We start from the raw sequence: 72,089 nt of genomic DNA on the forward strand, positions 1-72,089 counted from the left end.
CCTACCAATCTATCCCCCTAGGAGCATGTGCGTAGTGCTTGGTTTTGATGACTTGTAGATTTTTGCAATAAGTATGTGAGTTCATTATGACTATTGTTGAGTCCATGGATTATACGCACTCTCACCCTTCCATGATTGCTAGACTCTTCGGTACCGTGCATTGCCCTTTCTCACCTTGAGAGTTGCTGCAAACTTCGCCGGTGCATCCAAACCCCGTGATATGATACGCTCTATCACACATAAGCCTCCTTAAATCTTCCTCAAAACAGCCACCATACCTACCTATTATGGCATTTCCATAGCCATTCCGAGATATATTGCCATGCAATTTTCCACCGTTCCATTTATTATGACGCGCATCATCATTGTCATATTGCTTTGCATGATCATGTAGTTGACATCGTATTTGTGGCAAAGCCACCATGCTCAAATTTTTCATACATGTCACTCTTGATTCATCGCAATCCCGGTACACCGCCGGAGGCATTCACATAGAGTCATATTTTGTTCTAAGTATCGAGTTTTAATTCTTGAGTTGTAAGTAAATAAAAGTGTGATGATCATCATTAGAGCATTGTCCCATGTGAGGAAAGGATGATGGAGACTATGATTCCCCCACAAGTCGGGATGAGACTCCGGACGAAAAAAAAGAGGCCATAAAAAAGAGAAATAAGGCCCAAACAAAAACAAAAAGAGAGAGATAAAAAGAGAGAAGGGACAATGTTACTATCCTTTTCCCACACTTGTGCTTCAAAGTAGCACCATGATCTTGATGATAGAGAGTCTCTTATTTTTTCACTTTCATATACTAGTCGGATTTTTTAATTATAGAACTTGGCTTGTATATTCCACTGATGGGCTTCCTCAAATGCCCTAGGTCTTTGTGAGCAAGCAAGTTGGATGCACACCCACTTAGTTTCTTTGATGAGCTTGCATATATTTATAGCTCTAGTGCATCCGTTGCATGGAAATCCCTACACCTTGCATTGACATCAATCGGTGGGCATCTCCATAGCCCATTGATTAGCCGCGTCAATGCGAGACTTTCTCCCTTTTGTCTTCTCACACAACCTCAATCATCATATTCTATTCCACCCATAGTGCTATGTCCATGGCCCGCGCTCATATATTGCGTAAAAGTTAAAAGATTTTGAAAAGGCTAAGTATGAAACAATTGCTTGGCTTGTCATCGGGGTTGTGCATGATGGGAGCATTTTGTGTGACGAAAATGAAGCATGGCCAAACTATATGATTTTGTAGGGATAAGTTTTCTTTGGCTATGGTATCTTGATAAGACATAATTGCTTGATTAGCATACTTGGAGTATTACTATTTTAATGTCAACAATAAACTTTTATCTTGAATCTTTCGGATCTGAACATTCATGCCACAATAGATAAAAATACATTGAAGAACATTCTAGAAAGCATTCCATAACAAAAATTCTGTTTTTATCATTAACCTACTTGAGGATGAGCAGGAATTAAGCTTGGGGATGCTTGATATATATGTCTCCAACGTATCTATAATTTTTTATTGTTCCATGCTATTATATTATCTGTTTTGGATGTTAATGGGCTTTATTTTACACTTTTATATTATTTTTGGGACTAACCTATTAACCCAAGGCCCAGTGCAAATTGCTGTTTTTTTGCATATTCTAGTGTTTCGCAGAAAAGGAATATCAAACGGAGTCCAAACAGAATGAAACCTCCGGGAGCGTGATTTTTGGAACAAACATGGTCCAGAGGACTTGGAGTGGACGTCAAGAAACGGACAAGGAGTCCATGAGGCAGGGGGCGCGCCTACCCCCTGGGTGCGCCCTCCCCCCTCGTGGGCCCCTCGTGGCTCAACCGACCTACTTCTTCCTCCTATATATGTTCACATACCCCGAAAACATCCAGGAGCACCACGAAACCCTACTTCCACCGCCGCAACCTTCTGTATCCAAGAGATCCCATCTTGGGGCCTTTTCCGGAGCTCCGCCGGAGGGGGCATTGTTCACGGAGGGCCTCTACATCAACTCCATGGCCCCTCCGATGATGTGTGAGTAGTTTACTTCAGACCTTCGGGTCCATAGTTAGTAGCTAGATGGCTTCTTCTCTCTCTTTGAATCTCAATACAAAGTTCTCCTCGATCTTCTTGGAGATCTATTCGATGTAAATCTTTCTGCGTTGTGTTTGTCGAGATCCGATGAATTGTGGGTTTATGATCAAGTCTATCTATGAACAATATTTGATTCTTCTCTGAAATCTTCTATGCATGATTGATTATCTTTGCAAGTCACTTCGAATTATCAGTTTGGTTTGGCCTATTAGATTGATCTTTCTTGCAATGGGAGAAGTGCTTAGCTTTGGGTTCAATCTTGCGGTGCTCGATCCCAGTGACAGAAAGGGAAATGACACATATTGTATTATTCCCATCAAGGATAAAAAGATGGGGTTTATATCATATTGCTTGATTTTATCCCTCTACATCATGTCATCTTACCTAAGGCGTTACTCTGTTCTTATGAACTTAATACTCTAGATGCATGTTGGATAGCGCTCAATGTGTGGAGTAATAGTAGTAGATGCAGGCAGGAGTCGGTCTACTTGTCGCGGACGTGATGCCTATATACATGATCATGCCTAGATATTCTCATAATTATTTGCTTTTCTATCAATTGCTCGACAGTAATTCGTTCACCAACCGTAATACTTATACTATCTTCAGAGAAGCCACTAGTGAAACCTATGGCCCCTGGGTCTATTCTTCATCATATAAGTTTCCAATATATTTTATTTTGCAATCTTTACTTTCAATCTATATCATAAAAATACCAAAAATATTTATCTTATCATTATTATATCTATCAGATCTCACTCTCGTAAGTGACAATGAAGGGATTGACAACCCATTTATCACGTTGGTTGCTAGGTTCTTATTTGTTTGTGTAGGTAAGAGGGACTTGCGTGTGGCCTCCTACTGGATTGATACCTTGGTTCTCAAAAACTGAGGGAAATACTTACGCAACTTTGCTGCATCACCCTTTCCTCCTCAAGGGAAAATCAACGCAGTGCTCAAGAGGTAGCACAATGTTATGTACCAGACCTGATGTGTGCCTTGCTATAAATTTAGCAGGGAGGTACCAAAGTAATCCAGGAGTGGATCACTGAATAGCGGTCAAGAACATCCAGAAATACCTGAAAAGGACTAAGGATATGTTTCTTGTATATGGAGGTGAAAAAGAGCTCGTCGTAAACGGTTACGTCGATGCAAGCTTTGACACTGATCCGGATGACTCTAAGTCACAAACCGGAGACGTGTTTTTATAAAATGGTGGAGCTGTCAGTTGGTGCAGTTCCAAGTAGAGCGTCATGGCGGGATCTATGTGCGAAGCGGAATACATAGCTGCTTCGGAAGTAGCAAATGAAGGAGTTCATATTCGATATAGGTGTCATACCTAGTGCATCGGGTCCAATGAAAATCTTTTGTGACAATACTGGTGCAATTGCCTTAGCAAAGGAATCCAGATTTCACAAGAGAACCAAGCACATCAAGAGATGCTTCAATTCCATCCGCGATCAAGTCAAGGAGGGAGACATAGAGATTTTCAAGATACATACGGATCTGAATGTTGCAGACCCGTATACTAAGCCTCTCTCACGAGCAAAACATGATCAGCACCAAGACTCAATGGGTGTTAGAATCATTACAATGTAATCTAGATTATTGACTCTAGTGCAAGTGGGAGACTGAAGGAACTATGCCCTAGAGGCAATAATAAAGTTGTTATTTATATTTCCTTATATCATGATAAATGTTTTTTATTCATGCTAGAATTGTATTAACTGGAAACTTAGTATATGTGTGAATACATAGACAAACAGAGTGTCACTAGTTTGCCTCAACTTGGCTAGCTCGTTGAATCAATGATGGTTATGTTTCCTAACCATAGACATGAGTTGTCATTTGATTAATGGGATCACATCATTAGAGAATGATGTGATTGACTTGACCCATACGTTAGCTTAGCACGATGATCGTTTAGTTTGTTGCTATTGCTTTCTCCATAACAATACATGTTCCTATGACTATGAGATCATGCAACTCCCGAATACCGAAGGAACACTTTGTGTGCTACCAAACGTCACAACATAACTGGGTGATTATAAAGGTGCTCTACAGGTGTCTCCTATGGTGTTTGTTGAGTTGGCATGGATCAAGATTAGGATTTGTCACCCCGATTGTCGGAGAGGTATCTCTGGGCCCTCTCGGTAATGTACATCACCATAAGCCTTGCGAGCAATGTAGCTAATGAGTTAGTTACCGGATGTAACATTACGAAACGAGTAAAGAGACTTGCCGGTAAGATTGAACTTGGTATTGGGATACCGACGATCGAATCTCGGGCAAGTAACATACCGATTACAAAGGGAACAATGTATATCATTATGCGGTTTGACTGATAAAGATCTTCATAGAATATATAGGAACCAATATGAGCATCTTGGTTCCGCTATTGGTTATTGACCGGAGAAATGTTTCCGTCATGTCTACATAGTTCTCGAACTCGTAGGGTCCGGACGCTTAAGGTTTGGTGACGATCGGTAAGAGTTTATGTGTTTTGATGTACTGAAGGTAGTTCGGAGTCCCAGATTTGATCACGAACATGACGAGGAGTCTCCAAATGGTCGAGACGTAAAGATCGATATATTGGAAGCCAATGTTTGGACATCGGAATGGTTCCGGGTGAAATCGGGAGTATACTGGAGTACCGGGAGGTTACCGGAACCCCTCGGGAGGTATATGGGCCTTATTGGGCATTACTGGAAGAGAGGGGAAGCAAAGGAGGGGGGCCCAAGACGAATCCGAATTAGGAAGGGGGCTGGCCCCCCTTTCCTTCCTTCTTCCTTCTCCTCTCTTCTCTCCTAAAACCAACAAAGGGAAGGGGAATACTACTCCTGGTGGGAGTAGGACTCCTTGGGGCGCGCCTAGAGAGGCTGACCCCCTCCCCCTCCTCCACTCCTTTATATACGGGGGAGGGGGGCACCCCATAGATACACAAGTTGAGCATTGATCTTCAGCCGTGTGCGGTGCCCCCTTCCACCATAATCCACCTCGGTAATATTGTAGCGGTGCTTAGGCGAAGCCCTGTTCCGGTAGCAACATCATCACCATCATCACGACGTCGTGCTGACGAAGCTCTACTGGATCGTGAGTTCGCAGGATGTCACCGAGCCGAACGTGTGCAGATCGCGGAGGTGTCGTACCTTTGGTGCTAGATCGGTGTCGGGGGTTTGGTGCGGCATATGCCAACAGATGGCTTATCATGGTGGGGGCGAGTAGAACGTCGCTGGTGCCTGGAAACGGGATGAGGCGAAGACATGCACGCCGGCAAATCATACCCAACTTCGGAGCTCTCCGGGGAGATAATACCCCTACTGCTGCTCTGCGGGGTCTCCGCATGATCACTATGGTCAACTGTTTACACGGTTGCTCCTTGAGCTATGTCTGGTGGTAGGAGAGGGCAAGGCTAGCTCTCTCCTTCTATCTGGTATGGAATAGAACTACTGGGATCCAACCCTTTGCATGGGTGCCCTGGGGGGTTTATATAGGCCTACCTCCCAGGGGTACAATGGTAATTCGACTGGGCGCAGGCCCAACCGTCAGTGCCTCCGACCTCCGACTTCTTCGCCGACTGCTGGGGCCCGCCGACTAGTGGGCCCCGCCGACTGGTCTGGTACGGAGCCGACAAGCCGCGTCCGCTGCGGGCGGGTCTTGCCGACTGCTGATTACTGTAGCCGTGCTCCTGATGACGCAAGCTTGGTCATGGGGTCGTGGCAACAGCCCCGCTGGCTGGCGGGCGATCACTATGGCCACTCCCCATCTCTTCTTGATTAATGGCGCGTGGGCCCCGGGGGAGGGCTCGGCCGACTCCCCCAGGCCGACTCCCGACGGGTCCGACTGGCGTTTCTCCCGCCATCTCCCGAGGTCTTGCTGACTGGTGGGCCCCGCTGCCTCCAGGCCGTACAGACAAGCCGTCATGGGCGCAGGACCCGGTACAGTGGTGCTGATGTCAGGGCCGGCCGGGCAGTAGTGCCACGCCACAGGGAGATCTTCCCAAGTACGGTGTGTTGTAGCCATGCCTGCCCTTGGTAAGGGGCGGGGAGTGGGCTTCATTGTAGCCACGCCCCTGCCCCGTCCCCTTCGATGAGGTCACGGTTTGTTGGAGTCGCCGGCCGACTCCCCAAAGCCGGCTTCTCTGGAAGTCGCGCCTAGGACTCGGCCGTGAGCGGGCAGTCGGCCACCTTGCCATAGACTCCCCAGGAGGCGGCTCTTCGCCCTGTGGTCTTGAGGGGCGCAGCCTGCCCCGATGTCTTGAAAGGTTATGGGGCTCGGGTTGGCCTACCCGTGGCACATTACTCCGATAGTAGTCCCCGAAGCTGGTGAGGCGCCACGGACGATCGGCCGAGAAGCCTCAGCAGTTTCTCCTTCCGGGTGCTCAACACATGGTCTTGATTAACTTCTGCCGGGCTGATTAGAAGGAGTCGGACTCGCCCAACTCGGACTCACTCAATTCCGACTTGCTTAGTAGTTCGAACGTCGCGGCAGGATTTCAAGTGGCGTGCTAGCTAAGCTTCCAGGCCGCCGCCCGTTCTTGGCCTGTCACGCGAGGGCACGTGGCCAGGCCGTCCTGCCAGCCCACGCACGCGACGGGACATGCCCGTAGGCAGGGCCCGCCACTACCGTGCCTCAGCGCCCGAGCGGATCCGCTGCGGCCCCGGTGGACGGTTGGGATTCCCATGAAGTTACTGCGCGCAGTAACTTTACGCGGATCGTGGGGGTCGTGGGGTTGCGGGCGCAGTAAATCCCCACGTCCGCCCCCTCGGCTTCGCAGCCCACGGGGCTATAAGTAGGGGGAAGAGGGGGCACGCGCGCCCCTCCTTCCCACTACCCCTTGCTTTCTTCCTCCTCTCTCTCCTGCTTCCTCTTCTCTTCTTCGCTCCGCTGCACGCCCAGGCTCCGGCGAACGCTGTGGTGACAGCTCGCGATGAGTTCTTCCTCCGCTGCCGCACCTCCCCCAGTGCGCTCCGGCACCTGGGACGGCTCCGAAGTCCACGAAGACCATATCGAGTTCCTTCGGCGGACCCGTCGGCTTCCCGGTGAAGATCGTGTGTAGGTGCATCTTGCATTGGCGGGGGAGATTTCCACCGCCCCGCAGGAGGGTGAGCGGGTCATCTTCCGCTCGCACTGCCTGCGCAGGCTGGGACTGCCGGCGAGCAGCTTTTTCCGGTCGTTCATGGAGTTCTACGGCCTCCAGCCGCACCACCTCACCCCCAACACAGTGGTGCTGCTGTCCGCCTTTGTGGCTCTGTGCGAAGGCTTCCTCGGAGTCCTCCCCACCCTCGAGCTCTGGGGGGAGTTCTTCTTCTCCAAGCTCGGCACCCAGGCCACGGGCGTGCCGGCTCAGTGCGGCGCCTTCATCGCCGTGCGAAGGACAGGAGCCGACAGCCACTTCCCCTCCATCTCGCTGTTGAAGTTGGTGAAGATGTGGCAGAGGTCCTACTTCTACGTCAGGAATGTCACCACGAGGGGCGACTGGGTCAATCTGCCGGCTTTCGAAGCCGGCCCGCCGGCTGGCAGACTGCCCAACTAGTTGTATCGGGCCAGGTCGCTGACGCCTGCGGGAGCCGGCGCCATCACGCGACTCCGAGTGCTGACGTAGTCGGAGGGTCTGACTGGTTCGGACCTGCTGGCCGCCTTCGTCTCGCGCCGAGTTCTCCCACTCCAAGGCCGCCCTCACATGATATGCCAGATGAGTGGGGGCCGCGACTTGAGTCGGATGTGCACCAAGGACATGCCTCACAAAGAGGTGGCCCATATGGTGAACTACCTCTCGGAAAGCAGGCTCCCGGAGGACTGGCGATTCGGCAAGGAGCCATACTCCCGCGCCAACCCCCTGCCCGTGGTGAGTCGCCTTTCTTTTCTTTCTTTGGATTGTCTTCTTCTTGCCGAGTTTTGTTTTGATCAGTCGGCTTGGGTTAGAATCCCCTTCTTCACCCACCAGCCGACGCCTCGGGGCCGGCCCGTGAGTTCGTCGCCGACCTGGCAGAGAGTAACATCGACGACCCCGATCTGGGGGCGGCGGCTCTGGAAGACGACGCCGAGGGAGGAGGAGGGACGACAGGTGACTTCAGGCCCTCGGCTACCTTCGCCGACTGTCCTGAAGACAACGCCGAGGGAGGAGTCGCCCCTCGCAATCGGCTAGGAGCCAGCCAGCCGGGCGCAGGCTCTTCTGCCGCGTCGGGCGCTCCAGGCGGCGGGAAGAAGCGCCGGGCTGTGCCGACTTTGTTCGGTAGCCGGCCGAAGAAGCCCAAGGGCTCGGCTGCGGCGACCCGGCGGGACGAGGCAGCCGCGAAGGCCATCCGCTTCCGTAAGGAAGTGAAGAAGCCGCTGTTAGTCTCTGCGTAAGTATTCTGTCTTCAAAGTTTATTCTTTCTTCGTGTTTTGTCTGACTCTTTGCTCGCCCCTCTTTCTTTAGGGCTCCCCTCTCTCTTGAGCGGGTCGCCGCCGCCTCCATCATGGGGTCAGCGGAGACGCCCACCACCACTCGGCGGATAGACCCCGCTGCCGACCTCCGGGAGGCGACGGAGCGGAATGCGCAGGAGAAGCGCAATGAAGAAGAAGCCCTCCGCCTGGAGAAGGTGGAGGCCGACAGGGCGGAGGCCTCCGCTAAGAAAAAACTAGCGGAGGCCGAAGCCGCCACCACGGTGAAGCAGCAGGCTGAGGAAGCCGCACGCCGCCAGTCGACCTTGCTTGTTACCCCGCTGAACTCTGCGCTGCCGCCCCCGGAGTTCACGTGGCAGACTGGAGAAGCCGGCCGGGAGAACCTCGTCGAGGAGAGGGAAGGCGGCGAGCCCTCTACTGCGGGCGCGAACGTTCCGCCACCGCCTCCACCGTCGTCTGAAGGTGTGCAAGGCCAGCAGCCAGCGGAACCTCCGGTGCCACCGACCGAAGACGAGGCCGTGGCGAGGCTACTGCTCCAGGTTGGCTCGCCAGCGCGCCGTCGTCTGGAGAAGGCGACTTCGGCACCCCGCCCCCTGGAAGCCGGCACCGCCAGCTCGGCGGCTCCAGACGCCGAAGCGACGAGCGCCGCACCTGTTGGGTGGGTGCGAGGAGGCGGCACAGGGCCGCTGAACCGGGCGCTCTTGGACGTCCAGGCGAAGCTCCGCGCTGAGGGCGATGCCCTCCAGAGTTGCACAAAGGCGTTCCTAGCGTCGCGGGCAGCCGTCCGGGTATGTTTTTCTTTGGGCCTTTGTTTTTCTTGTTCCTCTCTGTGGGGTCGTGCCAGCGCACCTACTGGGTGTAGTCCCCGCGTTTCGGGCCGGCTACTGAGCAGGCGGCCCGGAACTCCAATTGATGAACTTCTGGGTACTAACTTTGTCTGAAATGCTTGTTGCAGGATTACCACAACCTTCGCGTCACTGCCTTCAACTGTAATGTTGAAGAGCTGGGCAAGCGGACCGCCGACTTGGCAGAGAGCCGGAGTAAGTCCTTCCCTCTTTTTTCGTCTCTACGGGGGCGTGCTAGCGCACCCGCGGGCTGTAGTCCCCGAGATTCGGGCCGACTGGTGAGCAGTCGGGCCGGATCTCCCCGGCGACCTACTTTATTGATGACTGTTGTCTTTCTTCCTTTCCTTCAGGAGCCAACGCTGCTCTTCAACAGCAGCTGAGCGAAGCCAACTCCGCCCTGCTCGCCAAAGGGGAGGAGTGCAGCAGGCTCGCCACAGAGCACGATCTGCTGGCCACTCAGTTGGCAGAGCAGAAGGAGCTGCTTGCGAAGTCACAGAGGGAGGCGGAGGAGATGGAAACCGCCCTCTTGGCCGAGTTCGCGAGCAAGTGCTCCTCCTGGTCTGACAAGGAGGCGCTGCTGTCCTCCGGCTTCCACGAGATTGAAGACATCATTGATGGTGAGTCTCTTTATTTTCTTTCTTCGAGCTGCCGACTTAGATCGTGCCGACTCTTGGTTTTTGACTTGCTTTTTCGTTTCTTCGTGTCTTTTGCAGACTTCTTCCTTGGGCAGTCGCTGGCCGCTATCCAAGCCATCGAGGCCGATCGTGAAAGTCGGAGGGCGGAGGGTGCGGAGATCGCCGCCGATGCCCCCCGAACTCTTGATGAGCACATCTTGAGCATCGAGGCTCGCCTCCGGCCGGCTCACCGGATGCTGCGCCGGCTTCAGCGCGTCGGTGCCCAGGCCATTTCCGCCCTTTGCCCGGATATGCAGGCTCTACGCACCCCCAGCCTGACGGCCAACTGGTTGGAGGTCGCGGCTGGTCGCCTCGATGCCTGGAAGGGCTCTTCGGCCCGGGCTGGAGCGCGCCGGGCCTTGGAGTTCGTCAAGGCATGGTACCCGGGGCTGGATCTAGACCGGTTGGCCACACTTCGGTCCAAGGCCTAGCCGGAGCTGGCGGCTGCGGAAGACGCCCTCATCAAGCGTGCTGCGGCGATAGCCGAGTACACCGACACGAGCATCTTCGTCCCCGAGCGGTCTGAAGACGCCGAGGAGGTACCGCCGGAGTGGTTTGGGATGAACCCAGACTACGGCGAAGACTCAGCGGAGGTGATTGGCTCCAGCATCGAGGAGGAGGGCGAGGCGGAGGATGAGGGCGAGGCGGAGGCACCAGAAGACGGAGCAGACGGCCAGCCTCAGCCCGACCGCGCCTCCAGCAACGAGCCGCGTGCGACCGACCCGACTGCTGCCGGAGGCGATCAAGCCAAGACTAGCCGGCCGACCGCCCCGACGCCTGACGCTGGCGCCTCCTCCGACCCCCCGAATCCGTTTGCCGCCTCCTAAGCTGCCGCTGTGTCTTTTGTTTTATCTACTTCAGTAATCTTTTGAAGAACTTGTTAATTCGCACAATTCCACCCGCAGGGTGTATTTTGAACCTCTACTCGACAATTCGGCCAAGGGCCTATGTTATATATATATACATATATCTATCTTTTCTTGCTCATTGTTCTTTTGGCTATTTTCCTTTGCCGATTTCTCTTAGTTGCCTGCCTTGCCAATCGGACAGCCGCTCTGCGGACTGTTGCTGGATCAAGTGCTAGGCTACTTTGGGAAAGCAAGTACTTAGCCGATTTCAAGATTGTTTGAGCAAGTTGGATACAAAACGACAATCTGACTGTCTGAGAGTCGGTTTGCAAGAAAGGCTGGAAGCCGTCTTGAGCTATGTTTTACGCTTTGAGTCCTTAGCCATTTTTCGTGCGGGCACCCATTCTACCTTACCTCTGCCCACCGTACAATCGCTCTGCGAGCTGCGGCTTCTGACAGAAGACAGCTTAGGTGTTACACACTACTTGTCCGGCTGCAGGAAGCATTTCATAGTGCAAGGCGGCAAGTTCCCGGGCCGACTTGTCGAGCCCGGTGCCAAGTGGCATGACAAAGAGTAACATACTTGTAGGCATAATTTTTATCATACAGACAAAAAGAGGGCAGTCCCCGAGCTCGTCTCGGGGGGGCCGAAGTCTTGGTACTTTAATACAAAAGGTAGCGTGGTACATACTGCATCAACTGTAAAATCTTCGGAGAAGATTTGCATTCTATGGCCGCTCTGTCTCCTTGCCGGAGTCGTCCCTCTTGCGTGCTCGGGGCTTCTGAGCATCGATCAGGTAGTAGGAATCGTTGCCTAGTACTTTGCTGATGATGAAAGGGCCTTCCCAAGGCGGCGACAGCTTGTGCTGGCCGGCTGTTCGCTGGATCAGCCGGAGCACAAGGTCGCCTTCTTGAAAAGATCTTGGCCTGACCTTCCTGTTGTGGTATCGGCGCAGGCTCTGCTGGTAGATGCTGGACCGGCTGAGTGCCAACTGCCGGCCCTCTTCCAGCAAATCGACGCCGTCTTGTCGTGCTTCTTCTGCTTCCTCCTTGGTGTACATGGTGACTCGTGGGGAGTCGAACTCTATGTCTGTTGGGATGACGGCTTCGGCACCGTAGATGAGGAAGAAGGGCGTGAAGCCGGTTGACTTGTTTGGAGTCGTGCGCAGACTCCAGAGGACGGCTGGCAGCTCATCGAATCAGCAGCCAGCCGAGCGCTCAAGAGGCTCGATCAACCGAGGCTTGATGCCGAACAGGATGAGGCCGTTTGCTCGCTCCACTTGGCCGTTTGACTGCGGGTGGGCGACGGACGCTAGGTCCAGTCGGATGCCCTGTGTTGCGCAGAAATAGGCCAAGGCGCCTTTGGCAAAATTTGTGCCATTGTCGGTGATGATGCTGTGTGGTATGCCGTACCGAATTGTGATATCGGTGATGATGGTCACGGCAGTCGGACCGTTCAGTTTCTTAATTGGCTTCACTTCCACCCACTTGGTGAACTTGTCCACTGCGACAAGTAGGTGAGTTAGACCACCTCATGCTGTCTTGAATGGTCCCACCATGTCTAGACCCCAAACTGCGAAAGGCCAAGCAATGGGGATGGTCTTGAGCGCGGAAGCCGGCTGGTGCGGCTTGGAGCTGAACTTCTGGCACCCTTTGCATTTTTGGACCAACTCCTTGGCCTCTTCCAAGGCAGTCGGCCAAAAGAAACCGTGCCGAAAACCTTTGGCGACGAGTGCTCTTGAAGACGCATGGTGGCCGCATTCGCCTTGATGGATGTCTTTGAGGATCGCCTGGCCTTGCTCTGGCTCTACGCAGTGCTGGTAGACACTAGTGACGCTGCGCCTGACCAGCTCTCTGTTGATTATGGTATAGGCTGCCGCCCGGCGTTGTACTTGCCGAGCTGAGGTCTGATCAGTTGGTAGCTCTTTGTTCACCAGGAATTTGAGGATGGGCTAGGCCCATGAGGGTGCTGCTATTTCTTCGACTACCAGAACTGCGACTTGGACGAGGGCGGCTGGGCTGGGAGGCGGCGGGCTGGAGTCAACAGCCGCTTGCTGGGATGATGAAGTCCCCAGGCCGACTGGTGCGGTCCTTGGGCCGAGTTCTGGAATCTTCGAGTCCGTCACCATAGTCCCCGGGCCGGGCTCGATTGTGGCAGCTTTGGAGTCGCCCGCCAAAGTCCCCGTTCCGACTGCCGGAGCTCTGGAGTCGGATTCGCCGTCTTCGGGAGGAGCCGTCACAAAAATGGAGTCTGATTCTGGTGAAGGCTTGACAGACGGCTTGAGGAGGCGTTGAAGGGCGACGCCAGATGGTATTGCCTGGCGGGTAGAGCCGATTCGTGCCAAGGCGTCTGCTTGGTCGTTGTCGTTTCTTGGCACATGGAGGAACTCGTACCCTTCGAAATACCCGCTGAGTTGCTGCACGAGGAAATGGTAGCTCGCCATGTTTGCGTCTTTCGCGTCCCAGTCGCCAGATGACTGCTGGACCACTAAGTCCGAGTCGCCATAACACAAGATCCGGCGGATGCCAAGTTCTTTGGCAAGCTGGAGCCCTTGAATGAGCGCCTCGTACTCGGCCACGTTGTTGGAGGCGGCAAAATGGATTTGCAGTGCATATTTGAGCTTGTCGCCTTTGGGAGAGGTGAGGACGACGCCGGCTCCCAAGCCGGTGCGCATCTTGGAGCCGTCGAAGTGCATCCGCCAATGGGTGGAGTCAGGCGCTGGAGGCAGGTACTGGGTCTCGGCCCAGTCGACGAGGAAGTCGGCCAGTGCTTGTGATTTGATAGCGGTGCGGGGCTGGTAGTAGATCGTGTAAGGAGCCAGCTCTATGGCCCACTTGGCCACTCGACCAGAGGCATCTTGGCTACCGATGATCTCGGCAAGTGGAGCCGTGCAGACCACTGTGATTGGATGCTCTTGAATGTAAGGCTTCAATTTCTTGGCAGCAAAGTGCACGCCATAGCACATCTTCTGGTAGTGAGGGTAGTTCTGCTTGGAGGTCGACAGTACCTCGCTCAGGTAATATACTGGTCTCTGGACAGGTAGCGCCTTGCCTTCCTCCTTGCGCTCTACTACAATGACTGTGCTGACTACTCGGCTGGTGGCGGCGATGTACAGGAGCATAGGTTCCTTGGGAGTCAGAGCCGCCAGGATGGGTGGAGTAGTCAGCATCTTCTTCAACTGGTGGAAAGCTTCATCCGCCTTATGGTTCCACTCAAAAAAAGTGGTCTTCTTCATGAGTTGGTATAAGGGGAGAGCTTTCTCGCCCAGCCAACTGATGAATCGGCTGATGGACGCCAAGCAGCCGGTGAACTTCTGCACATCCAGCAGTCGGCTAGGTACCTCCATTCTCTCAATGGCCTTGATTTTTACTAGGTTTCATTCTATGCCGCGTTCAGAGACCAGGAAATCTAGCAGCTGGCCGGCTGGTACTCCGAAGACACACTTCTCGGGGTTGAGATTGATCTGGAACCGGCGCAGGTTCTCAAAGGTCTCCTCGAGGTCTTCCAGAAGTGTTCCTCGCTTTTCCGCCTTCACCACCACGTCGTCCATGTAAACGTGGGCGTTCCTGCCGAGCTGCTTGAGAGGCACTTCTGCATGCAACGCTGAGAGGTGGCACCGGCATTCCTTAAGCCGAACGTCATGGTGAGGTAGCAGAATGCTCCAAACGGCATGATGAAGGCGGTCTTCAATCTGTCAGCCGGATTCAGCTTGATCTGGTGATATCCTGAGTATGCATCCAAGAAGCTCAACAACTCGCATCCGGCTGTGGAGTCTATCACCTGGTCAATTCTTGGCAGAGCAAATGGGTCCTTGGGGCAGGCCTTGTTGAGGCTCGTGTAGTCAATACACATTCGCCATTGCTTGTTCTTCTTTAGCACCAGGACCGGATTTGCCAGCCACTCCGGGAAGAAAACTTCCATAATGAAGCCGGCTGCTAGGACTCGGGCTATCTCTTCTCCGACAACTCTTCTCTTCTCTTCTGATAAGCGGCGCAGGGGCTGCCTGACCGGCTTTGCATCAGATCGGACGTGTAACTTGTGCTCGGCGAAATCCGTCGGTACACCTGGCATGTCCTTGGGAGACCATGCGAAGATGTCCCGATTCTCACGGAGGAAATCAACGAGCTCGCCTTCCTATTTGCTGTCGAGGTTTGCACCTACGACGGCGTACCTCTCTGGGCGCTCCGGATCCAAGGGTATCCTCTTTGTCTCTTTGGCCGGCTTGAACGAACCTTCGGCTTCCGACTCCTTCGGGTCGGGCGATATCTCCGGCTGCTTGCCGGCCATCGCCACAACTCGCTCAAGGAGTCACTTCTCGGCTGCAATCACCAGGGACTCGGCCAGCCGACTGCTCTCGGCCGTGCAAGCGGACGACTTCCGGTAGTCGCCGGCTACACTCAGAATTCCCCTGGAACTGGGCATCTTCATCTTGAGGTAGGCGTAGTGGGGGACCGCCATGAACTTGGCCAAGGCGGGCCGGCCAAGTAGCGCATGGTATGGGCTTTCAAGGTCCACTACCTCAAACCAAACAAACTCTCTTCGGAAGTGATCTTTGTCCCCAAAGAGGACATCAATCAGGATCTTGCCGATTGGTGAGCAGGAAAGGCCAGGAACAATGCCGTGGAACACAGTCCGGCTGTTCTGAAGCTGTCTCTGCTTGATTCCTAACTTCTCCATGGTGTCCTTGTAGAGGACATTGATGCTGCTGCCCCCATCTATCAGAACTTGTGAGAAACGCGCGGCCCGTTTGTCTGTGGCAAAGGTGGCGTCCAGGACCAAGGCGTAGGAGCCCGGACTCGGCATCACTTATGGGTGGTCAGCCCTGCTCCAGCTGATGGGCCTCTCAGACCAGTGCATGAACTCTGGCGTCTGTGAGGCTACTGCGTTCACCTCTTGTTGCTGCAGCCGCCTGCTGCGTCGATCATCAGCCACACTGTTGAACACCACGTAGGCTCCATGCTCTTCAGGGTATTCGTCTTGTACCACGCTGACTGGCCTGACTGCCGGCTGCTGGGGCGGAGGCAGAGGCGACTGCCCAGCAGGCAGGGGTGGCAGGAGGCCGTCTCCCTTGGCGATCCTGGTGAGCCAGTGGCACTTCCGGGTGGTGTGATTCGACGGCTTCGCGCCGCTGTGGAACTTGCAATGTACATCCAAGTGTTGGGGAACGTAGTAATTTCAAAAAAATTCCTACGCACACGCAAGATCATGGTGATGCATAGCAACGAGAGGGGAGAGTGTGATCTACGTACCCTTGTAGACCGACAACGGAAGCGTTTGGTTGATGTAATCGTACGTCTCCATGACCCGACCAATCAAGCACCGAAACTACGGCACCTCCGAGTTCTAGCACACGTTCAACTCGATGACGATCCCCGGACTCCGATCCAGCAAAGTGTCGGGGAAGAGTTCCGTCAGCACGACGATGTGGTGACGATATTGATGTTCTACCGTCGCAGGGCTTCGCCTAAGCACCGCTACAATATTATCGAGGATTATGGTGGAAGGGGGCACCGCACACGGCTAAGAATATGATCACGTGGATCAACTTCTGTCTAGAGGTGTTCCCCTGCCCCCGTGTATAAAGGAGCAAGGGAGGAGGAGGCCGGCCCTAGGAGGGGGCGCGCCAAGTGTGGAGTCCTACTAGGACTCCCTAGTCTTAGTAGGATTCCACCTCCCATATGGAATAGGAAAAGAGGAAGGGAAAAGGAGAAGGAAGGAAGGGGGCGCCCCCCTTCCCTAGTCCAATTCGGACCAGACCAAGGGGAGGGTTGCGGCCACCCTTGAGGCCCTTTTTCTTCTTTCCCGTATGGCCCAATAAGGCCCAATACGTATTACCGTAACTCTCCGGTACTCCGAAAAATACCCGAATCACTCGGAACCTTTCCGATGTCCGAATATAGTCATCCAATATATCGATCTTTACGTCTCGACCATTTCGAGACTCCTCATCATGTCCCCGATCTCATCCGGGACTCCGAACTCCTTCAGTACATCAAAACTCATAAACTCATAATATAACTGTCATTGAAACCTTAAACGTGCGGACCCTACGGGTTCGAGAACAATGTAGACATGACCGAGACACGTCTCCAGTCAATAACCAATAGCGGAACCTGGATGCTCATATTGGCTCCCACATATTCTACGAAGATCTTTATCGGTCAGACCGCATAACAACATACGTTGTTCCCTTTGTCATCGGTATGTTACTTGCCCGAGATTCGATCGTCGGTATCTTAATACCTAGTTCAATCTCGTTACCGGCAAGTCTCTTTACTCGTTCCGTAATACATCATCTCACAACTAACTCATTAGTTGCAATGCTTGCAAGGCTTACGTGATGTGCATTACCGAGAGGGCCCAGAGATACCTCTCCGACAATCGGAGTGACAAATCCTAATCTCGAAATATGCCAACCCAACATGTACCTTTGGAGACACCTATAGAGCTCCTTTATAATCACCCAGTTAAGTTGTGACGTTTGGTAGCACACAAAGTGTTCCTCTGGCAAACGGGAGTTGCATAATCTCATAGTCATAGGAACATGTAAAAGTCATGAAGAAAGCAATAGCAACATACTAAACGATCGGGTGCTAAGCTAATGGAATGGGTCATGTCAATCACATCATTCTCCTAATGGAATGGGTCATGTCAATCACATCATTCTCCTAATGATGTCAATCATCATGTCAATAGCAACTCTTTTGTTTATGGTTAGGAAACATAACCATCTTCGATTAACGAGCTAGTCAAGTAGAGGCATACTAGTGGCACTTTGTTTGTCTATGTATTCACACAAGTGTTATGTTTCCGGTTAATACAATTCTAGCATGAATAATAAACATTTATCATGATATAAGGAAATAAATAATAACTTTATTATTTCCTCTAGGGCATATTTCCTTCAGTCTCCCACTTGCACTAGAGTCAATAATCTAGTTCACATCGCCATGTGATTTAACACCAATAGTTCACATCACCATGTGATTAACACCCATAGTTCACATCGTCATGTGACCAACACCCAAAGGGTTTACTAGAGTCAATAATCTAGTTCACATCGCTATGTGATTAACACCCAAAGAGTACTAAGGTGTGATCATGTTTTTCTTGTGAGATAATTTTAGTCAACGGTTCTGTCACATTCAGATCCGTAAGTATTTTGCAAATTTCTATGTCAACAATGCTCTGCACGGAGCTACTCTAGCTTATTGCTCCCACTTTCAATATGTATCTAGATCGAGACTTAGAGTCATCCAGATCTGTGTCAAAACTTGCATCAATGTAACTTTTTACGACGAACCTTTTTGTCACCTCCATAATTGAGAAATATTTCCTTATTCCACTAAGGATAATTTTGACCGTTGTCCAGTGATCTACTCTTAGATCACTATTGTACTCCCTTGCTTAACACAGTGTAGGGTATACAATAGATCTGGTACACAGCATGGCATACTTTATAGAACCTATGGATGAGGCATAGGGAATGACTTTCATTCTATTTCTATCTTCTGCCGTGGTCGGGCTTTGAGTCTTACTCAATTTCACACCTTGCAACACAGGCAAGAACTCTTTCTTTGATTGTTCCATTTTGAACTACTTCAATATCTTGTCAAGGTATGTACTCATTGAAAAAACTTATCAAGCGTCTTGATCTATCTCTATAGATCTTGATGCTCAATATGTAAGCAGCTTTACTGAGGTCTTTCTTTGAAAAACTCCTTTCAAATATTCCTTTATGCTTTCTAGAAAATTATACATTATTTCCGATCGACAATATGTTGTTCACATATACTTATCAGAAATGCTGTAGTGCTCCCACTCACTTTCTTGTAAATACAGGCTTCACCGCAAGTCTGTATAAAACTATATGCTTTGATCATACTATCAAAGCGTTTATTCCAACTCCGAGAGGCTTGCACAAGTCCATAAATGGATCGCTGGAGCTTGCACACTTTGTTAGCTCCTTTTGGATCGACAAAACCTTCCGGCTTCATCATATACAACTCTTCTTCTACAAATCCATTCAGGAATGCAGTTTTGACATCCATTTGCTGGATTTCATAAAATGCGGCAATTGCTAACATGATTCGGACAAACTTAAGCATAGATACGAGTGAGAAACTCTCATCATAGTCAACACCATCAACTTGTCGAAAACCTTTTTGCGACAATTCTAGCTTTGTAGATAGTAACACTACTATCAGTGTCCGTCGTCCTCTTGAAGATCCATTTAATCTCAATGGCTCGCCGATCATTGGGAAAGTCAATCAAAGTCCATATTTTGTTCTCATACATGGATCTCATCTCAGATTTCATGGCCTGAAGCCATTTCGCGGAATCTAGGCTCATCATCGCTTCCTCATAGTTCGCAAGTTCGTCATGGTCTAGTAACATGACTTCCAGAACAGGATTACCATACCACTTTGGTGCGGATCTCACTCTGGTTTACCTACGAGATTCGGTATTAACTTGATCTGAAGTTACATGATCATCATCATTAGTCTTCCTCACTAATTGGTGTAGTAGTCACAGGAACAGATTTCTTGTGACGAACTACTTTTCAATAAGGGAGAAGGTACAATTACCTTATCAAGTTCTACTTTCCTCCCACTCACTTCTTTCAAGAGAACCTCCTTCTATAGAAAGGATCCATTCTTAGCAACGAATGTCTTGCCTTTGGATCTGTGATAGAAGGTGTACCCAACAGTAACTTTTTGGGTATCCTATGAAGACACACTTTTCCGATTTGGGTTTGAGCTTATCAGGATGAAACTTTTTCACATAAGCATTGCAACCCCAAACTTTAAGAAACGACAACTTTGGTTTCTTGCCAAACCACAGTTCATACGGTGTCGTCTCAATAGATTTAGATGGTGCCCTTTTAACGTGAATGCAGCTGTCTCTAATGCATAACCCCAAAACGATAGTGGTAGATCGGTAAGAGACATCATAGATTGCACTATATCCAATAAAGTACGTTTATGACGTTCGGACACACCATTATGCTGTGGTGTTCCATGTGGCATTAGTTTGTGAAACTATTCCACATTGTTTTAATTGAAGACCAAACTCGTAACTCAAATATTTTTCTCCGCGATCAGATCGTAGAAACTTTATTTTCTTGTCACGATGATTTTCCACTTCACTCTGAAATTCTTTGAACTTTTCAAATGTTTCAGACTTATGTTTCATCAAGTAGATATACCCATATCTGCTCAAATCTCTGTGAAGTTCAGAAAATAACGATACTTGCCGTGAGCCTTAACACTCATCGGACCGCATACATCAGTATGTATTATTTCCAATAAGTCAGTTGCTCGCTCCGGAGAACGGAGTCTTAGTCATCTTGCCCATGAGGCATGGTTCGCAAGCATCAAGTGATTCATAATCAAGTGATTCCAAAATCCCATCAGCATGGAGTTTCTTCATGCGCTTTACACCAATATGACCTAAACGTCAGTGCTACAAATAAGTTGCACTATCATTATTAACTTTGCATCTTTTGGTTTCAATATTATGATTATGTGTATCACTACGATCGAGATCCAACGAACTATTTTCATTGGGTGTGTAACCATATAAGGTTTTATTCATGTAAACAGAACAACAATTTATTCTCTTACTTAAATGAATAACCGTATTACAATAAACATGATCAAATCATATTCATGCTTAACGCAAACACCAAATAACACTTATTCAGGTTCAACACCAATCCCGAAAGTATAGGGAGTGTGCGATGATGATCATATCAATCTTGGAACCACTTCCAACACACATCGTCACTTCACCCTTAACTAGTCTCTGTTTTTCTGCAACTCCCGTTTCAAGTTACTAATCTTAGCAACTGAACTAGTATCAAATACTGAGGGGTTGCTATAAACACTAGTAAAGTACACATCAATAACATGTATATCAAATATACTTATGTTCACTTTGCCATCCTTCTTATCTGCCAATCACTTAGGGTAGTTCCGCTTCCAGTGACTAGTCCCTTTGCAGTAGAAACACTTAGTCTCAGGCTTAGGACCAGACTTGGGCTTCTTCACTTGAGCAGCAACTTGCTTGCTGTTCTTCTTGAAGTTCCCCTTCTTCCCTCTACCCTTTTCTTGAAACTAGTGGTCTTGTCTACCATCAACACTTGATGTTTTTATCGATTTCTACCTTCGTCAATTTCCGCATTACGAAGAGCTTGGGAATCGTTTCCGTTATCCCTTGCATATCATAGTTCATCACGAAGTTCTACTAACTTGGTGATGGTGACTAGAGAATTCTGTCAATCACTATCTTATCTGGAAGATTAACTCCCACTTGATTCAAGCGATTGTAGTACTCAGACAATCTGGGCACATGCTCACTAGTTGAGCGATTCTCCTCCATCTTTTAGCTATAGAACTTGTTGGAGACTTCATATCTCTCAACTCGGGTATTTGCTTGAAACATTAACTTCAACTCCTGGAACATCTCATATGCTCCATGATGTTCAAAACGTCTTTGAAGTCCCGATTCTAAGCCATTAAGCATGGTGCACTAAACTATCAAGTAGTCATCATATTGAGCTAGCCAAACGTTCATAATGTCTGCATCTGCTCCTGCAATAGGTCCGTCACCTAGCGGTGCATCAAGGACATAATTCTTCTGTGCAGCAATGAGGATAAACCTCAGATCACGGATCCAATCCGCATCATTGCTACTAACATCTTTCAACACAATTTTCTCTAGGAACATATCAAAATAAACACAGGGAAGCAACAACGCGAGCTATTGATCTACAACATAATTTGCAAAATACTACCAGGACTAAGTTCATGATAAATTTAAGTTCAATTAATCATATTACTTAAGAACTCCCACTTAGATAGACATCCCTCTAATCCTCTAAGTGATTACGTGATCCAAATCAACTAAACCATGTCCGATCATCACGTGAGATGGAGTAGTTTCATTGGTGAACATCACTATGTTGATCATATCTACTATATGATTCACGCTCGACCTTTCGGTCTCCGTGCTCCGAGGCCATATCTGTATATGCTTGGCTCGTCAAGTATAACCTGAGTATTCCGCGTGTGCAACTGTTTTGCACCCGTTGTATTTGAGCGTAGAGCCTATCACACCCGATCATCACGTGGTGTCTCAACACGAAGAACTTTCGCAACGGTGCATACACAGGGAGAACACTTCTTGATAATAAGTGAGAGATCATCTTATAATTCTACCGTCAATCTAAGCAAGATAAGATGCATAAAAGATAAACATCACATGCAATCAATATAAGTGATATGATATGGCCATCATCATCTTGTGCTTGTGATCTCCATCTTCGAAGCACCGTTGTGATCACCATCGTCATCGGCGCGACACCTTGATCTCCATCGTAGCATCGTTGTCGTCTCGCCAATCTTATGCTTCCACGACTATCGCTACCACTTAGTGATAAAGTAAAGCATTACAGCGCGATTGCATTGCATACAATAAAGCGACAACCATATGGCTCCTGCCAGTTGCCGATAACTCGGTTACAAAACATGATCATCTCACACAATAAAATTTAGCATCATGTCTTGACGATATCACATCAGAACATGCCCTGCAAAAACAAGTTAGACGTCCTCTACTTTGTTGTTGCAAGTTTTACGTGGCTGCTACGGGCTTAAGCAAGAACCAATCTTACCTACGCATCAAAACCACAACGATAGTTTGTCAAGTTGGTGCTGTTTTAACCTTCGCAAGGACCGGGCGTAGCCACACTCAGTTCAACTAAAGTTGGAGAAACTGTCACCCGCTAGCCACCTTTGTGCAAAGCACGTCGGGAGAACCGGTCTCGCGTAAGCGTACGCGTAATGTCGGTCCGGGCCGCTTCGTCCAACAATACCGCCAAACCAAAGTATGACATGCTGGTAAGCAGTATGACTTATATCGCCCACAACTCACTTGTGTTCTACTCGTGCATATAACATCAACACATAAAACCTAGGCTCGGATGCCACTGTTGGGGAACGTAGTAATTTCAAAAAAATTCCTACGCACACGCAAGATCATGCTGATGCATAGCAACGAGAGGGGAGAGTGTGATCTACGTACCCTTGTAGACCGACAACGGAAGCGTTTGGTTGATGTAGTCGTACGTCTCCATGACCCGACCAATCAAGCACCGAAACTACGGCACCTCCGAGTTTTAGCACACGTTCAGCTCGATGACGATCCCCGGACTCCGATCCAGCAAAGTGTCGGGGAAGAGTTCTGTCAGCACGACGGCGTGGTGATGATCTTGATGTTCTACCATCGCAGGGCTTCGCCTAAGCACCGCTACAATATTATCGAGGATTATGGTGGAAGGGGGCACCGCACACGGCTAAGAATATGATCACGTGGATCAACTTGTGTCTAGAGGTGTCCCCCTGCCCCCGTATATAAAGGAGCAAGGGAGGAGGAGGCCGGCCCTAGGAGGGGGCGCGCCAAGTGTGGAGTCCTACTAGGACTCCCTAGTCCTAGTAGGATTCCACCTCCCATATGGAATAGGAAAAGAGGATGGGAAAAGGAGAAGGAAGGAAGGGGGCGCCCCCCTTCCCTAGTCCAATTCGGACCAGACCAATGGGAGGGGTGCGGCCACCCTTGAGGCCCTTTTTCTTCTTTCCCGTATGGCCCAATAAGGCCCAATACGTATTCCCGTAACTCTCCGGTACTCCGAAAAATACCAGAATCACTTGGAACCTTTCCGATGTCCGAATATAGTCATCCAATATATCGATCTTTACGTCTCGACCATTTCGAGAATCCTCGTCATGTCCCCGATCTCATCCGGGACTCCGAACTCCTTCGGTACATCAAAACTCATAAACTCATAATATAACTGTCATTGAAACCTTAAGCATGCGGACCCTACGGGTTCGCGAACAATGTAGACATGACCGAGACACGTCTCCAGTCAATAACCAATAGCGGAACCTGGATGCTCATATTGGCTCCCACATATTCTACGAAGATCTTTATCGGTCAGACCGCATAACAACATACGTTGTTCCCTTTGTCATCGGTATGTTACTTGCCCGAGATTCGATCGTCGGTATCTTAATACCTAGTTCAATCTCGTTACCGGCAAGTCTGTTTACTCGTTCTGTAATACATCATCTCACAACTAACTCATTAGTTGCAATGCTTGCAAGGCTTATGTGATGTGCATTACCGAGAGGGTCCAGAGATACCTCTCCGACAATCGGAGTGACAAATCCTAATCTCGAAATACGCCAACCCAACATGTACCTTTGGAGACACCTGTAGAGCTCCTTTATAATCACCCAGTTACGTTGTGACGTTTGGTAGCACACAAAGTGTTCCTCCGGCAAACGGGAGTTGCATAATCTCATAGTCATAGGAACATGTATAAGTCATGAAGAAAGCAATAGCAACATACTAAACGATCGGGTGCTAAGCTAATGGAATGGGTCATGTCAATCACATCATTCTCCTAATGATGTGATCCCGTTAATCAAATAACAACTCTTTTGTTTATGGTTAGGAAACATAACCATCTTCGATTAACGAGCTAGTCAAGTATAGGCATACTAGTGACACTTTGTTTGTCTATGTATTCACACAAGTATTATGTTTCCGGTTAATACAATTCTAGCATGAATAATAAACATTTATCATGATATAAGGAAATAAATAATAACTTTATTATTGCCTCTAGGGCATATTTCCTTCACCAAGGTCTGCTCGTAGGAGAAGGCCGGCAACCAGTTCAGCTTGCCGCCTTTCTGTCGCTTGGGCGGAGGCTGCTCTTCTGGCTGGTGGGCTTCAACGGTCGCGACCTTCCGGCTGCTGGAAGCTGGCTGCGGGGCCTTGCGCTTGTTGTCGCCCTGCTGTTGTCGCCGGCCGGCGTTTGCCGCTGGAGTTCTTGGAGCCTGAGGAGCTACTTTGCCAGTTGTGCTGATTTGAATTTCCGTCTTCATGGAGGAGTCAGCAGTAGCGTACTTGTCCGCTATGATCAGCAGCTCGTCGAGGGTTTCTGGCTCGTCGCAGAGGAGCTTGTGCTTGAGGAGGGTGCCTTCTCGGCACCCGGCTGTGAAGTACTCGATGGCCTGCACCTCGTGCACGCCCTCGCAGGAGTTCCGGAGCTCAGCCCAACGCGTGAGGTAGTCGCGAGTCGACTCGTCAGGACCTTGCACGCACAAGGAGAGCTGACGAGGCTTGGGAGGACGCTTGTACGTGCTGGTGAAATTACGGACGAACGCTTCGGTGAAGTCGACCCAGCTGTTGATGCTGCAGGGCTTTAGGCTGTTCAGCCATGTCCGGGCCGTGCCCTGGAGCATGAGCGGAACGTACTTTACGGCGACACGCTTGTTGCCATTTGCTATGCTGACAGCTGTGGAGTAGTCGACTAGCCAGTCTTCCGGCTTCACGGAGCCGGTATACTTGGGCGTGTCTCTTGGGAGCGTGAACCCTTTGGGAAAGGGCTCATCCCTAATGCGGGGCCCGAAACAAGGCGGACCCAGCTCGTCTTCTTCTTCCACCGCCAGGGACCGGTGAAGTCGGTCGATCCGGTGGCGGGCGTCATTCTCTCCAACTCCCTCTCGGCGGCCAAGGCGGTCACCGAGAGTCGGATGGTCAACAGGCGGCGGGGAGACTCGCCTCTCCTTGCGGGGAGGGGGAGGCGGACAGTCGTCCCGTCGTTCCACTGCTCTCGGGCGGCCGTCTCGGTCGCGCTCTATGGTATTCCGAGTCCGACTGTGGCTGACAGCCGGCTCCTTGTCCTTTCTTCCTCGGGCACCGCCAGTCGGCGTCCGAGACGTCGCGCCTTGATCTTGGTGCGGGTCGTCGTTTGGCCGCTGCGGCACCTCCGTGCGGCAGCCGGCCTCGTTCTGCGCGGCGGCCGCGTCGAGGAGCCGCTGGACTCGCTCCATCATGAGGCGGCGCTCTTCGCCCTCGAAATTGTCCAGCTCATCCGCCGCTGCCTGGGCGGCTCGGATGTTCTCCGCTGGCGTGGCATACACGGGGCGGCTAGCCCCAAACAGGCTGGCGATGGCTACGCCGCGCTGCTGAACCGCGCCAAGGCGTCTGGGCCCTGCCGGGGCCGGCGAGCCACCAACAACGCGATCCATCTCCCGCTGGTAAGCTTCTGACAAGCGTCTCATGCTGGCCAGCTTCTTCGCGCCTTCAACAAGCTGAAGGCGGCGCACTTCTAACGTCTCTGCGTCAGCATCTTCCGGAATGGGCGCAGTTAGGTCTTGCAGCGCCACGCCGAGTGAGTCGGGCGCCCCTCCGCCAGGGAACTCGTCATGACTGATGACCAGCACCTCCGTGACGGTGCTTCTGTCGCTCTCCGCGTGGGGGAGAGGTTCGTCGTAGACCACCACGTTGGTGGGGAACGCGTCGACCGATGCGGTGTCGGAGTCGACCAACATCGGGTCGGTGGAGCCTACGGACACGAAGTCTACGGCAGGCTCGCCGGAAACGTGGAGTTGATCGAGGAGGCCCGCGAGGAGGTTTTTGGGGCCTCTTGCGCCTGCGTCGGACGCAGGTTCGTCAGAGAGGCGGACCTCCCCGACAAGTTCGGCCAAGGAGCTGGCTGCGCAGGCGATCTCAACGCCGCGCAGCGCGTCGACACAAACTTTGTCTGGTGTGCCTGGCTGGCTGCGCTCGCCAGGGAGGAAAAGGGTTCCCGTCCAGAACAGATCTCTGGACGGCGGTGCACCAAGCCCCACGGTGGGCACCAAATGTCGGGGGTTCGGTGCGACATATGCCAACGGATGGCTTATCATGGTGGGGGCGAGTAGAACGTCGCCGGTGCCTGGAAACAGGATGAGGCGAAGACATGCACGCCGGCGAATCTTACCCAGCTTCGGGGCTCTCCGGGGAGATAATACCCCTACTGCTGCTCTGCGGGGTCTCCACATGATCACTATGGTCAAGTGTTTACACGGTTGCTCCTTGAGCTGTGTCTGGTGGTAGGAGAGGGCAAGGCTAGCTCTCTCCTTCTATCTGGTATGGTATAGAACTACTGGGATCCAACCCTTTGCATGGGTGCCCTGGGGGGTTTATATAGGCCTACCCCCTAGGGGTACAATGGTAATTCGACTGGGCGCGGGCCCAGCCATCAGTGCCTCCGACCTCCGACTTCTCCGCCGACTGGTCTGGTACGGAGCCGACAGGCCGCGTCTGCCGCGGGCGGGTCTTGCCGACTACTGATTACTGTAGCCGTGCTCCTGATGACGCAAGCTTGGTCATGGGGTCGTGGCAACAGCCCCGCCGCCTGGCGGGCGATCACTGTGGCCACTCCCCATCTCTTCTTGATTAATGGCGCGTGGGCCCCGGGCGGTTCTCCCACCGTCTCCCGAGGTCTTGCTGACTGGTGGGCCCCGCTGCCTCCAGGCCGTACAGACAAGCCGTCATGGGCGCAGGACCCCGTAGAGTGGTGCTGATGTCAGGGCCGGCCGGGCAACAGTGCCACGCCGCAGGGAGATCTTCCCAAGTACGGCGTGCTGTAGCCATGCCTGCCCTTGGTAAGGGGCGGGGAGTGGGCTTCATTGTAGCCACGCCCCTGCCCTGTCCCCTTCGATGAGGTCACGGTTTGTTGGAGTCGCCGGCCGACTCCCCAAAGCCGGCTTCTCTGGAAGTCGCCCCTGGGACTCGGCCGTGAGCGGGCAGTCGGCCACCTTTCCGTAGACTCCCCAGGAGGCGGCTCTTCGCCCTGTGGTCTTGAGGGGCGCAGCCTGCCCCGATGTCTTGAAAGGTTATGGGGCTCGGGTTGGCCTACCCGTTGCCCATTACTCCGACAATCGGTCGATCGTGAAGACGTACAACTACATCAACCGCGTTGTCATAACGCTTCCGCTTACGGTCTACGAGGGTACGTAGACGATACTCTCCCCTCTCGTTGCTATGCATCACCATGATCTTGCGTGTGCGTAGGAATTTCTTTGAAATTACTACGTTCCCCAATAGAGGAAAGTTTAGCCTATCGAAGACTAGCATCTTCAAGCATCTTGCAGCATTTAGAAGAGTACATATCAACATAATGTAAAGTAGTAGTACTGTTACCAACCTTGCCCAGACATCCTTCCTCGACCCCCTGCGAGGAAGAAATCCTAGAGCCATACTATCCATTTCTCATCACAAGTATCCAGTTCTAGTTGTATCGATCAGGATACAACTCCAAGTGTCTGTTACCGTAGGACAGGCTATCGGTAGATGTTTTCTTCCCTGCAGGGGTGCACCAACTTACACACCACGCTCGATTAACTCCGGCCGGACACACTTTCCTGGGTTATGCCTGGCCTCGGTCAAAAGATATGCCGCAACCCGACCTAGGCTTAATAGAGAGGTCAGCACGCCGGACTAAACATATGCCCCCCAGGGGTCTTGGGCCATCGCCCCGGGAACTCCTGCACATTGTGTGGGCGGCCGGTGAGGAGACCTAGATACCTCCTTAAAAAGGCAGGTGATTGCACAGTCCAACCCGGCGTGTGCCGCTCAGTCGCATGATGTCTATTAAGCTTTGACTGATACATACGACGCAGAACGCCCATACTATGCCCACGTGATGGTTAGTGCTATCAGGCAAGAGGCACCTCAGATCAAATATCCAAATCGTTAGTGTGTTGGTAGTGTGGTCATGAGTAGAGACTCACAAAAGATGTGACCATGTCGCCCCATCTCGAGTACTTGCGGCAAGGGCTAAGAATACCCGGCCACGCCTCGTAAGTATCTTGCGGGCACCTTCCGGGTCAACCCGACTCCACATCACTCCTAATTAAGCTCCCGCGGGTACCCCTCAGGGCCGACCCATCTTTAGTAACATGGTTCAGTGTAAAGTCATAGTAACCATAGTAACTGTGTGTCTAACACCAAGGGAAACCCTGAGGAACCAGCCTCAGTGGATTCCACTCGATGTAATCATCAAGGTGAACATAACAGGAACCACCCTCGAGGTTCACACTTGAGGGGTTGCACAACAGAGTCGTATCGGAAGTGGTTAAGGAGGAAATCACCCTCGATGACCATGAACGAATAACTACACTAAAGAGATCTCATCGGGAATGATGTATGAGGTGTCACCCTCGGCACTCGATAGTAACTCTGCAGAGTCATACAACTAGGTGGGTGATGTGCGGTGTCCGGGCCTGGACATCGATCACATTGATCGAGTCATCAAACATAAAGCAGGGCAACAAGGACAAGGTGGGGGTCACTGATGGGTCACTAACCAACCTATACTAAGAAGTTTAGGATAAGCAGGTAGGTAACAATAAGCAGGTTACAAAAACTGGCTATGCATCAGAATAGGAGCAATAAATTACAGTAGCAAAATCTAATGCAAGCATGAGAGAATGGAATGGGCGATATCGGGATGACCAAAGGGGGGGCTTGCCTGGAAGCTTTGCTGTAAAGGAAGAAGGGTCGTCCGAGACGTAGTCGATCATAGGGGAAGCATCGGTCTCGGGGTCTACCGCAGAAAAGAGGGGGCAGAAACAATAAGTATAGAGTAAACAAAGCATCACAAAGCATAACATGGTAATATGCTATGACGGGTGTGACCTAGTGTATAGCTACACGATATAGGTGAAGGGGGAATTCAACTGAGAATATTTTCCTGGTTCCAGACCTGTGTCGGATAGATGACTAGAGGGGGATGTTCCATGTTCAGGTAGTTAGAGGCATCTGATAGGTAAACGAACCTCGTATTCAGATTCGTCTCATCGTTCATCGCAACTTTCATGTAGAAAACATTTTCATCCGAGTTATGGATTAATTTCTATGATTTTTCAATGTTTTAAATATATTCTAAAATGATTTAAATAACAGAAAAAAGAGCTACTGCTTCAGTATGACGTCAGCAATGCGTCAGCATTCGGCTGACCTGCTGACTAGTCAAACTGACAGGTGGGGCCCACCTGTCAGCCTCTCTGGGTTAAACAGTGGGTTAAACTAATCTAATAGACTAATTAGAGGGGTGGGCCCCAAGTGTCAGTGAATAAGTAACTACTAATTAAAAAACAGATTTTAACTAGCAATTTTATTTATTTATAAAAAAGTTTAAGCTAGTGGGGCCTGCATGTCAGTGGGTCAGAGTGCCCAGTCAACAGGATCAACTAGGGCCCGTCGGCCCCAGCGGTAGTGTCACAGGGGGCCCACTTGTGAGGCCACGTCGGCAACGACCGGAGAGGCGATGCAGGCGACCAAAACAGCGGCGGGGCTCGCTGGACTACGCCAGAAATCGCGCACAGGAGGTCTTTTGGCGCGGGACTTGGCGCGTTCGAATGAGCGCACGAAGGCGCGTCGACTGAGGGCGGTGGCGTCGCCGGAGTTGGACGGTGCGGCGCCAACGAGCAGCGAGGGCAGTGGTCGCGCTCGGGCGATGATGAGGATGGTGCTACGGGGCACGGCACAGGATGCGGTCCATGGCGCTGGGCTGCAGGGAGCGAGCTGAGCACGAGGCCGTGTTCGGCTGAGCTCACCAGCGGGTGTGGCCACGGCGACTATGAAGCAGAGCGGCGACGAGCTATGGCGACATTGCGTGCTAGCGGCAGGGGGCCGAGACGCGCTAGGATAAGCAAAGGAAGTGGAGGCGGAGCTTACGGGGCAGGCACACAGAGGCCTCTTGGGGTTCGGGAGCGTAGAGGGAGGCATGTGGCTCCGGTTATTGCCGGTGAACACCGAGAAGGGGAAGAGGGCGATGCCGACGTCGCCGACCTCCCCGGCTCTAGCCGATGGATGAGGACGGTGAAGCAGAGGACGGCGCACCTCCTAGGCTCGGTTGTCGGGCTCCGGGACGCCCGTGGCCGCGGGGACGACGGAGAATGGCGGCAATGGCGCTCGGAGGTGGGTGGGGAACGAGGGGGATATGCATGGAGCGGGCGAAGAGGGCGAGGGGAAACTGGGAGGTGAGTGGAGGGAGGCGAGGGGGAGCCCATGGCGTCAGGGCCTTATCCCCTCGTCGGGCGTCGCCGATGAGGTGGTTGGACAGTGACGGGCACACGCTGCCCCGCCCGGTCGGAGGAACAGGAAGCGACCGGGGAGGGGGAGTGGGCCGGCCTAGCTGGGACAAGGCCCAGGGGGGCTTTCTCTCTCTCCTCTGATTTCCCTTTTTTATTTTTCTTTTTTTATTTTTCCATTAGCTTTTGCATTTTCTTTTTGCCACAATTGACCTTGCAAAAATATGCCACTGGCCAAAACAAATTCAAAGAAGTACTGTGCACTGCCACAAAAGATCGTGAGACTTTTGAAAAAGTTTGCAATTTTTATAAATTAAAAGGCATTTAATATATTTCTTAGGTCACTGTTTTAAGTAGTTTAGGCCAGTTAAACACTTTGCAAAAATGTTGGTTCACCACCAATATTAACAAATGATTATTTGCCACATGATGAACATTTTAGTTTTCATGTTTGAGAAATTTTGAATTTCACTCATAATTTAAATTTGAATTCAACTGGGATTTGAAATGAGAGAGAACCAAAGATGATCAAACACTTTTTAGGAAAAGGATTAACTTAACCCTAGGGATTACTGTAGCATCATTACACTGAGGTGTTATAACTCTCCTCTTCTAAAAGAAATTCTCGTCCCGAGAATTAAGAGGTAGAAGGGAACAGGACGGGGTATTCAGCCCGTAGGTTCTCTTCGCGTTCCCAAGTGGCTTCATCTTTAGTATGATTCGACCATTGCACCTTGAGGAACTTGGTAACCTTCTGGTGTGTTCGACGTTCAGCTTCTTCAAGAATGCGGATTGGATGCTCTTTATAAGTGAGATCATCTTGAACTTCAATCAGTTACGGATCCACTACACGTTCCGGATTCTTGAAGCAACGATGAAGTTGCGACATGTGGAAGACATCATGGACATGAGAGAACTGAGGTGGCAACTCCAGTTGATAAGCCACCGGTGCACGACGGGCGAGAATGCAGAAGGGACCAATGTAGAGCGGAGCTAGCTTGCCCTTGACTCCGAACCGATGGGTGCCTCTCAAAGGAGTGACACGCAGATAAGCTTGTTCGCCAGGTTGATAAGTTGAACCCCAGTTTTTACGATCATAATTGCTCTTCTAGCGGGACTGGGCTGCTACCTCTTGAGCACTGCGTTGGTTTTCCCTTGAAGAGGAAAGGGTGATGCAGCAAAGTAGCATAAGTATTTCCCTAATTTTTTGAGAACCAAGGTATCAATCCAGTAGGAGACTACACGCAAGTCCCTCGTACCTACACAAACAAATAAGAACCTCACAACCAACACGATAAAGGGGTTGTCAATCCCTTCACGGTCACTTACGAGAGTGAGATCTGATAGACATAATAATAATAAGATAAATATTTTTGGTATTTTTATGATATAGATTGAAAGTAAAGATTGCAAAATAAAGTAGATTGGAAACTTATATGATAAAAGATAGACCCGGGGGCCATAGATTTCACTAGTGGATTCTCTCAAGATAGCATAAGTATTACGATGGGTGAACAAATTAATGTCGAGCAATTGATAGAAAAGTGAATAATTATAAGAATATCTAGGCATGATCGTGTACATAGGCATCACGTCCGCGACAAGTAGACCGAAATGATTCTGCATCTACTACTATTACTCCACACATCGATGGCTATCCAGCATGCATCTAGAGTATTAAGATCATAGGAACAGAGTAATGCATTAGGCAAGATGACATGATGTAGAGGGATAAACTCAAGCAATATGATATAAACCCCATCTTTTTATCCTCGATGGCAACAATACAATACGTGCCTTGCTACCCCTGCCGTCACTAGGAAAGGACACCGCAAGATTGAACCAAAAGCTAAGAACTTCTCTCATTGCAAGAAACATCAATCTAGTAGGCCAAACCAAACTGATAATTTGAAGAGACTTGCAAAGATAACCAATCATACATAAAAGATTTCAGAGAAGAATCAAATATTGTTCATAGATAAACTTGATCATAAACCCACAATTCATCGGATCTCGACAAACACACCACAAAAAGAGTTACATCAAATAGATCTCCAAGAAGATCGAGCAGAACATTGTATTGAGATCCAAAGAGAGAGAAGAAGCCATCTAGCTAATAACTATGGACCCGAAGGTCTATGGTTAAATACTCACACATCATCGGAGAGGCTATGGTGTTGATGTAGAAGCACTCCGTGATCGATTCCCCCTCCGGCGGAGCTCCGGAAAAGACCCCAAGATGGGATCACTTGGGTACAAAAGGTTGCGGCAGTGGAAATTGAGTTTCGTGGTGCTCCAGGATGTTTTTGGGGTATATGGATATATATAGGAGGAAGAAGTTGGTCGGTGGAGCTACGACGGGCCCACGAGGGTGGGGGCAGGCCCAAGGGGCAGGCGCGCCTCCCTGCCTCGTGGCCTCCTCGTTGATTTTTTGACGTCTACTCCAAGTCCCCTGGATCACGTTTGTTCCAAAAATAACTCTCCCGAAGGTTTCATTTCGTTTGGATTCCATTAGATATTCCTTTTCTACGAAACACTGAAATAGGCAAAAAAATAGAATTTGCACTAGGCCTTGGGTTAGTAGGTTAGTCCCAAAATAATATAAAAGTGTATAAATAAGCCCATTAATATCCAAAATAGATAATATAATAGCATGGAACAATCAAAAATTATAGATACGTCGGAGACGTATCAAGCATCCCCAAGCTTAATTCCTGCTCGTCCTCGAGTAGTGAGGGAGTCCTGGATTAGGGGGTATCCGGACAGCTGGATTATATCCTTTGGCCGGACTATTGGACTATGAAGATACAAGATTGAAGACTTCGTCCCGTGTCCGGATGGGACTTTCCTTGGCGTGGAAGGCAAGCTTGGCAATACGGATATGTAGATCTTCGTCCCGTGTCTATATAAACCAGAGGGTTTAGTCCGTAGGACAACATACAATCATACCATGGGCTAGCTTCAAGGGTTTAGCCTCTCTGATCTCGTGGTAGATCTACTCTTGTACTACTCATATTATCAAAAACAATCAAGCAGGACGTAGGGTTTTACCTCCATCAAGAGGGCCCGAACCTGGGTAAAACATCGTGTTCCCTGCCTCCTGTTACCATCCGCCTTAGACGCACAGTTCGGGACCCCCTACCCGAGATCCGCCGGTTTTGACACTGACATTGGTGCTTTCATTGAGAGTTCCTCTGTGTCGTCACCGTTAGGCTTGATGGCTCCTTCGATGATCGATAGCGATGCAGTCCAGGGTGAGACCTTTCTCCCCGGACAGATCTTTGTATTCGGCGGCTTCGCACTGCGGGCCAACTCGCTTGGCCATCTGGAGCAGATCGAGAGTTACGCCCCTGGCCACCAGGTCAGGTTTGGAAGCTTAAACTACACGGCCGACATCCGCGGAGACTTGATCTTCGACGGATTCGAGCCCCTGCCGAGTGCACTGCACCATCACGATGAGCATGATTTAGCTCTACCATCGGACAGTGTTCAGGAGACCGCACCGGCAACCGCTCCGACCCTCAATTCGGAGCCAATTGCGCCATCCATGGACGGGTGGATAGACCCCACCACGGAGGCCGTATTCTCAGCGGCGATCATGCCGAGTATCAACCTTACCCTTCATGGGAGCCGTGACGCCAAACTACCAGATTCTTCCCCGTCCACAGACTTCGAACCGCTTGCGCCCGTGCCTATCGAATCCGACTGGGTGCTGATCATGGAGTTCACCTCCACGGATATCTTTCAGCACTCACCCTTCGGCGACATACTGAACTTATTAAGGTCTCTCTCCTTGTCAGGAGAGTCCTGGCCGAACTATGTTCGGCAGGATTGGGATGCAGATGACGAAGAAATTCGCCGCCCACCCACCACCCACTTAGTAGCCACTGTCGAAAATTTGACTGACATGCTCGACTTCGACTCCGAAGACATCGACGGTATGGACGACGATGCGGGAGACAAAGAGGAACCACTGCCCACAGGGCACTGGACACCCACCTCATCATATGATATCTACATGGTGGACACACCCAAAGAAGGCAATGGCGACGAGACAACGGAGGATGACCCCTCCAAGAAGCAACCCAAGCGCCGACATCAGCGGCGCCGCTCTAAGTCTTGCCAAAGAAAAAGCGGTGACACCGGCACAGGAGATAATAGCACTCCGGACAGTGCCGAAGACGACAACAATCCCCTCCAGCAAGATTTAGAGCAGGAGGATGGAGAAGACAGCCCTCCCGGGAGAGCGGCAGATGGAGAGGCGGAGGATGATAATTACATGCCTCCCTCCGAAGATGAGGAAAGCCTCGACGACGACGAATTTGTCGTGCAGGAGGATCCCACCGAGCAAGATTACTTCAAGTGCTGGCTTATGGCCATGGCAAATAGCCTTAAGAAAAAGCAGCAGCAGCTTCAAGCTGATCAAGATTTGCTAGCTGACGGATGGAATAAAGTCCTTGCGGCCGAGGAATATGAACTCGAACGCCCCTCCAAGAGTTAATCAAAGCGCAGGTTGCTACCCTGACTGGAGGAGGAAGCATTAAAACCTACATCTCCAACATATGACGTGGCTGATCGGCCACCTCGTGGCCACGACAGAGAGGCATTTCAGCCAAAAGCTCAGCCCGCACCCCCATGCCAGTCAAATAAAAATGAGAAGGCACGGGGAAACACGCTAGACCTGCGAGACGTATTGGAGGACAAAGTAAAACACGCAAGATTGATCTATGGATCACGAGGGCGCGCCACTATGCGACACGATAACCGTCACGCCGGATACAGTAAAAGTAAATCCGGCCGGGCCGAACACAGCGGACAAGACTCATTCGAGCTGCGTCGCGACATAGCCCACTACAGAGGCGCCGCACACCCCATATGCTTCACAGACGAAGTAATGGATCACCAAATCCCATAGGGTTTCAAACCTGTAAATATCGAATCATACGACGGCACAATAGATCCTGCGGTATGGATTGAGGACTTCCTCCTGTACACATCCACATGGCCCGCGGTGACGATCTACACGCCGTCAAATACCTCCCACTCAAGCTCAAAGGACCAGCTCGGCATTGGCTCAATGGCCTGCCAACAGAATCCATTGGCTGTTGGGAATATCTGGAAGCCGCATTCATCGACAACTTCCAGGGCACTTATGTGCGACCACCAGATGCCGATCACTTGAGCCACATAATTCAGCAGCCAGAGGAATCGGCCAGGAAATTCTGGACACGATTCCTGACAAAGAAAAATCAAATCATCGACTGTCCGGATGCAGAGGCCCTAGCAACTTTTAAGCACAACATCCGCGATGAGTGGCTCGCCCGACACCTTGGCCAGGAAAAGCTGAAATCCATGGCAGCCCTGACGACACTCATGACCCGCTTTTGCGTGGGAGAAGACAGCTGGCTGGCTCGCAGCAATAACATATCAAAGAACCGCGGTACTTCAGATACCAAGGATAGAAATGGCAAGTCACGTCACAACAAACATCAGCGCCGCGTCAATAGCGACAATACCGAGGATATGGCAGTCAATGCCGGATTCAGAGGCTCTAAACCCGGTCAGCGGAAAAAGCCATTCAAAAGAAGCACTCCGGGCCCGTCCAATTTGGACCGTATACTCGATCGCTCGTGCCAAATACATGGCTCCCTCGACAAGCCAGGCAACCACACCAACAGGGAATGTTGGGTGTTCAAGCAGGCCGGCAAGTTAAACGCCGAAAACAAAGATAAGGGGCTACATAGCGAAGACGAGGAGGAGCCCCAGTAGCCGAACACCGGATGGCAGAAGAGGTTCCCCCCACAAGTGTGGACGGTGAACATGATATACGCAACCCACATCCCCAAGAGGGAGCGGAAGCGTGCGTTAAGGGATGTATATGCGTTGGAGCTAGTCACCCCAAAGTTCAACCCATGGTCCTCCTGCCCGATCACCTTCAATCGCAGGGACCACCCCACTAGTATCCGTCATGGCGGGTTCGTCACACTGGTCCTAGAACCAATCATCGACGGATTTCACCTCACTCGAGTCCTTATGGACGGCGGCAGCAGCCTGAACCTGCTTTATCAGGACACAGTGCGCAAAATGGGTATAGACCCCTCAAGGATCAAACCCACAAAGACGACATTCAAAGGTGTCATACCAGGTGTAGAGGCCCATTGCACAGGCTCACTCACACTGGAAGTGGTCTTCGGATCCCCGGATAACTTCCGGAGCAAGGAGTTAATCTTCCATATAGTCCCGTTCCGTAGTGGCTGTCATGCACTGCTCGGGCGAACCGCATTTGCGAGATTCAATGCGGTACCGCACTATGCATATCTCAAGATCAAGATGCCAGGACCTCGGGGGGTCATCACAGTCAATGGAAACACAGAGTGCTCTCTCCGCACGGAGGATCACACTGCGGCCCTCGTAGCAGAAGCGCAAAGCAGCCTCTTAAGGCAATCCACCAGTTCGGTGATTAAAGACCCAGACACCTTCAAGCGCGCCCAGAGTAATCGGCAACAAGACCGCATGGCACATTCCGAGCTCGCATAGCAATGCGAACCCCACCCCAGTACCAGCCAAAAGGCGAAATCCGTGCCACACGTACATAATTACGCATTGAAAATACCATGGGCACAGGTGGGGAGGGGGGCATGACTACGGCACGCCCCAAGACGCGGCTCAACCGCACAAGGGGCTTCCCGCTTTGTTATTTTTCTCTCTTTCAGGACTTTAATCTCTGAAAACCCCGTCCGGCAGTACGATTGCCGGACACACGATGCAACAACCAAGGAGGCAGAAAGCTACGTCGCACCACGGAACTCCCAGGTGGTCTCTGATAACGAGTGAAATACTTTCTTTAAATACCATTCCTCAGGTTGCCCTTGGAGGGGACATGTCAAATAGTCCTAAATTTTGCTTATCGCACTACTTGTATCATTCTACTTCGACGCACCTTTTTGAATAAACAATGCATAGCACTAGACTATTACCGCATTCCCTATTCTTTTTTTATATATGTTCATTCATGACATTCAACACCCGTACACTCTGGTACGGCCAGTACGCCAGGGGCTTAAGAGTACCCCATAATACGGCATGAGAAGTCCGAACACTTTCGACAGTGCGGCACCCCGAACTTATAGCATTATATGCATCAGCTCCGAATCATGTCTTGGGTCAATAGTTGGGTTTGCCCGGCTCCCATGTTTTGGTACCTTACGTTCCGCTATATCAGCTAAGGTAGCACTGGGAGAACTACTGCGATTGTGCTCCGGTTCATCTGGGCAAGCACCTCAGTAGAGAAAGCTAAAACTGACTATCATGATAAGGCCAAAGCTGGTCGCTGTTCAAGAGGTCTCGAGTCCCTAAAGACTTATGCCGCTTAGAGCGAGGAGTCGGCTTTGTCCGGCTTAACGCGTGTATAGCGCCCCGAATTCGGCCTTCCGAATACTAGGGGCTTCGCCAAAATTTAAAATTGTAGACTTCTATGGCTAAGTGAGAGTGATAAAGCATCATAGTCCGATTGCCTTATTTGTTGCGTTGAGCACCTCCCTCGAAGGACCCAACAATGGGAACAAGGGTGCTCAGATTCATCCCAAACACCCCAGCACTCGTGGCATGGGGGCAGAAGCCGACGACTAGCCATCTCTCAGATTTAATAAACAGCCGCACAGAAGGTAATATTTTAAATTCAAACAAGCATTGCATAGCGCATATGAACAAGTTTTCATAATACAGGATCACACGAGCAAGTTCATTCAAAAATTACATCCTTCGCACACTCGTCCGCCACAAGACGGGCACCCTTCAGGACACCCTCATAATACATTTCGGGGTGGCAATGCTCCTTGCCCTGCGGCGGCCCCTCCTTCACCAGCTTGTCGCCGTCCATCTTGGCCCAGTGCACCTTCGCACGGGCAAAAGCCCGGGGTGCACCTTCGATGCAGACGGACCGCTTTATGACTTCCAGCCGTGGGCAGGCATCCACGAGCCGCCTCACCAGGCCGAAGTAGCTGTTGGGAAGGGAGTCGCCAGGCCACATCCATACTATAAGGCCCCTCATGGCCTGTTCGGCCGCCTGGTGCAGCTCGACCAGTTGCTTCAGCTGATCGCTCACAGGCATCGGGTGTTCAGTCCCAGTATACTGAGACCAGAACAACTTCTCCGTCGAGCTTCCCTCCTCGGCCTGGTAATACTTTGCGGCATCCGACATGATGTGGCGCAAATCTGCGAATGCTCCTGGAGAGCTCCGGACTCGGGTAAGTAACAAGTAATTTACTTTCACATGCTTGCTTTGCATATTGAGGGCCTTACTTGCCGCTATCTTCCTCATCGCCTCAATTTCCTGGAGGGACTTTTGGGCTTCAGCCTTGGCATGCTTTGTGCTCTCGAGGGCCGCGGCAAGGTCGGACTCTCGCGTCTTCGAGTCAAGCTCCAAAGCCTTGTGCTTCTTCACGAGAGCCTGGAGCTCTTGCTGCACCTCGCCCACCCGTGCCTCTTGTTTTTCCCGCTCGGTGCGCTCCTTGGCCGCTTTGTTTTCGGCCTTGGACATCGCTTGCTTCAGGGTCGCCACTTCGGTCGTGGCCCCTGGCACATCCATGATGATCCTATAATTTTGCAACCGCATCTTATATATATATATATATATATGGATAAGGCATTACTTACCTTTGTTCTCCTCGAGCTGCCTCTTGGCAAGACCGAGCGCTTTCTCGGACTGCTCGAGGTTCTGCCTCAGTGTAGCGACCTCCGCCGTCAGTGCGGCAGAGGTCAGCAGCAAAGCCTGCATATGCATACAGACATACTTATATTAGACTCATGCAGATAATATTTTATCCTCTATTTGGCTTTTCTTTGTAAACACCAAAGAAAGCATCAGGGGCTACTGTGTATGTGGTAATATTTTCCTATATTTTAAATACTTAACTCAAAGCCTGTTAGAACGCTGGCACAGGCTTCAGTTAGTCCGCTCTTGGCGGACTGAACCTTCTTGATCACCGCACTCATAATAGTGTGGTGCTCTTCGTCGATGGAAGCGCCGCGAAGCGCTCCGAGCAGGTTGTCCGGTACCTCTGGATGGATAGAGGTCACCAGCACGGGCGGCTTGCCCCTCTTGGAAGGGGGCCGCCTGCCAGAGTCCGGAACCACTGGAGGTTCCGGCGCGGCGTTCGGCTGGGGGGCGAACTTGGAGCCCTTCGGAGTCTTGCTCCCTTCGCGCCTGGAGTCCGGAAGGTCGCCTTGAGGCGCCTCCGGGACTGTCTCCCCCCGGCTCGGTGCCCCTTGAGATAGTACCTCGACATCGTCTATAGGGCGAGGAGAGGAGGCGGTTGGAAGTGTATCACTATCCATTTCCGACGAGTCCAAGGAACCATCCGACGAGGATACTTCGATACGGGCTCGGGGCGGACTGCATGATCATATTCGATGATTAGGTGAAGCAGTGCAATAAAAGTATGCTATGAGTTACTCTGGTATCCGAATACTTATGACTTCGCCAGGGGCTTGGCCCTGAGTAACCACTCGTCTTCGCCGTCGACGGCGATAGTGGAACAGTCCGGAAGGAGATTCCTTCCCTTCTTGGACCCTTTGGCCTCCCCGGTTGGGGCGGCCTTCCTTTTCTTGTCTCCCCAGCTGGAGGGGGAGAGTCTTCATCTTCCTCCTCCTCGTTTTCACGGGAGGAGTGCGTCTTGGAGTTATCGGACGATGAGTCCGATACCACCTGGCCCCGGGAACTCTTTCGGGTTCCCTTGGCCTTCTTCTTGGTCTTCTCCGGCACCTCATAAGGAGCCGGAGTCCGCATCTCCGTCAGGAGAGCGTCCAAAGGGTCTTCGGGTAGAGGGGACGGACAGTTAATCTGCTCCGATGTCTCCACCCAGTCTTGTCAAAGGCATGGGAGCTCAGACCCCGCACATGGTTAAGCTATGGGAAATAAATACCCTACCAGATGTACAGAACTTACCGGATTCGCAGGGCGCTTCGCGCTTAGCCCACGGTCCTCGGTAAGAGAAGGAGGGACCTCGGCGCCCTTGAACAACACCTTCCATACGTCCTTATGCATCGTGTCAAAGAGCTCGCGTAGAGTCTGGTGCTGGGCCGGGTCGAACTCTCATAAGTTGAAAGCCCGTTGTTGACACGGGAGTATCCGGCGGAAGAGCATGACCTGGACTATGTTGACAAGCTTAAGTCTCTTGCTTATCATGTTCTGGATACACTTTTGGAGTCCGTCCAGCTCCACCGATGAACCCCAGGATAGACCCTTCTCCTTCCAGGAAGTGAGCCGCGTGAGGATTCCGGATCTAAACTCGGGGGCCGCCACCCAGTTGGTGTCGCGCGGCTCGGTGATGTAGAACCACCCCGATTGCCACCCCTTTATGGTCTCCACGAAGGAGCCCTCGAGCCACGTAACATTAGGCATTTTGCCCACCATGGCTCTACCGCATTCCGCTTGTTGGCCGCCTACTACCTTCGGCTTGATATTGAAGGTCTTCAGCCACAGGCCGAAGTGGGGTCGGATGTGGAGGAAAGCCTCGCACATGACGATGAACGCCGAGATGTTGAGGATGAAATTCGGGGCCAGATCATGAAAGTCCAGCCCATAATCGAACATAAGGTCGCGGACGAATGGATGGAGGGGAAATCCCAGTCTGTGGACGAAGTGGGGGGGGGAACCACCCTTTCATGAGGTTCCGGGGTAGGGACGATCTGCCCCGCGGCTGGCAGCCGGTGCGCGATATCCGCGGCTAAGTACCCGGCCCCATGAAGTTTTTTGATGTGTCCCTCCGTGACGGAGGAGACCATCCACTTGCCTCCCGCTCCGGACATGTTTGGAGAGAGTTGAGGAGAAGGATGTGGACTTGGGCGCTAGAGCTCGAGTTCGCGAGAATGGATGAGCAAGGAGGAAGAAGGAGTGGGTAGAAAAAGGTGAAACCTTATCCCTTTATAAGGGCGGACGAAACTATGCGCCCCCACCAGCCTGGTAAAACTCGCTTATCCCCCAAGCGCCGTAATTGATGGCGCGTTGGGTTACCCACATCCGTATTGATGGGAATCCTATAATAAGGGGACGCGGTCTCTGCTTCGACAAGACGTGCCAAGGAAACCGCCTCGCGAAACACGCTGAGATAGGTTATGAAAAATGATTCGAATAAAGACCTGGCTATGGTGTGTGGTCACACTACGGGGTACGTCAGCATATTAGATTTGTGTAAATATTATTCCCACTATGGTGGTATGTGGAACTTATTTTGCAGAGCCGGACACGATCCTCATGTTCAAGATCTTCTATGAAGTATTTGGAGGAGGAACCCGCCTTCCAATGCCGAAGACAATCTGCGCGCCGGACATATCGTCATTGAAGCCTGGTTCAGGGGCTACTGAGGGAGTCCTGGATTAGGGGGTATCCGGACAGCCGTAATATATCCTTTGGCCAGACTGTTGGACTATGAAGATACAAGATTGAAGACTTCGTCCCATGTCCGGATGGGACTTTCCTTGGCATGGAAGGCAAGCTTGGCAATACGGATATGTAGATCTCATTCCTTGTAACCGACTCTGTGTAACCCTAGCCCTCTCCGGTGTCTATATAAACCGGAGGGTTTAGTCTGTAGGACAACATACAATCATACCATAGGCTAGCTTCTAGGGTTTAGCCTCTCTGATCTCGTCGTAGATCTACTCTTGTACTACTCATATTATCAAGAACAATCAAGCAGGACATAGGGTTTTACCTCCATCAAGAGGGCCCGAACCTGGGTAAAACATCGTGTTCCCTGCCTCCTGTTACCATCTTCCTTAGACGCACAGTTCGGGACCCCCTACCCGAGATCCGCCGGTTTTGACACCGACAAGTAGGTAAATGATAAAAACAGAATTTTTGATGTGGAATGCTACCTAGCATAATTCTCAATGTAATTTTCTTTACTGTGGCATGAATATTCAGATCCGAAAGATTCAAGACAAAAGTTTAATATTGACATAAAAACAATAATACTTCAACCATACTAACTAAGCAATCATGTCTTCTCAAAATAACATGGCAAAAGAAAGTTCATCTCTACAAAATCATATAGTCTGGTCATGCTCCATCTTCGTCACACAAGAATGCTCTCATCTTGCACAACCCGAATGACAAGCCAAGCAATTGTTTCATACTTTAGTAATCTCAAACTTTTTTCAACTTCCACGCAATACATGAGCGTGAGCCATGGATATAGCACTATGGGTGGAATAGAATAATATGATGGGGGTTATGTGGAGAAGACAAAAAGGAGAAAGTCTCACATTGACGCCGCTAATCAACGGGCTAGGGAGATGCCGATCGATTGATGTCAATGCAAGGAGTAGGGATTGCCATGTAATGAATGCACTAGAGCTATAAATGTATGAAAGCTCAACAAAAGAAACTAAGTGGGTGTGCATCCAACTTGCTTGCTCATGACGACCTAGGGCATTTGAGGAAGCCCATTGTTGGAATATACAAGCCAAGTTCTATAATGAAAAATTCCCACTAGTATATTAAAGTGACAAAACAAGAGACTCTCTATCATAAAGATCATGGTGCTACTTTGAAGCACAAGTGTGGAAAAAGAGGATAATAGCATTGTCCCTTTTTATTTATTTTTTCCTTTTTTTGGGCCTTTCTTCTTTTTTTGGCCTTTCTGCTTTTTTATTTGTGACAATGCTCTATTAATGATGATCATCACACTTCTATTTATTTATAACTCAATGATTACAACTCGATACTAGAACAAAATATGACTATATGAATGCCTCCGGCGGTGTACCGGGAAAGGCAATGAATCAAGAGTGACATGTATGATAAATTATGCATGGTGGCTTTGCCACAAATACGATGTCAACTACATTATTGTGCAAAGCAATATGACAATGGTGAAGCGTGTCATAAATGAAACGGTGGAAAGTTGCATGGCAATATATCTAGGAATGGCTATGGAAATGCCATAATAGTAGGTATGGTGGCTGTTTTGAGGAAGATATAAGGAGGTTTATGTGTGACAGATCATATCATATCACGGGGTTCGGATGCACTGGCGAAGTTTGCACCAACCCTCAAGGTGAGAAAGGGCAATGCATGGTACCGAAGAGGCTAGCAATGATGGAAGGGTGAGAGTGCGTATAATCCATGGACTCATCATTAGTCATAAAGAACTCATATACTTATTGCAAAAAATCTACAAGTCATCAAAAACCAAGCACTATGCGCATGTTCCTAGGGAGATAGATTGGTAGGAAAAGACCATCGCTCATCCCCGACCCCACTCATAAGGAAGACAATCAAAGAACACCTCATGTTTCAAATTTCTTACACAACGGTTACCATACGTGCATGCTACGGGACTTGTAATCTTAAACACAAGTATTTCTCAAATTCACAACTACTCAACTAGCACAACTTTAATATCACCATCCTCATATCTCAAAACAATTATCAAGCATCCAACTTCTCATAGTATTCAACACACTTTTTATGCAAGTTTTTATTATACCAATCTTGGATGCCTATCATATTAGGACTACTTTTATAACCAAAGGAAATTACCATGCTGTTCTAAAGGAATCTCAAAATAATATAAGTGAAGCATGATAGATCAATAATTTCTATAAAAAAACCACCACCGTGCTCTAAAAGATATAAGTGAAGTACTAGAGCAAAATTATTTAGCTCAAAAGATATAAGTGAAGTACATAGAGTATTCTAAGAAATTCCAATTCATGTGTGTCTCTCCCAAAAGGTGTGTATAGCAAGGATGATTGTGGTAAACTAAAAAGCAAATACTCAAATCATACAAGACGCTCCAAGCAAAACCCATATCATGTGGTGAATAAAAATATAGCCTCAAGTAAAGTTACCGATGGAAGAAGACGAAAGAGGGAATGCCTTCTGTGGCATCCCCAAGCTTAGGCTTTTGGTCATCCTTGAATTTTACCTGGGGTGCCTTGGGCATCCCCAAGCTTAGGCTCTTGCCACTCCTTATTCCATAATCAATCAAATCCTTACCCAAAACTTGAAAACTTCACAACACAAAACTCAACAGAAAATCTCATGAGCTCCGTTAGTATAAGAAAACAAACCACCACTTAAGGTACTGTAATGAAATCATTCTTTATTTATATTGGTGTTAAACCTACGGTATTCCAACTTCTCTATGGTTCATACCCTCCAATACTACCATAGATTCATCAAATAAGCAAACAACACACGAGAAACAGAATCTGTCAAAAACAGAACAGTCTGTAGTAATCTGTAGGTTTTGAATACTTCTGTAACCCCAAAAATTATGAAATAAATTGGTGGACGTGAGGAATTTTTCTGTTAATCATATGCAAAAATAATCAACCTAATCACAATCTCCAATAAAAAAATGGCAGCAAATCTCGTGAGCGCAAAACTTTCTGGTTTTTACAGCAAGATCACTAAAACTTCCCCCAAGTCTTCCCAAAGGTTCTGCTTGGCACAAACACTAATTAAAAGCATAAAACCACATCTAAAGAGAGTCTAGATGAATTATTTATTACTAAACAAGAACAAAAAACAAGAAACAAAAATAAAATTGGGTTGCCTCCCAACAAGCGCTATCGTTTAACGCCCCTAGCTAGGCATCTATAATTTTAATGATGCTCACATGAAAGATAGCAATTGAAACACGAAGGGAGCATCATGAAACATATGAAAATCACATCTAAGTCTACCATACTTCCTATTCATAGGCATTATATAAGCAAACAAATTATCAAGACAAGGAAAAACTAGCATATGCAAGGAAGCAGAAAGAAACAATAGCAATCTCAACATAACAAGAGGTAATTTAGTAAAATGAAAATTTCTACAATCATATTTTCCTCTCTCATAATAATTATATGTGGGATCATAAGAAAATTCAACAAAATAGCTATCACATAAAATATTTTCAACACGACCCACATGCATGTAAAGTTGACACTCTTCCAAAATAGTGGGATTAACATTAACTAAAGTCATGACCTCTCCAAACCCACGTTTAATAATATTGCAAACACTATTATCAATCTCATATTCTGGCGGGACTGGGCTGGTACCTCTTGAGCACTGCGTTAGTTTTCCCTTGAATAGGAAAGGGTGATACAGCAAAGTAGCATAAGTATTTCCCTCGGTTTTTGAGAACCAAGGTATCAATCCAGTAGGAGACTACACGCAAGTCCCTCGTACCTACACAAACAAATAAGAACCTCGCAACCAACGCGATAAAGGGGTTGTCAATCCCTTCACGGTCACTTACGAGAGTGAGATCTGATATAGATAATAATAATAAGATAAATATTTTTGGTATTTTTATGATATAGATTGAAAGTAAAGATTGCAAAATAAACTAGATTGGAAACTTACATGATAAAAGATAGACACGGGGGGGCATAGGTTTTACTAGTGGCTTCTCTCAAGATAGCATAAGTATTACGGTGGGTGAACAAATTACTGTCGAGCAATTGATAGAAAAGTGAATAATTATGAGAATATCTAGGCATGATCATGTATATAGGCATCACGTCCACGACAAGTAGACCAAAACGATTATGCATCTACTAGTATTACTCCACACATCTACCGCTACACCGCATGCATCTAGAGTATTAAGTTCATAAGAACAGAGTAATGCATTAGGCAAGATGACATGATGTAGAGGGATAAACTCAAGCAATATGATATAAACCCCATCTTTTTATCCTCAATGGCAACAATACAATACGTGCCTTGCTGCCCCTGCTGTCACTGGGAAAGGACACCGCAAGATTGAACCCAAAGCTAAGCACTTCTCCCATTGCAAGAAAGATAAATCTAGTAGGCCAAACCAAACTGATAATTCCAAGAGACTTGCAAAGATAACCAATCATACATAAAAGATTTCAGAGAAGAATCAAATATTGTTCATAGATAAACTTGATCATAAACCCACAATTCATCAGATCTCGACAAACACACCGAAAAAAGAGTTACATCAAATAGATCTCCAAGAAGATTTAGGAGAACATTGTATTGAGATCCAAAGAGAGAGAAGAAGATATCTAGCTAATAACTATGGACCCGAAGGTCTGTGGTTAACTACTCAAACATCATGGAGAGGCTATGGTGTTGGTGTAGAAGCCCTCCATGATCGATTCCCCCTCTGGCAGAGCTCCGGAAAAGGTCCCAAGATGTGATCTCTTGGGTACAGAAGGTTGCGGCGGTGGAAATAGGGCTTCGTGGTGCTCCCGGATGTTTTTGGGGTATATGGATATATATAGGAGGAAGAAGTAGGTCGGTGGAGCTGCAAGGGGCCCACGAGGGTGGGGGCGTGCCTCCCTGCCTCGTGGCCTCCTTGTTGATTTCTTGAGATCTACTCCAAGTCCCCTGGATCACGCTTGTTCCAAAAATGACTCTCCCGAAGGTTTCATTCCGTTTGGATTCCATTTGATATTCCTTTTCTGCGAAACACTGAAATAGGCAAAAAAATAGCAATTTGCACTGGGCCTTGGGTTAGTAGGTTAGTCCCAAAAATAATATAAGAGTGTATAAATAAGCCCATTAACATCCAAAACAGATAATATAATAGCATGGAACAATCAAAAATTATAGATACGTTGGAGACGTATCATGGGCCGCCTTGAGATTATCCCAGACAATGCGAACCTGCTCTTCAGCTTGTTGAATAATGTCTGGACCAATGAGCATTTGTACTGCAGTTTCTGACCAATTCAGAGGGGTTCGGCACTTATCTCCATAAAGCACTTCGAAGGGTGCCATCTTCAAGCTAGCTTGATAACTGTTGTTATAAGAGAACTCCGCATAAGGGAGAGATTCTTCCCACTTCTTGCCGAAAGAAATAACGCAAGCCCGAAGCATGTCTTCAAGAATTTAATTGACTCGTTCGACTTGGCCTTCAGATTGGGGATGATAAGCAGTGCTCCAGGTAATATGAGTTCCCATTGCCTCTTGGAAACTATCCCAGAACTTCGAAGTGAAAATACTGCCACGGTCTGTACTGATCTCCTTCGGAATGTCGTGTAGTGGCACAATTCGGGAGATATACAAGTTTGCTAATTGACTAGCAGTGATTGTCTCCTTGACTGGCAGAAAGTGAGAAACCTTAGAGAATTGGTCGATGACGACAAAGATAGAATCGTTACCTTTCTGAGACTTGGGAAGGCCAGTGACAAAGTCCATCTAAATCTTATCGCATTTCCATTCAGGAATAGGGAGAGGTTGTAGAAATCCAGCTGGTTTCTGATGTTCTGCATTGACGCGACGACAAATGTCCCATTCTTCAACATATCGAGCAATGTCTTGCTTCATCTTAGACTACCAGTACTTCTGACGGATGTCTAGATACATTTTAGTACTTCCCTGATGAATAGAGAAAGGGGTGTCATGTGCCTCTTTCATTACCTTCTCTGTCATAAGCTCGAACCGGGGTACTACAATATACTCTCTGAAGTATAAGGTTCCATCTTCACCAAGTGAGAATTCTCTAGATTTCTCTAAGGCAATATCCTTTTTCATCAGATCAACATGAGCATCTTTGTCTTGAGCAGACTTGTTTGCTTTCAGAAGAGTTGGTTCTAAGACAAGGTTATCCAGAGAACCCTGTGGAACTAGTTGAAGGTTCAACTTGCAAAGTTCTTCATAAAGGCGGGGTTGACCTTTGTAGACCATGTGATTATTGCAACAAGACTTGCGGCTCAGGGCATCAGCCATTACATTAGCCTTACCAGGGGTATAGGATATACCGCAGTTGTAGTCAGCAATAGCTTCCATCCATCGCTGCTGACGGAGATTCAGATCCGGCTGAGTAAACAAGTACTTCAGACTCTGATGATCAGTGAAGATCTCGCAACGATTACCGAGAAGGTACTGTCGCCATAGCTTCAGTGCATAGATAACCGCAGCAAGATCGAGGTCGTGAACTGGGTAGTTCTCTTTATGAGGACGCAGTTGACGAGAGGCATAAGCAATCACTCTGCGCTCTTGCATTAGGACACAGCCTCATCCTTGTCGTGAAGCGTCGCAATAGATGGCGAAGTCCTTGTGAGAATCAGGGGGAGCAAGCACTGGGGCAGATGTCAGCTTGTCCTTGAGTGCCTAGAAACTTTCCTGACATTTTTCAGTCCAATCAAACTTAACGCTCTTGTGAATCAGATTAGTCAGGGGCTTGGAAATCTTGGAGAAGTTCTCGATGAAACGGCAGCAATAACTGGCAAGTCCGAGAAAGCTTCTGACTTGCTTGACAGTCTTCCGAGGGGTTCAGTCAAGAATAGCCTGAACGCGCTCTGGGTTGACGGCAATACCATCCTTGGAGATGACATGCCCAAGGTAGGTTACTTCGGGAAGCCAGAATTCGCACTTGGAATACTTGGCATAAAGTTGATGTTCTTGAAGCTTCTCTAGAACAAGTCGAAGATGTTTGGCATGTTCTTCTTTGTTCTTCGAATATACCAGGATATCATCAAGGTAGACTACGACGAACTTGTCGGGGTAATCCATGAATATGTAGTTCATCAGACGAGACAATGTGTATGGAGCATTGGTCAAGCCAAAAGACATGACGGTGTACTCGTAAGAACCGTAACGACTGACGAATGTGGTCTTTGGAATATCCTCTTCACGAACACAGATCTAGTGGTAACCCAATCTCAAGTCGAGTTTAGAGAATATCGATGAACAATCCAGTTGATCATACAGATCATTGATCCAAGGAAGGGGATATTTGTTCTGAATTGTAGCTTGGTTGATAGGATGGTAGTCTTGGACCAAACGGCTTGTTCTGTCCTTCTTCTTGACGAAGAGGGAAGGTGCTCCCCAAGTAGAGGAGCTTGGACGAATGAAACCCTTGCGAAGAGATTTGTCGATTTCCTCCTTAAGTTCAAGGAGCTCATGAGGTGGCATCTTGTAGGGTCGTTTGGTGATAGGAACGGTGCCTGGTTTCAAGTTGATGACGAACTCGACAACCCGAGCAGGGGGTATTCATGGAAGTTCTTCTGGAAAGACGTCTAGGAATTCGCGAACAACTGGAATATTTTCAATTCCCTCAAGAGCTGTTGCGTTCAACGCATTCAAGACATAAAGTCTTGCTTTAGCGTTTTGAAAAATTTGAGCATGGTAGCTTACCACATCATCAGAAGCATGTAGGAGATGAACGACTTTGGTGGCGCCAACGATAGAGGCAGTATGTGATTTCAACCATTCCATTCCTAGAATGAGGTCAATGTTGGAAGACTCCAGAATAATGGGAGAAACATGAAATTCTAACCCTTCGATTTCAACGGGGACGTTGCGACCAATCATGGTAGTTTGACACTGACCCGCAGGGGTGCGTACCACAATCGGAGTGTTCATGGGTTCGCATCAAATGTCGTGTGCATATGCAAAATTTTCTGACATGAATGAATGCGATGCTCCTAAATCGAATAAAACAAAAGCCGATACTGAATTAACGAGAAGAGTACCCATCACAGTAGTAGGTTGGTCTTGAGCTTCATTCAGATCAACATGATTAGCCTGGCCATGACCATAAGGTCGAGCATTGTTGTTGCGGGGCTGATTGTTTCCACGGGCATTAGAAGGCAGAGACAACTAATTCTGATTCTGAGGGCAGTTCCTAGAACGGTGACCTGCAAGGCCACACTTGAAGCATAGAACATCATTAGGGTTGGGAGCAGGAGCTTGGGGTGGTGCAGTCTCGAGAGGTTTCCTCGTTGGTGGAGGAGGCAGACGCGGAGCAGCATAGGACTGTCTTGGTGCAGGTGCAGTTGGGCGGTACATGCTGTGGGGGATCCATATCCGACGCTTCTGCACTGACGGGCCCGAAGATGAGCCAGCATCACGGCTGCGCCTGAGGGATCCCTGGTGTTCCTAAAGACCAGTCTCAACCTAAATAGCCTTGTTCATCAAGGTGGCAAAGTCGGGAAAGTTATGAACGAGCAGTGCTAGCTTGATATCAGGGTGAAGTCCATCACGGAACTTTTCTTGCCTACGAGCATCAGTTGCAATGTCTTCTTCAGCATAACATGACAAGTCCAGAAATTCTCGCTGATAAGCATCTACAGACTTGTTGCCTTAGGTGAGGTTGTGGAACTCGCGCTTCTTCCTGTCCATGATTCCTTGAGGAATGAAGCGGGCACGGAAGGCAGCTTGGAAATCCGGCCAAGTGATGACCGTTCAGCAGGTAGGGTACGCCTGTGGCTGTCCCACCATTGAGCAGTGGGACCCTTCAGAAAGAAATATGCAAAGGTGACATAGGTAGCAGGGGCCACACTAGCAGACTCCATTTCATAGGTGATGTCATAGAGCCAGTCATCAACATCAAGGGGTTGAGTTGAGCTACGGTAGATAGTTGGGTTGAGGCGCATGAAGTCCTGCAGAGTTACTGGGGTTGGCTATTGATTCATGTTTGAACGAGGAAACTAAGCCATCATTCCTTCCATCAATTGGCGATTCAGCTCAAACTGTTGCATCATTCCGGCCATGAATTCAGGCGGTGGTGGAGTGTTGCCACCACGGCCACGACCAGCAGGTCTAACCATCCTGCTAACATGTAACAGGGGGTATTTCAGCATCGAGCATTTGTAAATACAAAGGATCATTCATGTTGAAACATGCATAATGAAAGGGGTACGATGGATACCACATAGTAGTCAACACGACAGAGTGTGTACTATTCAGAATACTATTCTAAGGAATAACTATGGCTTATCCAACTTTGGGGTGAATGTAGTCACGAGATCATAATGTTAGGGTTAGTAAAAAATTTTAACCCGAATGGAAGTGAGATCAGAATCCCAGAGTATAGACGAAGAGTAAAAGATCCTAATACCACCCAATGGCGACGTGGGCCCGTAAGACACACGACCATGTTAGTAAATCAGGTTTTTCAGTGACTAGACTCAACTTCGTCCAAGGAGTTGGAAAGGGGGATCCTACAGGCAGTCGGCTCTAATACCAACTTGTGACGCCCTCAATTCAACCGTACACTAATCATACACGAAAATGTGTACGATTAAGATCAAGGACTCACGGGAAGATATCACAACACAACTCTAGACACAGATGAAATAATACAAGCTTTATATTACAAGCCATGGTCCTCGAGGGCTTGAATACATAAGCTAGAACACAAAAGAGTCAGCGGAAGCAACAATATCTAAGTACAAACATAAATTGAACAAGTTAGCCTTAAGAAGGCTAGCACAAAAGCAACATCGATCGAAAAGGCAAGGCCTCCTTCCTGGGACCTCCTAACTACTCCTGGTCTTAGGCGGCCTCCACGTAGTAGCAGGCTCCATCGGGTAGTAGTAGTAGTCGACTGGGTGGCATCTGGCTCCCAGGATCCACCATCTGGTTACAACAACCGGAAAAGAAGAAAGAAGGGGGAAAAGGGGGTAGCAAAGCAACCGTGAGTACTCATCCAAAGTACTCGCAAGCATCAGATCTATACTAAGTATGCATTGTTATCAAATGAAAGGGTTGTATCTGTGGACTGAACTGCAGAATGCCAGAATAGAGGGGAAAGTCTAGCCTATCAAAGATTACCATCTTCAAGCATCTTCAAGAATTTAGAAGAGTACACATCAACATAATGTAAAGTAGTAGTAGTGTTATCAACCTCGCCCAGACATCCTTCCTCGACCCCCTGTGAGGAAGCAATGCCAGAGCCATACTATCCATTTCTCATCACAAGAATCCAGCTCTAGTTGTATCGATCGGTAGACAACTGCAAGTGTCTGTTATCATAGGATAGGCTATCAATAGATGTTTTCTTCCTTGCAGGGTGCACCAACTTACCCACCACGCTCGATTAACTCCGGTCGGACACACTTTCCTGGGTCATGCCCGGCCTCGGTCAAATGATATGCCGCAACCTGACCTAGGCTTTATAGAGAGGTCAGCACGCCAGACTAAACCTATGCCCCTAGGGGTCTTGGGCCATCAGCCCGGGAACTCCTGCATGTTGCATGGGTCGCGGGTGAGCAGACCTAGCTACCTCCTTAAAAAGGCAGTTGCTTATGCAGTCCAACCCGGTGCGCATTGCTCAGTCACATGACATCTATTAAGCTTCGGCTGATGCATACAACACAGAACGCCCATACTATGCCGACGTGATGGTTAGTGCTATCAGGCCAGAGGCCCCTCGGATCAAATATCCAAACCGTTAGTGTGTTGGTAGTGCGGTCACGAGTAGAGACTCACGAAAGATGTGACCCCGTCGCCCCGTCTCGAGTACTTGCGGCAAGAGCTAAGAATGCCCGGCCACGCCTCGTAAGTATCTCGCGGGCACCTTCTGGGTCAACCCGACTCCACATCACTCCTAATTAAGCTCATGTGGGTACCCCTCAGGGCCGACCCGTCTTTAGTAACATGGTTCAGTGTAAAGTCATAGAAACCATAGTAACTGTGTGTCTAACACCAAGGGAAACCCTGAGGAACCCCCCTCGGTGGATTCCACTCGATGTAATCATCATGGTGAACATAAGAGGTACCACCCTCGAGGTTCACACTTGAGGGGTTGCACTCCAGAGTCGTATCGGAAGTGGTTAAGGAGGAAATCGCCCTCGATGACCAGGACCGAATATTTACACTACAGAGATCTCATCTGGAGTGATGTATGAGGTGTTACCCTTGGCACTCGATAGTAACTCTGCAGAGTCGTACAACTAGGGGGTGATGTGCGGTGTCGGGGCCTAGACGTCGATCACGTTGATCGAGTCATCAAACATAAAGCAGGGCAACAAGGCCAAGATGGGGGTCACTGATGGGTCACTAACCAACCTATACTAAGCAGTTTAGCATAAGCAGGTAGGTAACAATAAGTAGGTTACAAAAGTAGGCTATGCATCAGAATAGGAGCAATCAATTACCGTAGAAAAATCTAATGCAAGCATGAGAGAATGGAATGGGCAATATCGGGATGATCAAAGGGGGGGCTTGCCTGGAAGCTCTATTGTAAAGGAAGAAGGGTCGTGAGAGACATAGTCGATCACAGGAGCAACATCGGTCTCGGGGTCTACCGGAGAAAAGAGGGGGAAGCAATAATAAACATAAAGTAAACAAAGCATCAGAAAGCATAACATGGTAATATGTTGTGACGGGTGTGACCTAACGTATGGCTACACGATATAGGTGAAGGGGGAATTCAACCGGGAACGTTTTCCCGGTTCCGGACCTGTGTCGGATAGATGACCGGAGGGGGGATGTTCCATGTTCAAATAGTTAGAGGCATCTGACAGGTAAACGAACCACGTATTTGGATTTGTCTCGTCGTTCTAAGCAACTTTCATGTAGAAAACATTTTCATACGAGTTACGGATTAATTTCTATGATTTTTCAAAGTTTTAAACATATTCTGAAATGATTTAAATAACAGAAAAAAGAGTTACTGCGTCAGTATGACATCAGCAATGCGTCAGTATTCGCATGACCTGCTGACTGGTCAAACTGACAGGTGGGGCCCACCTCTCAGCCTCTCTGGGTTAAACTAATCTAACAGACTAATTAGAGGGGTGGGCCCCAAGTGTTAGTGAATAATTAACTACTACTTAAATAACATATTTTAAGTAGTAGTTTTATTTATTTATGAAAATGTTTAAGCTAGTGGGGCCTGCATGTAAGTGGGTCAGAGTGCCCAGTCAACAGGGTCAACTGGGGCCTGTGGGGCCCAGCGGCAGTGTCACAGGGGGCCCACTTGTGAGGCCACGGCGGCGACGATGGGGACGCGACGCTGGTGACCAAAACAACGGCGGGGCTCGCCGGACTTCACCGGAAATCACGCATAGGGGGTCTTTTGGCGCGGGACTTGGCGCGTTCGAACGAGCGCACGAAGGAGCATCGTCTGGGGCGGTGGCGTCGCCGGAGTTGGCCGGAGCGGCGCCGACGAGCGGCGAGGGCGGCGGTCGCGCTCAGGCGACAATGAGGATTGTGCTACGGGGCACGGCACGGGATGCGGTCCATGGCGCTGGGCTGCGGGAGCAAGCTGAGCACGAGGCCGTGTCCGGCTGAGCTCGCCGGCGGGTGTGGCCATGGCGACTATGAAGCAGGGCGGCGACGAGCTACGACGATGTTGCGTTCTTGCGGCAGGGGGCCGAGATGCACTAGGAGAAGCAAAGGAAGGGGGAGGCGGAGCTTACGGGGCAGGCACACGGAGGCCTCTCAGGGTTCGGGAGCGCAGAGGGAGGCCTGTGGCCTCGATGATCGCTGGTGACCACCGAGAAGGGGAAGAGGGCGATGCTGATGTCGCCGACCTCCCTAGCTCCAGCCGATGGACGAGGACGGTGAAGCGGAGGACGGCGCACCTCCCAGGCTCGGTTGCCGGGCTCGGGGACACCAGTGGCCGCGGGGACAACGGAGAACGGCGGCGATGGCGCTCGGAGGTGGGTGGGGAACGAGGGGGAGAGGTGAGGAGTGGGCGAAGAGGCCGAGGGGAAGCTGGAGGTGACTGGACGGAGGCGAGGGGGAGCCCGAGGCATCGGGGCCTTATCCCCTCGTCGGCCGTCACCGGCGAGGTGGCTGGACGGCGACATGCGCGCGCTGCCCCGCACGGTCGAAGGAACAGGAAGCGACCGGGGAGGGGGAGTGGGCCGGCCTAGTTGGGCCAAGGCCCAGGGGGGGCAGGGGGCTTTATCTCTCCCCTCTGATTTTCCTTTTTTCTTTTTGTTTTTGTTCTTTTTCCAGTAGCTTTTGTATTTTCTTTTTGCCACAATTGACCTTGCAAAAATATGCCACTGGCCAAAACAAATTCAAAGAAGTATTGTGCACTGCCACAAAAGATTGTGAGACTTTTGAAAATGTTTGCAATTTTTATAAATTAAAAAGGCATTTAATTTATTGTGTAGGTCACTGTTTTAAGTAGTTTAGGCCACTTAAACACTTTGCAAAATTGTTGGTTCACCACAAATATTAACAAATGATTATTTGCCACATGATGAACATTTTAGTTTTCATCTTTGAGAAATTTTGAATTTTACTCAGAATTTGAAATTGAATTCAACTGTGATTTGAAATGAGAGAGAAACAAAGATGAGCAAACACTTGTTTAGCAAACGGATTAACTTAACCAGAGGGATTACTGTGGCATCATTACACCAGGGTGTTACAAAGGGTCTCTGATCGTAGTGTCACGTTAGCAGCATCCTGCAGTAGTGACCCAACCGGCAGGGGATTCTGGGCTGGAAAAGGAGCAAATATTAGAGACCTATTCTGCACAGCTCCAAAAGTCCTGAAACTTCACGGAAGACGTTTTCAGAATATATAAAAAAATACTGAGCACAAGAAGTTCACCAGGGGGGCCACACCCTGCCCATGAGGGTGGGGGCGCGCCCTACCCCCCTAGGCGCGCCCCCCTACCTCGTTGGCCCCCTGGTCGCCTTTCAATGGCCATCTTCTGCTCTATGGAGTCTTCCGATGAGGAAAAAATCATAAGCCATCTCCTCGGACGAAACTCCGCCGCCACGAGGCGGAACCTTGGCGGATCCAATCTAGGGCTCCGGCAGAGCTGCTCTGCTGGGGAAACTTCCCTCCGGGAGGGGGAAATCATCGCCATCATCATCACCAACGCTCCTCTCATCGGGAGAGGGCAATCTCCATCAACATCTTCACCAGCACCATCTCCTCTCAAAACCCTAGTTCATCTCTTGTATCCAATTCTTGTCTCCAAGTCTAGGATTGGTCCAGGCTTGTCCTTTGCTACAAAAAGGATTGGGCCACCTTGCTGCACTTTATTTACTTTTGTTACTTGTTGCTCGTTACAAATTATCCTATCACAAAACTATCTGTTACCACTTATTTCAGTACTTGCAGAGAATACCTTGCTGGAAACCGCTTATCATTTCCTTCTGCTCCTCGTTGGGTTCGACACTCTTACTTATCGAAAGGACTACGATAGATCCACTATACTTGTGGGGTCATCATATCCTATGAAGACACATTTCTCTGATTTGTGTTCGAGCTTATCAGGTTGAAGCTTTTTCACATAAGCATCGCAGCCCCAAACTTTAAGAAATGACAACTTGGGTTTCTTGCCAAACCACAATTCATAAGGTGTCGTCTCAACGGATTTCGATGGTGCCCTATTTAACGTGGATGCAGCCGTCTCTAAAGCATAACCCCAAAACGATAGCGGTAAATCAGTTAGAGACATCATAGATCGCACCATATCTAATAAAGTGCGGTCACGACGTTCGGACACACCATTACACTGTGGTGTTCGAGGTGGCATGAGTTGCAAAACTATTATGCATTGTTTCAAATGAAGACCAAACTCATAACTCAAATATTCACCTCCACGATCAGATCATAGAAACTTAATTTTCTTGTTACGATGATTTTCCACTTCACTCTGAAATTCTTTAAACTTTTCAAGTGTTTCAGACTTATGTTTCATCAAGTAGATATACCAATATCTGCTCAAATCATCTGTGAAGGTAAGAAAATAACGATACCTGCCGCGAGCATCAACACTCATTGGACCGCATACATCAGTATGTATTATTTCCAATAAGTCTGTTGCTTGCTCCATTGTTCCGGAGAACGGAGCTTTGTCATCTTGCCCATGAGGCATGGTTCGCAAGCATCAACTGATTCATAATCAAGTGATTCCAAAAGCCCATCAGCATGGAGTTTCTTCATGCGTTTTACACCAATATGACCTAAACGGCAGTGCCACAAATAAGTTGCACTATCATTATTAAACTTATATCTTTTGGCTTCAATACTATGAACATGTGTATCACTACTATTAAGATATAGTAAAAATAGACCACTCATCAAGGGTGCATGGCCATAAAAGTTATTACTCATATAAATAGAACAAACATTATTCTCTGATTTATATGAATAACAGTCTCGCATCAAACAAGATCCAGATATAATGTTCATGCTCAACGTTGGCACCAAATTAACAATTATTTAGGTCTAAAACTAATCCCGAAGGTAGATGTAGAGGTAGCGTGCCGACGGGATCACATCGACTTTGGAACCATTTCCCACGCGCATCGTCACCTCGTCCTTAGCCAATCTTCGCTTAGTCCGTAGCCCCTATTTCGAGTTGCGAATATTAGCAACAGAACCAGTATGAAATACCCAGGCGCTACTGCGAGAATTAGTAAGGTACACATCAATAACATGTATATCAAATATACCTTTCACTTTGCCATCCTTCTTCTCGGACAAATACTTGGGGCAATTCCGCTTCCAGTGACTAGTCCCTTTGTAGTAGAAGCACTCAGTCTCGGGCTTAGGTCCAGACTTGGGCTTCTTCACTTGAGCAGCAACTTCCTTGCCATTCTTCTTGATGTTCCCCTTCTTCCCGTTACCTTTTTTCTTGAAATGGGTGGTCTTGTTGACCATCAACACTTGATGCTCCTTCTTGATTTCTACCTCCACAGCCTTGAGCATTGCGAAGAGCTCGGGAATTGTCTTACCCATCCCTTGCATATTATAGTTCATCATGAAGCTCTTATAGCTTGATGGCAGTGATTGAAGAACTCTGTCAATGACACTATCATCGGGAAGATTAACTCCCAGCTGAGTCAAGTGGTTGTGGTACCCAGACATTCTGAGTATATGTTCACTGAAAAAACTATTCTCCTCCATTTTGCAGCTGTAGAACTTATTGGAGACTTCATATCTCTCAATCTAGGCATTTGCTTGAAATATTAACTTCAACTCCTGGAACATCTCATATGCTCCATGACGTTCAAAACATCGTTGAAGTCCCGGTTCTAAGCCGTAAAGCATGGCACACTGAACTATCGAGTAGTCATCATCTTTGCTCTGCCAGACGTTCATAACATCTGGTGTTGCTCCTACAGTAGGTTTATCACTTAGCGGTGCTTCCAGGACGTGATGCTTCTATGCAGCAATGAGGATAATCCTCAAGTTATGGACCCAGTCTGCGTAATTGCTACCATCATATTTCAACTTAGCTTTCTCTAGGAACGCATTAAAAATCAACAGAATAATAGCACGGGCCATCTATCTACAACAACATAGACATGCAAAATACTATGAGGTACTAAGTTCATGATAAATTAAAGTTCAATTAATCAAATTACTTAAGAACTCCCACTTAGATAGATATCCCTCTAATCATCTAAGTGATCACGTGATCCATATCAACTAAACCATGTCCGATCATCACGTGAGATGGAGTAGTTTTCAATGGTGAACATCACTATGTTGATCATATCTACTATATGATTCATGCTCGACCTTTCGATCTCAGTGTTCCGAGGCCATATCTGCATATGCTAGGCTCGTCAAGTTTAACCCGAGTATTCTGCGTGTGCAAAACTGGCTTGCACCCGTTGTATGTGAACGTAGAGCTTATCACACGCGATCATCACGTGGTGTCTCGGCACGACGAACTGTAGCAATGGTGCATACTCAAGGAGAACACTTATACCTTGAAATTTAGTGAGAGACCATCTTATAATGCTACCGCTGAACTAAGCAAAATAAGATGCATAACGGATAAACATCACATGCAATCAATATAAGTGATATGATATGGCCATCATCATCTTGTGCCTTTGATCTCCATCTCCAAAGCACCGTCATGATCACCATCGTCATCGGCTTAACACCTTGATCTCCATCGAAGCATCGTTGTCGTCTCGCCAACTATTGCTTCTACAACTATCGCTACCGCTTAGTGATAAAGTAAAGCAATTACATGGCGATTGCATTTCATACAATAAAGCGACAACCATATGGCTCCTGCCAGTTGACGATAACTCTGTTACAAAACATGGTCATCTCATACAATAAAATTTAGCATCATGTCTTGACCATATCACATCACAACATGCCCTGCAAAAACAAGTTAGACGTCCTCTACTTTGTTGTTGCAAGTTTTACGTGGCTGCTATGGGCTGAGAAAGAACTGTTCTTACCTACGCATCAAAAACCACAACGTGGTATAGTGATTGCTTTTTGATCTTCAGAAAGAACCCTTTTCATTGAATCCGATTCAACTAAAGTTGGAGAAACTGACACCTACCAGCCACCTGTGTGCGAAGCACGTCGGTAGAACCAGTCTCGCTCGCGTAATGTCGGTCTAAGCTGCTTCATCCAACAATACCGTTGAATCAAGAATCAACTAGTGACGGCAAGAAATATGTATATACCCATGCCCACAACTCCTTTGTGTTCTACTCCTGCATATAACATCTACGCATAGACCTGGCTCGGATGCCACTGTTGGGGAACGTAGTAATTTCAAAAAAAATCCTACGCACATGCAAGATCCATCTAGGTGATGCATAGCAACGAGAGGGGAGAGTGTTGTCCACGTACCCTCGTAGACCGTAAGCGGAAGCGTTATGACAACGTGGTTGATGTAGTCGTACGTCTTTACGATCCGACCAATCCTGGCACTGAAGGTACGGCACCTCCGTGATCTGCACACGTTCAGCTCGGTGATGTCCCACAAACTCTAGGTCTAGCTGAGTGTCGGGGGAGAGGGTCGTCAGCATGACGGCATGATGACGGTGATGATGAAGTTACCGACGCAGGGATTCGCCTAAGCACTACAACAATATGACCGAGGTGGAAATCTGTGGAAGGGGCACCACACACGGCTAAGAGATCAACTTGTGTGTCTATGGGGTGCCCCCTCCCCTGTATATAATGGAGTGGAGGAGGGGAGGGCCGTCCGTCTCTATGGCGCGCCCTAGGGGGAGTCCTACTCCCACCGGGAGTAGGATTCCCCCTTTTCCCTAGTTAGAGTAGGAGAGAAGGAAGGGGGGCCAGCCCCCCACCCAATTCGGATTGAGCTAGGGGGGCACGCCCTCCACCTTTCCCTTCCTCTCCTCTATTCCACTAAAGCCCAATAAGGCCCATATACTCTGCGAGGGGTTCCGGTAACCCCCGGTACTCTGGTAAATGCCCGAACTCACCCGGGACCATTTCGATGTCCAAACATAGGCTTCCAATATATCGATCTTTATGTCTCGACCATTTCAAGACTCCTCTTCATGCCCGTGATCACATCCAGGACTCCGAACAACCTTCGGTACATCAAAACACATAAACTCATAACACTGATCGTCACCAAACATTAAGTGTGCGGACCATAGGGGTTCGAGAACTATGTAGACATGACCAAGACTCATCTCCGGTCAATAACCAATAGCGGAACCTGGATGCTCATATTGGTTCCTACATATTCTACGAAGATCTTTATCGGTCAAACCGCATAACAACATACGTTGTTCCCTTTGTCATCGGTATGTTACTTGCCCGAGATTCGATCGTTGGTATCTCAATACCTAGTTTGATCTCGTTACCAGCAAGTCTCTTTACTCGTTCCGTAATGCAACATCCTGTAACTAACTCATTAGTCACATTGCTTGCAAGGCTTATATTGATGTGCATTACCGAGAGGGCCCAGAGATACCTCTCCGATACATGGAGTGACAAATCCTAATCTCGATCTATGCCAACTCAACAAACACCATCGGATACACCTGTAGAGAATATTTATAGTCACTCAGTTACGTTGTGACGTTTGATAGCACACTAAGTGGTCCTCCAGTATTCGGGAGTTACATAATCTCATAGTCATAGGAACATGTATAGGTTATGGAGAAAGCAATAGCAATAAACTAAACAATCTTAGTGCTAAGCTAATGGATGGGTCAAGTCAATCACACCATCCTCTAATGATGTGATCCCGTTTATCAAATGACAACTCTTTGTCCATGGCTAGGACACTTAACCATCTTTGATTAACGATCTAGTCAAGTAGAGGCATACTAGTGACACTCAGTTTGTCTATGTATTCACACATGTACTAAGTTTCCGGTTAATACAATTCTAGCATGAATAATAAACATTTATCATGATATAAGGAAATATAAATAACAACTTCATTATTGCCTCTAGGGCATATTTCCTTCACCACGCCCATGGACGCATGCATGCAACTGCATCCTTTTTACCCTGAAAAATAATGTTTTCTCCCCTGACAGATGGGCCCACCAGCTACATCTTTCGCATGCAAGGAAGCGCGTCCTTATTACGGGCAAAAAAATGATTCCTCCCCTGACAGCTGGGATCCAGCAGCTATATCTTTGCAAGCAAGGAAGTGCGTCCTTATCCTCCCTAACAACTGGGACCCACCCGATCAAAGCGTACATAGCGTTGTCTGTCTTGTTGTGAACGTGTACGCACATACTGGTTGATCGGTCGCCCTACAATGATGAACCATGGCCGAGTAAGTAGCGACACATGTCATAGTAGCGCCCCCCATGTAGCAGTTCAGGCCGTCCCGTCTAAACCATGTACACATACATACAGCCACATGCCAAAAAATATGGCCACATACGTACATACGGGAGGAGTCTCGAAATGCGTACTCGCGCATACGGACGGTCAGGGCTCGTGTACATGTAGAGGCAATAGACTGCAGCGATGTTGTCATGTTCATCTTCAACTAACCGGCTGGGTCGGAACGGAGGAAATAGCGTAATGTTCACCGGGAGCCAAGTGACTGGGTCAGAACGTGTCATGTTCATTGGGAGGCAACAGACTGGGTCAGAATGGGTCGTGTTCAATGGGAGCCAACTGGCTTGGACGGGACAGCTGGAATGGGGTCTAGCGTGCTGTAAAATGGAGGTAAACAGCCTTGTGTTCGACCGTGTACGGTCGAAAGGGGGTCCTGTTCATCGGGAAGTGTCTGGCGTACCGCAAAACGGAGGAAACGGACTTGTGTTCGAGCTCCTGTGGTTGAAACGGGGTGTTGTTGATCGGGAGGGGTGTGGAGTACCGCAAAACGGACGAAACATACTTGTGTTGGAGTGCCTACGGCCGTAACGGGGGTCTTGTTCATCGAGAGGGGTGTGGCGTACTATTCATCCACCGCAAAACGGGACTCCACGGGCTACTGTTCATCCACTGTCTACTGCCTCGCTCCAGCCTCCGCGGGCTACCGTTCATCCAGAGTCGACCTCTTCCAGCCTCCACCTGCTACTGTTCATCCACCGTCGACTTCCTCCAGCCTCCACCAGCTACTATTCACCACGAGGTCCTGTTCATCCAGCCTCGACCGGCTACTGTTCAATCAGCCCTCTCCACGGGGTCCTGTTCAACCACCCCTCCACGGGCTACTATTCATCCATCCCTCCACCGTCTACTGTTCAACCAGCCCTCGACCGGCTGTTGTTCATCCATCCCTCCACGCGGTCCTGTTCATCCACCCCAACCGGCTCAATTGGGGTCATGTTCATCCAGCGGCAACTGCCTCTACTACCACGGGGTCCTGTTCATCCAACCCCCACTAGGAACTGTTCATCCAAGCCCCAACAACGCTACTATTCATCAGGAGGCAGCAGGTTCGATCGGCTTCATTTAGTAGTAGTAGCGAAGGAATCGCTCGATCAGGTTCAGTTAACAGCCAGATCGATCAATCGCTCGGGTTCAGTAACACGTAGCCTATAGTGCAATCGCTCGGGTTCAGTAGGCAAATGTCTCGCTCGGGTTCAGTTAGAGCCCAACGCCTCGCACCCACGCGCGTACGTGTATGAGAGAAACGCACATCGCTCGGCCCCGACCACCCACCGTAACCGTGAACTCCCTGATATTTTCCTCGCCCTTGTTTCTACCACGGTTTTTCCGTCATGGACGGCCTAAAGAATGTCATGCAGTTGCATCTCCGGTCCACCCAGGACGAAAAGCCCATTTTCTGTCATGACTTTTTGTGATAGAAGTAGGAGCCCACCACATCTATGATCATACCTGGTTTTGTCACAATTATCGTCATAGAAGTGTCATAAGCATGACAGGAAAAAATCATTCGGCCCAAAATGTCATGGATATGTCTTTTTTGTAGTGTACTCTTTCACTCTAAAGTGCCCGCTTGGTTTTGTCCTAATGCTCTTGCCACTGCTACCCTTCTAGTAAACATCCGTCCGTGTCGTCCTGGGTGGAACTATGCCCCTCACCACCTTCTCTTCGGTGCACCGCCATCTTATGATGGTGTTCGCATCTTTGTGTGTCTTTGCTATCCTAGCACAGCGTCCACCGCTCCACAAAAACTCGCACCACGTTCACTCCCATGTGTTTTCCTTGGCTATCCCTCTAACACCAAAGGTTACCGGTGCTATGATCATGTCACTCATCGCATGTACACCTCAAGGCACGTGCATTTTGTCGAGACAGTGTTCCCTTTTTTTCAGGTATCTCCGGCTCCGGCTCCTTCGGCGCCGACCCCCCCCCCCCTGCTTGGAGCCATGCGCGGCCGCGACCCTAGGTGGCCCCCCTGTCCGGCGCCTTCTGCCGCCGCCCGGGTTCCTGACTCCCTCCCCCGAGGTCGAGTTGGACCGGGCCCCTGGATCCCCGACTCCCTCTTACGAGGTTGAGTCCGACCGGGCCCCCATCTCGCCGTGCAGTAGGCACCTCGGATGACGCTCCCTCTCCAGCAACGGGCTCAACACCCTCCTCGCCCATCGTCGCTCTCGCTGCAGCCCGCCTGGCTGCCATCGCCTCTGGCCCCGCGACTAATGACGCCTCTGGCTCTGTCATCGCTGCTAGCCCGTCCGCCACCGCCTCAGCCCCTGCTACAGGCCCGGTCACTGCCGCGGGCCCGACTACCCCCGTCGGTCCGGCTCTCGGTGTGACGACCCGCAATCAGGCTGGTGTTCAAAAGCCAAGCACGCGCTACTCCTCCGACGAGTATGTGTGTGTTGCCTCGACATCGATGTTGTCACCCATCCCCACCTCTACCCGTGCTGCCCTTCGGGATCCCCACTGGCTCGCGACGATGCAGGAGGAGTTTGACGCCTTGCAGCACAACCGCACATGGCATCTTGTTCCGTGACCCCCTCGCGCCAATGTCATCACTGGCAAGTGGGTGTTCCGCCACAAGACCCGCCCGGATGGTTCTCTTGAGCGCTACAAGGCTCGGTGGGTGGTTCGTGGCTTTCGGCACTGTGAGGGTGTCAGTGTCAAAATCGGCGGATCTCGGGTAGGGGGTCCCGAACTGTGCGTCTAAGGTCGATGGTAACAGGAGACAGGGGACACGATGTTTACCAAGGTTCGGGCCCTCTATGGAGGTAATACCTAATGTCTACTACACAACCTTCTTCTTGTAGACGTTGTTGGGCCTCCAAGTGCAGAGGTTTGTAGGACAGTAGCAAATTTCCCTCAAGTGGATGACCTAAGGTTTATCAATCCGTGAGAGGCGTAGAATGATGGTCTCTCTCAAACAACCCTGCAACCAAATAACAAAGAGTCTCTTGTGTCCCCAACACACCCAATACAATGGTAAATTGTATACGTGCACTAGTTCGGCGAAGAGATGGTGATACAAGTGCAATATGGATAGTAGATAAAGGTCTTTGTAATCTGAAAATATAAAAACAGAAAGGTAACTAATGATAAAAGGAGCGCAAACGGTATTGCAATGCATTGAAACAAGGCCTAGGGTTCATACTTTCACTAGTGCAAGTTCTCTCAACAATAATAACATAATTGGATCATATAACTATCCCTCAACATGCAACAAAGAGTCACTCCAAAGTCACTAATAGCGGAGAACAAACGAAGAGATTATTGTAGGGTACGAAACCACCTCAAAGTTATCCTTTCTGATTGATCTATTCAAGAGTTCGTAGTAAAATAACACGAAGCTATTATTTCCGTTCAATCTATCATAGAGTTCGTACTAGAATAACACCTTCAGACACAAATCAACAAAAACCCTAATGTCACCTAGATACTCCAATGTCACCTCAAGTATCTGTGGGTATGATTATATGATATGCATCACACAATCTCAGATTCATCTATTCAACCAACACAAAGAACTTCAAAGAGCGCCACAAAGATTCTACCGGAAAGTCAAGACGAAAACGTGTGCCAACCCCTATGCATAAGTTCACGAGGTCATGGAACTCACAAGTTGATCACCAAAATATACATCAAGTGGATCACGTGATATCCCATTGTCACCATAGATAAGCACATGCAAGACATACATCAAGTGTTCTCAAATCCTTAAAGACTCAATCCGATAAGATAACTTCAAAGGGAAAACTCAATTCATCACAAGAGAATAGAGGGGGAGAAACATCATAAGATCCAACTATAATAGCAAAGCTCGCGATACATCAAGATCGTACCACCTCAAGAACACAAGAGAGAGAGAGAGAGATCAAACACATAGCTACTGGTACATACCCTCAGCCCCGAGGGCGAACTACTCCCTCCTCGTCGTGGAGAGCGCTGGGATGATGAAGATGGCCATCGGAGAGGGATTCCCCCCTCTGGCAGGGTGCCGAAACGGGTCTAGATTGGTTTTCGGTGGCTACGGAGGCTTCTGGCGACGGAACTCCCGATCTATTCTGCTCCCCGATGTTTTTAGGGTATATTGATATATATATATATAGGCAAAAGAAATTGGTCAGGGGAGCCACGAGGGGCCCACGAGGGTGGGGGCGCGCCCAGGGGGTGGGGAGCGCATCCCTGCCTCGTAGCTTCCTCGAAGCTTCCCTCGCGTCTACTCCAAGTCTCCTGGATTGCTTCCGTTCCAAAAATAACAGGTTTCATTCTGTTTGGACTCTGTTTGATATTCCTTTTCTGTAAAACTCAAAAATAATGAAAAAACAGAAACTGGCACTGGGCTCTAGGTTAATAGGTTAGTCCCAAAAATCATATAAAATAGCATATAAATGCATATAAAACATCCAAGGTTGATAATATAATAGCATGGAACAATCAAAAATTATAGATACGTTGGAGACGTATCAAGCATCCCCAAGCTTAATTTTTGATGTGGAATGCTACCTAACATATTTATCCATGTAATTCTCTTTATTGTGGCAAGAATATTCAGATCCATAAGATTCAAGACAAAAGTTTAATATTGACATAAAAATAATAATACTTCAAGCATACTAACAAAGTAATCATGTCTTCTCAAAATAACATGGCCAAAGAAAGTTATCCCTAGAAAATCATATAGTCTGGCTATGCTCTATCTTCATCAATCAAAATATTTAAATCATGCACAACCCCGATGACAAGCCAAGCAATTGTTTCATACTTTTGATGTTCTCAAACTTTTTCAATCTTCACGCAATACATGAGCGTGAGCCATGGATATAGCACTATAGGTGGAATAGAATGGTGGTTGTGGAGAAGACAAAAAGGAGGAAGATAGTCTCACATCAATTAGGCGTATCAACGGGCTATGGAGATGCCCATCAACAGATATCGATGTGAGTGCGTAGGGATTGCCATGCAACGGATGCGCTAGAGCTATAAGTGTATGAAAGCTCAACAAAAGAAACTAGTGGGTGTGCATCCAACTCGCTTGCTCACGAAGACCTAGGGCAATTTTGAGGAAGCCCATCATTGGAATATACAAGCCAAGTTCAATAATGTAAAGTTCCCACTAGTATATAAAAGTGATAACATAGGAGACTCTCTAACATGAAGATCAAGGTGCTACTTTAATCACAAGTGTGGAAAAAGGATAGTAACATTGTCCCTTCTCTCTTTTTCTCTCATTTTTTTATTTAGCCTTCTTTTTTTCTTTTTGGCCTTTCTTCTTTTTTATTTTTATTTTTCGTCCAGAGTCTCATCCCGACTTGTGGGGGAATCATAGTCTCCATCATCCTTTCCTCACTGGGACAATGCTCTAATAATGATGATCATCACACTTTAATTTACTTACAACTCAAAAATTACAACTCAATACTTAGAACAAAATATGACTCTATGTGAATGCCTCCGGCGGTGTACCGGGATGTGCAATGATGCATGAGTGACATGTATGAAATTATGAATGGTGGCTTTGCCACAAATATGATGTCAACTACATGATCATGCAAGCAATATGACAATGATGAAGCGTGTCATACTAACGAAACGATGGAAAGTTGCATGGAAATATATCTTGGAATGGCTATGGAAATTCCATACGAGGTAGGTATGGTGGCTGTTTTGAGGAAGGTGTGTGGTGGGTTTATGGTACCGGCGAAATTTACGCGATAGTAGAGAGGCTAGCAATGGTGGAAGGGTGAGAGTGCGTATAATCCATGGACTCAACATTAGTCATAAAGAACTCACATACTTATTGCAAAGATCTATTATTTATCGAAAGAAAGTAGTACGCGCATGCTCCTAGGGGGATAGATTGGTAGGAAAAGACCATCGCTCGTCCCCGACCGCCACTCATAAGGAAGATAATCAATAAATAAATCATGCTCCGACTTCATCACATAATGGTTCACCATACGTGCATGCTACGGGAATCACAAACTTTAACACAAGTATCTCTCAAATTCACAACTACTCAACTAGCATGACTCTAATATCACCATCTTCATATCTCAAAACAATCATCAAGTATCAAACTTCTCTTAGTATTCAATGCACTTATATGAAAGTTTTTATTTTTTTTATTATTCCTAATAGAAAATTTCCATGTTTTTCTAAAGGACTCTCAAAATAATATAAGTTAAGCATGAGAGATCAATTATTCCTATAAAATAAAACCACCGCCGTGCTCTAAAAGATATAAGTGAAGCACTAGAGCAAAAACTATATAGCTCAAAAGATATAAGTGAAGCACATAGAGTATTCTAATAAATTTCAAATCATGTGAGTCTCTCTCAAAAGGTGTGTACAGCAAGGATGATTGTGGTAAACTAAAAGTCAAAGACTCAAATCATACAAGATGCTCCAAGCAAAACACATATCATATGGTGAATAAAAATATAGCTCCATGTAAAGTTACCGATAGACGAAGACGAAAGAGGGGATGCCATCTGGGGCATCCCCAAGCTTAGGCTCTTGGTTTTCCTTGAATATTACCTTGGGCATCCCCAAGCTTAGGCTCTTGCCACTCCTTATTCCATAGTCCATCGAATCTTTACCCAAAACTTGAAAACTTCACAACACAAAACTTAACAGAAAACTCGTAAGCTCCGTTATTATAAAAAAATAAATCACCACTTAGGTACTGTTGTGAACTCATTCTAAATTCATATTGGTGTAATATCTACTGTATTCTAACTCATTTATTGTTCATACCCTCCGATACTACTCATAGATTCATCAAAATAAGCAAACAACACATAGAAAACAGAATCTGTCAAAAACAGAACAGTCTGTAGTAATCTGTAGGTTTCGAATACTTATGGAACCCCAAAAATTCTCAAATAAATTGGTGGACGTGAGGAATTTATATATTAATCCTCTACAAAAATAATTAACTAAATATCACTCTCCAATAAGAAATGGCAGCAAATCTCGTTAGCGCTAAAGTTTCTGTTTTTTACGGCATGATCGCAAAGACTTTCCCCAAGTCTTCCCAAAGGTTCTACTTGGCACAAACACTAATTAAAACATAAAACCACATCTAAACATAGTCTAGATGAATTATTTATTACTAAACAGTAACAAAAAGTAAAGAACAAAAATAAAGGTGGGTTGCCTCCCAACAAGCGCTATCGTTTAACGCCCCTAGCTAGGCATGACGATTTCAATGATGCTCACATAAAGGATAAGAAATGAAACATAAAGATAGCATCATGAAGAATATGACTAGCACATTTAAGTCTAACCCACTTCCTGTGCATAGGGATTATTTGAGAGAACAACTTGTGGGAACAAGAATCAACTTACATAGGAAGGTAAAACAAGGATAGCCTCCATATTTTCAACACAGAGAGGAAACTTGATATTATTGCAACTCCTACAAGCATATATTCCTCCTTCATAATAATTTTCAGTAGCATCATGAATTAATTCAACAATATAACTATCACATAAAGAATTCTTTTCATGATCTACAAGCATAGAAAATTTACTACTCTCCACATAAGCAAAATTCTTCTCGTTCGGAATAGTGGGAGTATCATAAGAAACTCGAATACTATAAATTGTTTCCACATTAAAGGAGTAATGTTCAGAAGAAGGGTAATCATAATTGAGGGAGTCCTGGATTAGGGGGTCTCCGGACAGCCGGACTATATCCTTTGGCCGGACTGTTGGACTATGAAGATACAAGATTGAAGACTTCGTCCCGTGTACGGATAGGACTCTACTTGGCGTGGAAGGCAAGCTAGGAAATACGGATATGTATATTTCCTCCTTTATAACTGACCTTGTGTAACCCTAGCCCCCTACGGTGTCTATATAAACCAGAGGGTTTTAGTCCGTAGGACAACATACAATCATACCATAGGATAGCTTCTAGGGTTTAGCCTCTCCGATCTCGTGGTAGATCAACTCTTGTAATACTCATATCATCAAGAATAAATCAAGCAGGACATAGGATTTTACCTCCATCAAGAGGGCCCGAACCTGGGTAAAACATCATGTCCCCTGCCTCCTATTACCATCCGCCTTAGACGCACAGTTTGGGACCCCCTACCCGAGATCCGCCGGTTTTGACACTGACATTGGTGCTTTCATTGAGAGTTCCTCTGTGTTGTCATCGTTAGGCTTGATGGCTCCTACTATCATCGATAGCGATGCAGTCCAGGGTGAGACTTTTCTCCCCGGACAGATCTTTGTGTTCAGCGGCTTCGCACTGTGGGCCAACTCGCTTGGCCATCTGGAGCAGATCGAAAGTTACACCCCTGGCCACCAGGTCAGTTTTGGAAGCTTAAACTGCACGTCCCATATCCGCGGAGACTTGATCTTCGACGGATTCGAGCCCCTACCTTGTGAGCCACACGGTCACGATGAGTACGATTTAGCTCTACCATCGGACCGTATTCAGGAGATCGCACCGGCAGCCGCTCCGAGCCTCAATTCGGAGCCAGTTGCGCCATCCATGGACGGGTGGATAGACCCCGTCACGGAGGCCGTATCCTCAGCGGCAATCGAGCCGAATATCGACCTTACCCTTCACGAGAGCCTTGTTGCCAAGCTGCTGGATCCTTCTCCAGCCACGGACTCCGAACTGCCTGCGCCCGTTCCTATCGAATCCGATTGGGCGCCGATCATGGAGTTTACCTCCGCGGATATTTTTTAGCACTCGCCCTTAGGCGACATACTGAACTCATTAGGGTCTCTCTCCTTGTCAGGAGGATCCTGGCCGAACTATGTCCGGCAGGATTGGGATGCGGATGACGAAGAAATTCGCCACCCACCCACCACCCACTTAGTAGCCACTGTCGACGACTTAACCGACATGCTCGACTTCGACTCCGAAGACATCGACGGTATGGATGACGATGCGGGAGACGAAGAGGAACCACTGCCCATAGGGCACTGGACAGCCACCTCATCATACGATATATACATGGTGGACACACCCAAAGAAGGCAATGGCGACGAGACAACGGAGGATGACCCCTCCAAGAAGCAACCCAAGCGCCGGCGTCAGCGGCGCCGCTCTAAGTCCCACCACGGCAAAAGCGGTGATACCGGCACATGAGATAATAGCACTCCGGACAGTGCCGAAGACGGCAACAATCCCCTCCAGCAAGATTTAGGGCAGGAGGATGGAGAAGCCAGCCCTCCAGAGAGAGCGGCAGATGGAGAGGCGGAGGATGATAATTACATGCCTCCCTCCAAAGACGAGGCAAGCCTCGATGATGAGAAATTCGTCGTGCGTGAGGATCCCGTCGAACAAGAGCGCTTCAAGCGCCGGCTTATAGCCACAGCAAATAGCCTTAAGAAAAAGCAGCAGCAGCTTCAAGCTGATCAAGATTTGCTAGCTGACAGATGGACTGAAGTCCTGGCAGCCGAGGAATATAAACTCGAACGCCCCTCCAAGAATTACCCAAAGTGCTGGTTGCTACCCCGACTGGAGGAGGAAGCACTGAAACCTACATCCCCGGTGTATGACGCGGCTGATCGGCCACCTCATGGCCGCGACAGAGAGGCATTCCAGCCAAAAACCCAGCCCGCACCCCAATGCCATTCAAATAAAAAGGCATGGGGAAATACGCCAGACCTGTGAGATGTATTGGAGGACAAAGCAAAACACGCAAGATCGATCTACAGATCACGAGGGCGCGCCACTATGCGAGACGATAATCGTCACACCGGATACAGTAAAAGTAAGTCCAACCGGGCCGAACATAGCGGGCAAGACTCATTTGAGCTGCGTCACGCTATAGCCCAGTACAGAGGCGCCGCACACCCCCTATGCTTCACAGACGAAGTAATGGATCATCAAATCCCATAGGGTTTCAAACCCATAAATATAGAATCATACGATGGCACAACAGATCCTGCGGTATGGATCGAGGATTTCCTCCTGCACATCCACATGGCCCGCGGTGATGACCTACACGCCATCAAATACCTCCCACTCAAA

Source organism: Triticum urartu, chromosome 5 (genome assembly GCF_003073215.2).
Source record: "Triticum urartu cultivar G1812 chromosome 5, Tu2.1, whole genome shotgun sequence".
Lineage (NCBI taxonomy): Eukaryota > Viridiplantae > Streptophyta > Magnoliopsida > Poales > Poaceae > Triticum > Triticum urartu.